Raw genomic sequence first — 63,877 nt, 5'->3', positions numbered from 1 at the left:
ACGAGCCGCACATGAACCATGAGTTCAGGCGGTACCAAGCTTGGTACCAGCGTTCAACATGGTGCAGGCTGAGGCTATAGTGGACCGAAACTGACTACACCGACATCGAGTCCTCCGACGATGAAGACACAGCGTACGACCAGTCGACTCGTGCAGGAAGGCAGGTGGAGGCAGGACCGATCTTAGACAGAGTGGTAAGCCAATCGCCTTATTTTGTTACGTTGAGTTACATAACAATACATTAGGCGTTCTTGGACCGACATTAGGAGTTATCTATTGTAGTTATTGCAACCTTCGAGTCGTATAACCCTTATAATAAGTTACATTCTAGTACAAAAGAAAACAAAATTAAATGCTATCTATTCAGAAGTCTTATTATTGAGAACTTTGTTGTAGGACAATACACTGAAATGCTCAGTTGAAGAGATCGAGCGCGTTCGGCCGAGAGTCAATGACGACTACATACTTGGCTTCCTAGACGTAAGATTTAAAATATTCTTTCAAACATATCATTAATACGTTATATTCTTTTAGTTAACATAGTTTTGTACAACAGAGGCTATCACGTCGTCTATGCCGTATGGCTGGTCGTTGTGGTTGCAGGACAGACACGATGCAATACATGTACATTCCTTCCATAGGAAGAGGAGCCTTGGATTCCTCTAGTCAAGCAGCTACAGGGGAGGGGGACGAGGATGAGAAGGACGACGACGACGATGACATGGACAAGAGGCACGATGAGCTTGGGCCCTCTCAGCTCCATGACGCTTGAAGGGACCATGACGCCTAAGAGGGGGGGGTGAATTAGGCGACTTAAAATTCTAACTCCAAAACTATGGCATCTTTTTCTAACTCTAGCAAAACCTATGCAATAGATAAACTATCTAGATGTGCAACTATGGTTTTGCTAGTGTGCTGCTATCTCTACCGCAAACGTAGTAAAGTAATTAATGTAAATGCGGAAGCTAAAGAGCAAGGTAGAGATATGCAAACTCCCGTCGACGACTCCGGTATTTTTACCGAGGTATCGAGAAGCGCGCAAGCTTCCCCTAGTCCTCGTTGGAGCCCCTCGCAAGGAATCCCTCGCAAGGGCTAAGCTCCCGATCGGGTAACTCCGTGGATAACCTCGGGCCTTCCCCATGCGCAAGTGGGTCTCCGACGTGCCTTCCGGCAAGCCTCTCCCGGATGCTCCCTGCCGTCTTCACTATCAAGCTTCCGACCGAAATGCCACGGGCCTTGTTCCCTCCGGTACACGGTGGCGGCCACACCACAAACGCGGTTGGTGTGATCTCACAAGACTTCAAGCCCCTCCGATGTACAACACTTGTGCTCGCAAGCATGGGGTAGCAGGAGGTATGCAAACCTCACTAAACACTAGGCCTAAACCTAGAGCAAGCGCATAAGCGATGGTCTAATCAACCTAAGCACTTCGCAAAGCACCTACGCTAATCACCTGATGAATCACTAAGCACTATGCAAGTGGAGATCACTAAAATGGTGTATCAACACCCTTGGTATGTTTCCTCAGCTCCACTACACTCAAATGGATGGTTGGGGGTTGTATTTATAAGCCCTAGTGAGAAAGTAGCCGTTGGGGTCGAATTCCCGCGAACCCGCTACTGACCGGACGCTGAATCGTCCTGACCGGACGCGTCCGGTCATCCCGACCATTGAGCCGGTAGTGTGCTGATCGGACGCTGGACAGCGTCCGGTCGCCTGCCACCGGACGCGTTCGATCGTAGTTTTGCTGCTCTGGAACCTTACTGTACTTGATCGGACGCTGCTGTCCTGCGTCCGGTCGGTTGCCGCCAGCGTCCAGTCTAGCGTCTGGTCACCTATCTGCCGAGCCACTTGCCCAGTGTACGGTCGCTTGTCCAGCGTCTAGTCCAGCATCCGGTCACCATAGTGAGCTCATTTCTTCGTGATCTTGCATATGGCTTGGTTCCAATCTTCATGCTTGGACTTTGCTTGATCTCTTGGGTCTTCTCTTGTGCTCCTAAGGTCTTGCTTGAGGTGTTGATCATCGGATCATCACGTCACCTTCGTCCAAGTTATGTCTTGCACCCTATTGAACTACAAAACAAACACTTGCAAATTCATTAGTCCAATTTGGTTGTGTTAGTCATCAAACACCAAAATCCAAAGTAAATGGGCCAAGGATCCATTTTCCTTACAATCTCCCCCTTTTTGGTGATTGATGCCAACACGGCCAAAACAAGCAAATAATAAGAATTTGGAAGTTAAAAACTACCTACTTGCTAGGATGCAATGCAAAGGGCAAGTTTATTTGATACTTAAAGATATCAAGTGAAATCAATTGTAAGATACCAATTAAAACTAAATTAAAGGTTATCTTGCCCTTGCAAAAATCCCCATGTGGCATTATGGATTCCTATAAATTTTACCATTACTTAGACTAATCCATAATCCACTTTCCTCCCTTTCTCGGACCATTACCACTTGTAGACATCAATTTGATGCTTGCCTTTGGTCCTTTAAATTCTCCCCCTTTGGCATCAAACACCGAAAAGGAAGACATTAGTAGCACAAGGGAGGGTTAAATTTTGTGATCCTTTGTGTATAGAGTGAAACGGATCACAAAATTTGACTCTCACATTATATAGACTAAGCTCCCCCTAAATGTATGCATACATATGGTAGAAAGCAAAGTATATGCATAATTAGCAATTTATTGCACAAGAGAGTTTAATCTATATAATGCATGGAGAAAGCATATAAATATGAAATGAAATCAACATGATGATGCCAATTGAAGAATGATGCTTAACTCAGGGGACTCCAATTTCCTTACAATGAGACTACTACACATGTGATAGGTTTGAAAAATTGATACCATTTGAAAAAGTGTTAGTCTCAAAGCATCCAAGTTGTAGAATTACTCCCCCTAAATATGTGCACACAAATGTATAATACTTTGTAGAAATCATGCACATTGATTTTAGAATAAAAAATACCACTTGAAAGATGACATCTCATGAATGTGAGAATCATTTTCAAAAAAGATATTCGGGAGAGATTATCTACAATTTAGACTTTGGCACATATTAGATGAACAATAGTAAGACAAGCTATGTGCCGTGCTCCTAAACAATTTTGAACCATGTAGGTTTGCTCCAAGGGTTAAAAAAGAGACCGAGCAAGCCTACCATAACATATACCTAGTGTATGCATGATAAAAGATATAAGCATGCAAATACAAACCTAGGCATGAAGAGTAACTAGATGCTTAAAGATACTAATTGTAGAAAAATCTAATTGCAAGATGTACCAGTTAAAAAGTAATAACATCTAGTTACCTAATATGGGAAGGGGAATTTGGGTCCATAGTATTCACTAACCTACTTGGCAATGATTTTGTCCATCATGATGCACCCCATGAAATGTACCCATACTTTGCCAAGTCTCCAAATTCCCCAAAGTCCGACGGACTTCTCACTTCCCTTTCGGGATCCAAACCTTCTTGGTGCTCTTCATGTTTGAAATGATTTCCTTTGGCACCCAAAAGCGTTTAACCCCATTGTTGGCTTGCTTGTTTACCTTGATGGCCACCACCTTGTCATTTTTCTTCTTCTTCAAGAGATAAGGTGTGGAGGCCTTCTTGTCCACCATGTTGGTGTAGGTGTTGGAGAGCTTGCTTGTTTGCTTTTTCTCCTTCTTCTTTGCTCCTCCCCCATTCTTCACCTTGCACTCATAGGACTTGTGACCTTCCTTGTGGCACACGTAACAAACCACGGTTTATTCTTCATCAAGCTTCTTCACTCCCTTGATGGTGTTATCTTGATGAAGTTGGGTTTGCTTCGCCTTGCCTTTCACTTGAGTCAAGTCCTTGGTTAGGCGAGCTACTTCTTGCTTGAGTTGCTCATTCTCCTTTGCAATCTCTTGTGTGCATATATCTACAACAACTTTCTCAACACAAACTTAGTTGCACAAAGGTGAGTCTAAACATAAATCATTACAAGAAGTAGAGGCATCCTTTTTAGATATGTTAAAGATAGAACTTTTCTTTTTAGATGCCTTGGTGGGGGTTGTGCTAACGGCTTCAAGATTGGCAACTTTATTTGTTAGCTCATCACAATATTTGCACATGATTTCCATTTTAGCAAGCAAACTATTATATGCTTCTTGTGAGCTAGCTAACTTTTCTTTTAATTTTTCATTTTTCTTTAAGAGTTGCTCATCATTGATTGTGCATGCATTTGTTGTTGCACTAGTCTCGAGTTTCTCAATTTTAGTAGATAGTTCAACATTGAGATTAGCAAAGTTCTCATATTATTCAAGCAAGGTTTTGTATGCTTTTTGTGAACTATCTAGCTTTTCTTTTAAACTTTTAAGCTTCTTATGTTGACTAGTGCAAGCTTTAGCATAATTAAGATTTTCTTGTACAAGTTCATGATAAGAAGGCATATCATCATCACTATCACTCTCACTAGAGGAAGAGCTTTTGTTACCTCGTGCCATAAGGCACACACGAGAAGAGCTTGATGATGAGTGCTTTGCGGCCTCGCCCCTTGTGATGGGGTTCTTCTTCACTTGAAGAATCATCCCATGATCTTATTGATGTGAGGGCTTGGTTCTTGCATGCCTTCTTCTTTGTCTTGGGCGTGGGCTTGTTTGGATAAACTTCCACAAAGTGCCCCAACTCGCTGCATCCATAGCATCCTCTCTTTCTTTACTCATTTCTTTGATTTGTGAAAATGAAATCTTGAATTTGGATGGGTACACCCTTGATATTGAGCCTTTGGATCATCTTCTCCACCTTGTTGATCACTTTGATTGATTCTTCATCAAGATCAGAGGTGGAGGAGGAAGATTTATCATCACTTGAATCTTCATCATCATCATCATCGTCCTCATCTTCTTCTTCATCTTCACTTGAGGAATTTGAGCTTGAGCTTGTCTCAACTTGCTTGCCCTTCATCTTCTTTTTCTCACTACAAGCGAGAGCTTTGCCTTTGCTTGATGAAGAAGCTTCTTCTTGACCCATCTTACGTGATATTTCATATGCCACTAACTTGCCAATGGCTATGCCCGGGGTCATGTTGCTCAAGTCCTCCATGTTATGAAGGATGGTGATGATGCTTGCATATTTCTTTTATGGTAGCACGGAGATGATCTTCCTCACGATGTCCGCATCATCTAGCTTTAATAATCCTATAGAATGGAGCTCATTGATAATTAGATTCAAACAAGAATACATATCACGAACAAGCTCATCATCATTCATAGTAAAGGAATCATAGTTTTGCTTTGCTAGACAATGTTTTTGCTCATGGACATTGCTTGTGCCGTCATGGAGCTCTTGGAGTTTTAACCAAATTTCATGTGCCGTATTTAAAATGAATACTTGGTTAAAAACATCCATACTAAGTGATTCAAACAAGCAATTTTTAGCTCTAGCATTGAAGTGCATTTCTTTTTCATCACTTTTTATGGGTTTTTTGGGATTCTTGATGAGTTTCATCCCATCACGAGTGACTCTTCATACACCCAAATCAACCGCCTTAAGGTGGCAAGCCATTCTAGCTTTATAGTATGGGAAGTTAGTGCCGTCAAAGTGCGAAGGCCTAGCGGTATCCATCCCAACCACTCTAAATAGCGTCGGCTCAACGGCGGTTAAGCCAAAGGTCCAAATTGAGCCAACCTGGCTCTGATACCAATTGAAGAGACCGTGACGCCTAAGAGGGGGGTGAATTAGGCGACTTAAAATTCTAACTCCAAAACTATGGCCTCTTTTTCTAACTCTAGCAAAACCTATGCAATAGATAAACTATCTAGATGTGCAACTATGGTTTTGCTAGTGTGTTGCTATCTCTATCGCAAACGTAGTAAAGTAATTAATGTAAATGCGGAAGCTAAAGAGCAAGATAGAGATATGCAAACTCCCGTCGATGACTCCGGTATTTTTACCGAGGTATCGAGAAGCGCGCAAGCTTCCCCTAGTCCTTGTTGGAGCCCCTCGCAAGGAATCCCTCGCAAGGGCCAAGCTCCCGATCAGGTAACTCCGTGGATAACCTCGGGCCTTCCCCACGTGCAAGTGGGTCTCCGACGTGCCTTTCGGCAAGCCTCTCTAGGATGATCCCTGCCGTCTTCACTATCAAGCTTCCGGTCGAAACGCCGCGGGCCTTGTTCCCTCCGGTACACGGTGGCGACCACACCACAAACGCGGTTGGTGTGATCTCGCAAGACTTCAAGCCCCTCCGATGTACAACACTTGTGCTCGCAAGCACGAGGTAGCAGGAGGTATGCAAACCTCACTAAACACTAGGCCTAAACCTAGAGCAAGCGCATAAGCGATGGTCTAATCAACCTAAGCACTTTGCAAAGCACCTACGCTAATCACCTGATGAATCACTAAGCACTATGCAAGTGGAGATCACTAAAATGGTGTATCAACACCCTTGGTATGTTTCCTCAGCTCCACTATACTCAAATGGCCGGTTGGGGGTTGTATTTATAAGCCCCACTAAGAAAGTAGCCATTGGGGTCGAATTCCCGTGAACCTGCTACTGACCGAACGCGTCCGGTCGTCTCGACCGTTGAGCCGGCAGTGTGCTGATCGGACGCTGGACAGCGTCCGGTCGCCTGCCACCGGACGCGTCTAGTCATAGTTTTGCCACTCTGGAACCTTACTATACTCGATCGGACGCTGCTGTCCTGTGTCCGGTCGGTTGCCGCCAGCGTCCGGTCTAGCGTCCGGTCACCTGTCTGCCGAGCCACTTGCCTAGCGTCCGGTCGCTTGTCCAGCGTCCGGTCTAGCATCCAGTCACCACAATGAGCTCATTTCTTCGTGATATTGCATACGGCTTGGTTCCAATCTTCATGCTTGGACTTTGCTTGATCTCTTGGGTCTTCTCTTGTGCTCCTAAGGTCTTGCTTGAGGTGTTGATCATCGGATCATCACGTCGCCTTCGTCCAAGTTATGTCTTGCACCCTATTGAACTACAAAACAAACACTTGCAAATTCATTAGTCCAATTTGGTTGTGTTAGTCATCAAACACCAAAATCCAAAGTAAATGGGCCAAGGGTCCATTATCCTTACAACGCTCCATCGACTCATCCTACACTGCCTCTAGGCACTAGGCGACGCTGTTCATGTGACCCTTACACTCTAGGCACCAGCGCTCTAGGTCACAAGGGTAAGGGCAAGAGTAGGAGGCAGTGAGGGACGTGGCAGGTGTTACTATGAACTATTGTGAATTTTGTATTTACTTTTCTGCAACTATTTAGGACTATATGAACATTGTAGACTATTTGGACTTTGCATGACATATTATGTTGGTCGTGATATTCATTGTGGTTGCATTATGCTCGTTGGATGATTAAATGTTTGGAATATATATTGACGTCTCTGTTTGTAACTGTGAATGCTCCTAATACAAGACCGTATCTTGCGAATTTTTTGCGTTAACCTTTAATCATACTACACTTGTACAAAGGCACAAATGTAGTACACAGATTAACTATAAATTTATTACAACGTGTATAATCCAGGAAATATTGTACATATGCTTTGTAGATGAATCTAGGATTACCAAGCAACAGTGAACGAATCTATGCTTTTCAGACAATAAACATAGACTTTTCAGATACACGGACAGCATCGAATTATCACATCACTGATATAGTACTGGCATGCAAGGAAGCACAACTCCACTCTATCTCCACCATCCATCTTATGACTGTTTGATCCAAGGGCTAAGGTGAAGAGGCACATGGATCGCTGACATAGCACATTGAGAGGCCTCCATTCCTCCTCTCAACCTATAAATAACCACTCACTCCCTCTCATTCACACAAACAACAATGAAGAAGAACACTCCTCAGCATTTGCTTTCGTTGCAGTACCAATGTCTGGAGGGTCGTCCAGAGGGAAAGGAAAGGGGAAGGAAACTACCTGGGGGTGGGAGGGTCCTCTTGGTCTCGATTTCTTTGAGGAAGCTCTTTATGAGAGATTCCCAGTTGAGAGCAAAAGTGATTTCACCAAAGAGACACCACTGAGAGAATACGATGAAAGGAAAGAAGAGTGGCCAAAATGCATGCATGGTGAGGACTGCCTAGTACAGATGTTCACCGAGGGAATAGATGGAGGTCGTCGTTTCTTCAAATGCCCGCGAGCATGGGTAATTGCTATTACTATTTGTTTCTTCAATATGTTTGTCTTGTATATCACTTACACGACATACTTATTGTAGTCTTCCTTGGTCGAAGAAAACTGTGGGTTCAGTAGGTGGGTCGATCCTCGACCTATTTATCCGCATGCGGAGTACATCTACTACCTATAGGACCGTATCTTCGATCTAGAAAGGGAAGTTAGCAGCGGTTACAAGGACAATGAAAAGGACGACAACAACAATGGTGCCGATTCACAGGAGGCACTCTGCAATGATCCATATTGCACCTGCCCTAACCACAAGAAGAAGGGGCCTCCCCCGTCACCCCCGCCACCACCACCACCAACAACGGGAGGCTACTATGGAGAAGGTGCAACACAATTTGCTATGTGGCCACACTACTAGGATAATGTGAACCTCGCTGCTTTTACCGTACCAAATAGATGATTAGATAGGGCTACTCTGCGCTAAATTTCACTAGTTTTTGTAGGCTGATGAAGTTAATTAAAGTAAGTTGTCATAATTGACGAACATGGCGTGGTTAGTTACGATTTGTGCAGCGTAATAATAATAAAGAAAAACGGTACGCCTAGTGTCCAGACGGGACGTCGTGTCCGGACACGGCTCTGACACCTGTGCCGCTCTCGCGTCTGCATCCTGTCTCACGCCCCGCGTCCCGCCTCCCCGCACCTGCACCCACGTCCGTCGCAGGGACCTGCGCCCCGCATAGCGACGGCCATCGGCCATGTTGTGCAACACCCCGATCCACTTTTACAACATCTAGATGAAACCTTTGCAACATTCATCTAAAATAGATGAAACATTTGGAACATACAATTAAAACACCATTGCAACATGTGCAACATACCGATCTACTTTTAAAACATCCAGATGCAACACTTGCAACACACAAAAGAAGACAGATGAAACACTTGAGACATGCGTCTGAAATACTTGCAACATATGTGTATAAAAAACAGATGAAACACTGAGGATAGACGCTTGCAACATACGTGTACAACCATTGCAATATATGCAACATCCCGATCTTGCAAAATCCGCACGAAACAATTGAAACATACATCTGAAACACTTAAAACATGGGCTTGTAACAAGTCTGAAAAGCGTCCAGAAAACACTTGAAACATAGCATCGTCGCGCGCCCATGACCTAGCTACCTGGTGGGCAGCTGTGGTGGCGCAGACTCGCTGGATGATATGCGCCCGCACGCCCGCCATGCCCGCCGTCGGTCGAGGGAGAGGATACGCTGCCGGATCTCGGAAGAACGACGTCGGCTGGCCGGGGTAGGGGAGGGTCAGCATTTGCTTGGATCCCGCCGGGGTGGGGGAGAGGGCCACCGGATCCGCAGGCGTTGGACGCTCCCGGTGGGTGAGGACGCTGGAGTGGAGGGAGAGGTGCCGTCGGGGTGGGCCAGGAGGACGCCAGGGTAGGGGAAGGAGCTGCCGGGATGGGGGAGGAGGACGCCGAGGTGGGGGAAGGAGGACCCCAGGGTGGGAGAAGGAGCCGCTGTCGGCCAGAGAAGCAGCGATAGCCACGTCATCAGGTGTGGGGCAGGACACGAAGGGATAAGAATGGGAAGGAGCGCGAGCGCTATGAGAGTGAGCGGTGGGAGGCTTCCATCCGTTGAGTGTCTTAATCGTATCATTGTCGATAAAGAAATTAACGAGTATGTAGCCTAATAAACTAGGGAAAATTAATTACCACGCTGAGGTATTCTCGGTGTAGCTTTGTTACGACCAAGGCTAAGAAGTCGACTAAGTCTAAAGGAAATCCGACAACAGGCGTTGAAGCGGTATCCAGTGGCTGATTGCCTACGTTTATGGGCCGGTCATTGTCATTAGCGCCATTAGTAATAGGCCAGTGTTTTGGGCTTGCTGTGGCTGTGTTCGGCTGGCCAGCCACCTCACAAAAATACTGTTCACGTTCTGCCAGAACAGTATTTTTCTCTCACAACAATCAGCCGAAACAGTATTTTTCATTCCTGCCGAACATGCCCTGTAGGTCGGTTGAGTGGCGGGGAAGTATATAACCCCGTTGTAACGAATCGTGAAAGCTATCGAATAACAGAAACTCTGAAACCGTCTCTGAACTCGCGTTCGTCTAAACCGTTCTCGTGCTGTTCTTGCTTTCTTCCCCGAATTCCTTGTTGTTTTCTACCCTGAAATCCATCTACAGTGCGTTCTTGATCCGGAACGTAACAAGCATCCAGCCGGGCGGAATCGGGCTATTGGAGTAGCCAGTTTTAGGGCGTTGCAGGCGGGCCCCTACGCAGCAATGATGCTGCCCCCCGGGCCGCCGTGCCAACTTGTTTACCACTCCGTAAAAAAATTGTATATACCTCAAAAGTCAAAATTTGTTAAGTTTAATTAAATATGTAAAAATACAAGTATTTATAATGCATTTTATAAGTACTATATATTAGATTAATAGTACAATATATAAACATATTTAGGTGAAAAATGTTTATACTTTTTTATCAATAGTATAGTTAAATTTAAAAAGGTTTGAATCCTTGAAAAGTGTCGTGTATATTTCTTAGGACTGAAGGAGTAAAGGAAAAGAAAAAAAATATGAAGGATTTTTTAGTGAAGCGGTCTAGTTAACCGAAAGAAATTCCTATGGATCTATCGAAGAGCACGAGGGATATATGCATGATCAGAGAGCGGCGAGGCCTGGCATCACACCACACGGTCCATACGCATTCATGGATTCAGGCTTGATGTGGCTACCTGCCTCTCCGCAAGCGTGCAAGCAAACCGTAGAATCCTCGCACGCACGCACCAAGAGAAACAACCTCCGGAGTCCGGAGATCGGTCTCGATCTGTGGAGCCGCCGTAGACATGACCCTTGTTGTGCATGTGCGAGCGTGCTGATTATGGATGAAAATTGTATGGATTTTTTTTTTTTTTTTGACCGTATTCGAAATTGAATCCGTTTAGAGGGGTTTAATCTGTTCGTATCCGAGTCTGGATATTCAACATCTGATACTGTATCCGTATCCGAATACTCAAATCGCATTTTTATTATGTCGATATCCAGTCGTATTCTATCTGGCATGGTTGACACTATTCATATTCAAATTCGAATTCGAAAAAAATATAAAAATAAATATAATATCAATGATATTCGTCCGTATCCGATTCATTTTCATCTCTACTCCTGATGAACGAGAGAGGATGGAGAGGGAGGGATCTGGGAGAGAGAGATCACACCCCTGCGTCCCGGCCGTGCATGTCAACGTGTCTGTAGCTAGCTAGCAGTGGCCGAGGCAGCGTTGCCAGCGTACCCACACCCCGTTTAGTTGCCAAAAAATTTTGCATAGTAACTGTCACATCGAATCTTGCGGCACATGCATGGAGTACTAAATGTAGACGAAAAAAAAAACTAATTACACAGTTGGTCGAGAAATCGCGAGACGAAACTTTTGAACCTAATTAGTCCATAATTAGACACTAATTACCAAATACAAACGAAATGCTACAGTGAGCCAAAATCCAAAATTTTTTGGATCTAAACGCACCCTTATTACTGCCACAATTCTACCCCATGCAACTGCAATGCAAGAAGCAATGGTTCCTTCTCTGCTCTCTCCGCCCCTGCCCCATCATCATAGCCGCGGACCCACCCCGAGAGCATCTCTCTCCCAATCTCAGTCTCAGCCCGCCGCCATGCGCGTGTGTTGTGTGGCGTAGGCGCCAGGCGCGCCATCGCCAGATGTTTCGCAAGCGTCCTTGGCGCGCCGCGCGCTCTCGCTGACAGAACGGGCCCACGAGGTCTCGCGCGCTTCACCACCGCTACACGTACGCCGTCACGGCCAGGCCACAACACCTACCCGACTATCGTGCCGGCTGACACGTGGGGTCCGCGGGCAGAGCGGGCCCACGTGTCATTGGCTTCGATCCCCCGGCAGGCCAGGTGCCGTCGTCAGGGGCAAGCTGCCAGCCCAGCCCAGGGCAGGCCGTTCCGTGAGGCTCCTCCATGCTGCTGCCTGTGCTGAGCCTGCCTGGTTGTCCTAGATTTTTCTCTCTCTACAACGGCATCAGCAGCATCACACACGCGCTGCACCCCTGGCCCCCACCACTCTCTCTCTCTAGAAAAGGATTCTCCTCCACGCCACTATTTAATCCCCGCACGAGGCGGACGGTGATCGGCGAGGCGAGGTGAGGCCGGGGGAGGAGAAGCCCAGGCCCCCGACCCCGATCGACCACGGAACAACAAAAACCCTAGCCCACCTCCCGATCCACACCGTGCCTCCACTCCCCACCATGAACTAGCTCGCCTCCCAAAAGCTCCCGTCTTTTGGGATCGATCTCCAGGGCGATCGATCCGAATAAGCACTCGATTAGAACTGTTTAGCCACCCAATTTGATTTAATTCCCACCATAAGTTCTCGCCACATTTGGGCCTGATTACTTTTTTTAATTCGATCGTCCCACCCCGATCCCCATAACCATAAGCAGCAGCACGGCAGCAGCAAGTAAATATCACAGGTGAGTGGCCTAATTGCGCTGTGGCATGCGTGGGTTTTCTGCGATCTCTTTTCAACTGCGCCTGCTCGTAGCACGCAGTGTGTAGCAGTCTCCGTGTTCATCTGGTCTCCTTCTCGTTTTGATCTGGTCCGTCCTTCTATTCTGGTTCGTTTCGATCTCTCGAGGCTGTTAGTTAACTTGATGCGAAAAGCGTCCTAAAACCCGTTTACCGATTTTCTGCCACTTGATCGTCTCCTTGCATTGGGTGGTGGTGGTGTACTGTACTGTACTGTACTGGTGTCTGGTGTTGGTTTTTGCTAGAGAGGCTCCGGGCACGAGGAAGCCGCGCAGGCGGACCACTTCGTACCGCGCTGCGCGATTCCGCGGCAGTGCCAAAAAGCTCGCTGGCTCTATGTTTCGATCGCAAAAGCAGCTAGTTTTTCCCTTCCGATCTCTGCTGCCTTTGTCGCTGTTTTCCCAGGCCGCGCTTGCTTTTGTTTCGATCTATCCGTGCGGGTGCGGCTCGCTGCTAGCAGCAGAAAGCGGCTGCAGGTTCTTCGTACAAGCGAACTTTTGCCAGTATCACATGCGCTGCTGCTAGACGAGACGAAACGAGACGAGGCGCTCTCTTTTTCTCTTGCAGCGTTCAGCCTCAGACTCTCAGTTTGATAACTCGGTGATTTTGCCTGCCTTTTGGTGCTTTGGGAACTAGAGTTTTTGAATGTTTTTTTTTCGAACTTACTATTTCTAGATCTCATCAGTTTGGTCGGAAAATGCCAGTGCGCAATATTGTGTGTTAGTTCGTCTAATTTTTTCTATGCGAGTCAATTTGGTTGGGTTTTTTATTTTTTTTAAAAAAAATTGGTTGGGTTTCGAAAATTTCCGGCCGGCCAGAGATTAGCTGGTTCTGGCCTTCTTCCTTAACTCTGTAGCTTTTTTTTAAACTATATACTAGGGCCTTGTTTAGATGCCATCCAAATTCCAAGTTTTTTCACTCTCTCCATCACATCAATTTTTAGCCGCTTGCATGGAGTATTAAATGTAGGTAAAAAAAATAACTAATTACATAGTTTAGTTGGAAAAATCACGAGATAAATCTTTTGAGCCTAGTTGGTCTACGATTGGACAATATTTGACAAATAAGACAAAAGTGGTACTATTCATCGGTTTGAAATTTTTTCGCAATCTAAACGAGGCCTAGCTGTTTTGATCGATGGGTTTGTTTGCCTTTTTGCTTTTGCAGGAGACAAAAGCTCTGAGGACCCGGATGCAGATGGACGTAGAGACGGTGCAGGTGAGTCCTGCGCTCGCGGCTCATCTGCAGACCTCGCCGGTACGTACGTGTCGGGCCAGTCCGGTCTTACTACACGTAGACGCTGCGACTTTTGCCAGTTCGATTACCTTTTGCTTTCTGTGATCTGGGTGATGAGATCTGTTTGCCCTTCCACTGATCTACACTGCTGCGGTCAGTTACACTCTTTATTAGTTGCTTTTGGGTGATTCGACATTTCGACTGGATGTTGAATCGGGATGTATAGTGGACATTGGAATGTATTAATTAGTTGATATATGCTTTGATGCTCTTGCAAGATATACGCAGTACTAGTTTATTTTGGTGGTAGTTATCTGGATTCAAGAGTTGCTGGGTTTAATCAACTTGTTACTTTGTTAGACTGGTCTTGTTCATTTAAGAGCAAGTGCATGGATGCTGTAGGTAACCAAAATGGTCTAGTCTTCTCCAACATGATCCTTGTTAAAATCTGCTGAGTTCATTAACTGCAGCATTTTGAATTTGCTGAGCCGGGGCTTGATTTAGAATGATGTACTTTACTTACAATGTGCCTTATCTGGACTTTGGAATCTGCAATCTGGATCCGAGTAGTTAGTTTTGTGAGGGCACTCCTACGTACTACTACTAGTTTGTTCAGTACTTCAGTTAATTATATAGAGTCTGTTCGGTTGGCTGGTTCATATCGTTGCTGGTTCGTGAAGAAGTACTGCTGGCTGGTTTGTGTGAGAGAAAAATAATGTTCCGGCTGAAAATTTACGATCGTTTACGACAAGCCACAGCCAAACGAACAGGCTATACTCGTGCATTTTTTTTTGAGAATATATACTCGTGCATTGGTGGTGTTCCATATGTAGCTGATGAGGAAACATGGCCGCTAAATGAATAATACATACTTGCCAAACTAAACACCCTGGGCTTGTGGAGTTTTATGTGCTACTCTGTTTTTGTTTTATGGGCAGTGGATAAAATGCATTTTTGTTTTGTTTTGTTTACTTGGGGTTCGTTGTGCAATTGATCACTAGACATTCTACATGAACACGTGCCACTAGCTGGATTAGTGTTATTGTTCTTTTTTCACGAAGAGGTGCTGTTGGTTTGTTTTGAATCAACTCACGCAACTAGCATAACTATAGTCTTTTTTCGAATAAAGTCCCAGATAACTGTACACTTTGTCACTGTGCATACTGTACTGTAGTTCATTGCCATTATCATTAAACCTTTCGAGTTGACTTTGTCAATTGGCTATATATACCCAAGTTCTAATTTGGTGCGGGTGTATATAGATATGTAAAGCTTTTCATATATATGGAGATATACACAAACCATGTTTTTGAATCATAGAACTGGACCAGGACTCCAGGAGTCTTGCATGTTAAGAACTAGAGTCAATTTGCCAGGTTGTGCTATAAGAGCAGAAAAACATGCCCCCTTTCATGTAGTAAACGTCTCTTTTCATTTCTGTTGGTGTAGTGGTAGATGATGTTGACTGCTGTCTGTCTTTCACAAGGCTAGGTTCTCCGATGCACGCGCACTGCACGCTAACCATTCCAGTGTAGGAGTATATTTTTCTTTTCCAAGAATCATACACGTCTCGGTCTCACCCGTTGTTTCTGTGACCATTGCGCATCACAAGAAGCCACAGGTGAGCAAGTACTACTTCAAGAAGAAGACCAGTAGTAGCCATAGCAGAAATGGCAAGGATGATGCCAACCACGACTCCAGGATCCAACCCAGGTCGCCCCTGAGCAGACAGAGCCTGACCTTCGACGGCACCTCCACCTACCACGCTGGTGAGCACGGCCGGGCATATACGATGCAACACAGCAACACTACTATTCTTCATGCCACACCCATCTGACACTTGTTGTGTGAATTGGTCTGATTTCCATCAGGAGCCTTCTACGAGATCGACCACGACAAATTGCCCCCCAAATCCCCAATCCATCTGAAATCCATACGGGTGGTAAAGGTGCGGGTTTTTGTTTCTGGGATTCAATTGCTGCTCTCAATTTCTTAAATCTGTTTGTTTAGCATATGTTTGATCAAGTTTCGTTTCACCTGACGTCTGTGCCTAGTTGAGCGAGTGCACGAACCTGGACATCACCGTGAAATTCCCGTCCCTTCAGGCGCTGCGCAGCTTCTTCTCCTCCTACCCGGCACCCGGCACCGGACCGGAGCTAGACGAGCGCTTCGTCATGAGCAGCAACCACGCCGCGCGCATCTTGCGCCGCCGGGTGGCCGAGGAGGAGCTCGAGGGCGAGGTGCAGCAGGACAGCTTCTGGCTCATCAAGCCCCGGCTCTACGACTTCGCCGCACCTCAGCAGGTGCCGTCACGGACATCGCGCCTCCCGCCGCTACCCGCTCCACCTGCGGCTACGCTGGGGCCGGCAGCCGACTCCTGCTTACTCACCACGTTGAAATGCGATGGCGCTGGGTGGGGTATGAGGCGCCGCGTCAGGTACATTGGACGGCATCGTGATGAAGCTCCCAAGGAGGCTAGTGTTGATGGCTACGACACAGAGTCCAGCGTCAGGGAGGTGCAGCAGCCTCCAGCGACGCAGGAAGTTAAAAGGAGTGAAAGAAACTGTAAGAGGAAGCGGGAGGCAGAAGGGAGCAGCGAGGACAAGAACGGAAACGAGGGCAAGAAGAATAACAAGGTTCAGGGCGGCAGCAAGAAGAGCAAGAAGAGTTCGAAGAAGGCGAAGAAACGGACCGTGGAATCCAAGGACGGTGACCCTCGGCACGGCAAGGACCGGTGGTCAGCCGAGCGTTACGCCGCAGCAGAGAAGAGCCTGCTCGACATCATGCGCTCCCGCGATGCCCGCTTCGGCGCACCGGTGATGCGGCAGGTGCTGCGGGAGGATGCCCGCAAGCACATCGGCGACACCGGCCTCCTTGACCACCTGCTCAAGCACATGGCTGGCCGGGTGCCGGAAGGCAGCGTTCACCGGTTCCGTCGCCGGCACAATGCGGATGGTGCCATGGAGTACTGGCTTGAGCCGGCCGACCTTGCTGAGGTACGGCGACAGGCCGGTGTGTCTGATCCATACTGGGTGCCACCGCCGGGATGGAAGCCAGGTGATGACGTGTCCCTCGTCGCCGGCGACCTTCTAGTCAAGAGGCAGGTTGAGGAGCTCACCGAGGAGGTCAATGGCGTAAAAAGGTATATCTTTTTCTACTCCTTTTGTCTGCACTCTGTACTGTATACGGCCTCTAAAGTTTACTACATATCCCATCGAATGTTTAAACACATAGAGTATTAAATATAGACTAAAAATAGCTAATTATACAGTTTGTGACTAATTTGTGAGACGAATCTTTTAAGCCTAATTAGTTCATGATTTGACAATGTGGTGCTACAGTAATACATGTGCTAATGACGAATTAATTATGCTTAATAAATTTGTCTCGCGGATTACTGACCGATTCTGTAATTTATTTTTTTATTTTGTATCCGAACACCCTATGTGACATCCTAATATAACATCCGACGTGACATCCAAAACTTTACGCCCAGAATTTAAACAAAGCCGTAGTTTTGTTGCAAATCAAGCCACCAGTGCTACAACCCTGTTAAGTTCTTACATAGACGAGGGATTTCTTCTTAGTTTTATCTTAAGTTATTATTCTTGTGGTGGTGTGTGAAGGCAATTGGAGCAGTTAATGTGCAAGGACGATGGGGACTTTGATGCAGAAAGAACCTACAATTCATTGAAGGTATGTAAAAGATTAGCGCCATGTTCGCTTGAGCTTATTCAGAACTACTTTTTAGCTATGAAACAGTGTTTTTCTCTCACAACATTTCAACATAAACATTAGTATAAGCTAAATTTCAGCATCAACGAACATGGTGCAGATCCTTTATCCTCTTTACAATTCGTTGTTCCCTTTACTTTTTAAGGCTGCTGCTTCTGAATTAACTGAGCAAGATATGGCAGTGGCACTGATGTGCATTAGAGCATTTTCCAAGTTTCTGTATGTTGGGTCGTGTAAGTCATGTACATCATTTCGTCTATTGATGGGAGGTTTTTTGAAGTGCTAGAATGGTAGTCCTGGACTCCCGGTTCAGTTTCTCTGATGTTTCATAATGCTTGCTATCTGTAAGACCATAGCTAACTCCTTGTCCAGTCTCTGAAATTCTAAATCCAGGATGTACTGATGTACATGATCTAACTAGCATTAACTACAGTTCTCTGTTTTACTTCTCACATTGAATATACTAACTGATAGAAACTTTTTGACATGCCCATTTTGGATGCACTAATGGAAGGTTGTCAATTTGTTTGTCAGGAGAAGTACCAGCGTGCTGTGAGGGCTAATGAAAAGCTTGAGAAGCAGGTGATTTGTTTGAAGGTAAGTGCATGCATTCATCAACGTTGTCTACTAGGAAAAATGTGGGAGTCAGTTTCAAACAAAATGAGAACAGAGAAATCATGCCTGTTACTAATTTGTCTTCAGTAATTTTCTATTATTGATTTGTCTTCGGTTATTCAATTTACAGGGAAGCTATGACTTTGATATCCTCGCAAAAGAAAAAAACTATGTCTTTGCTAAGTTTGCTTGCTGCATTTACAGAAACGACCTTGCCTTTTATTTTCAGGACATGTGTGAGAATGTAGTTCAGATGAATGGTGAGCTGAAGAAGGAGGTGTTATCCTTCAAGGTACATTTATGCAGCTAGCTATGACACTGACAATATCTTTTTCATCTATCATCTGTAACATCTATTCCTCTGCATATTTTGTATGCTAGCTCCGTGTAATACCGAATACAGTTAGTGAACCACTGTCTAATTTCAGGAGCATATAGCTGACAAGAATGATAAGTTAGAGGAGCAGATTACCTATCTCTCCAACTCCTTCCTTTCTTTCAAGGTAGCTCTTTGCATGGCAATGCACTGTTTTTGTTGATTTTGCTCAGCCTATGCAAATATACATTTGCCATCATCCATGAGTTGAAGTAAACATAATTGGGTGGTGCAGGATCAGCTGGTACTGGCTCTGAAGATGGAAACAGAACGTCAGCTAGAACTGGCTCCTAGTGAAGCTGTTCCCCGCACAGCACTGTACGTTGGTTCCGGTGACCAGATGATCCCCCGGACAGACGGCACCGTCATCCAAGGCGGCCAAGACAGGCCGGTAAGGAAGAGCAGCTTCCGCGTCTGCAAGCCACAGGGCACGTTCCTGTGGCCGAGCATGGCGTCCGGCATGACCATCAGCGGGGGCGCCAGCAGCAGCTGCCCGGCCGCCGCCACGCCAGTCCCGGGGATCCCTCTAAGCACCAGTTGCCCGAGTAGCGCCGGGCCGGGGCTCCCGCGGTCGTCGCGAGCCCCAGTTGAGGTGGTGGCGGCGGCGGCCGGCCTGGACGAGCACGTGATGTTTGGTGCCCTCTTCTCTACGCCGCCCTCGGCGTCGTCCACCAACGCCGCTGCCGCAGCTGCCAAGCTGCAACTGTCCCTGCCCAGCCCGAGGTCGCCGCTGCATCCACAAAAGCTGTTTGGCACTGTTACTGCTGCTGCTGCTTCTGGGTTTAGTCCTCAAAAGCTGATGCATTTCTCCGGCCTGACTCGACGCCATGTCGTAAGTCCATTTTGCTTACTCTCTCTTTATCCTCTGGTTCTATAGTCTGACATGATTCTGACAATTAGTTCATACTGGCCTGCTGTTCCATTGCTCTCAGCAAGCATTAGTACTAGTTAACCAATCAAGAAACGAGCAAGCTGATTCATGTCCCAATTGATCGTGGACTGTGCAGGACGTCTCGTCGTCATCGTCCGGGGCCTGCGGTTCCAGCCTGTTGGAGGGGAAGAGAGTCCTGTTGGATGCAGACGCCGGCGGGATCAGCGTGGTGGGCACCGAGCTGGCCCTGGCTACTCCATCCTATTGCTGAGCTTCTACTACCTCTCCACTTCAGATCATCACCTCTTCCCCCATCTGCAAGCAAAGCTTTGGATGGTTGGCCTCAGGGTGCTCCAATTTTCTTTCTTTCTTAAGATAACCAAGGGGCAACACGTAGCGTAAATACAGAGAAAAAAAAAAGAATAGGAACTCACTTGTGCAGTCTTGGTGGCATAATTCGTAGCCATCTCAGCTTCGTTCGTCAGTTTCTAGTTAATTTTCGTCCAAGCTTGTACTGCTGCAAGCCTGACATGAGTCGCTGGTAGAATTTAAAGTCGTTGCATTGGATTGATCTCTTCATTAAGTCAGTTGGGTATGGTCGTCAGCCCTGTCCATGGTGCATGACACATTTGGAGTTGAGATGTGTCAGTTTTGCTGGCTCCTTAGGGCATATATATAGTCTGTCTACCATACAACTATTTGTTTTATGCAATTTCAACACATAATTTTTTTTACACTATAGGATTAAGATCCAACAGCATCCACCATTTTTCTACCTCCAGTCTCCACAGATCACAGATTACAATTTTTTTTATGGAAGGACAAATCACAGCCGGCGGCGGCGGCGGCGGCGGCGGGACAAGCTCGTCGGTCGACGCGCGCCAAAGACACGTAGCGGTATCAAACGCTTCGAAACTCCAAGTTGGACGAAGGAGATCTCAAGAGGAGTCGCGTCCAACGTCTGGAGTGTCGTCTGTTTGACTCGTTGGTACCACACTGGATTTCTGGCCGTGACACGACGGCGACCGGTTGATGACCGTGAGCCCGTGACACGTGAGGTCGACCATGCTGTCATCTCACTTGGAGTGGTAGCTGTCTTCGGCACCGCACTGGATCTCTGCCCGTGACACGACGACGACGACCGGTTGATGGCCGTGAGACTGACACATGACGTCTGACCTTATATATGAGAAAGAGAGTGGGAGAGCGATAAAAAAAATCCACGTGTTTTTTTTTTAAAATACATGTGTGTTGTATAGCATTTCTGAATATATATGGTGATATATTTAATTTCATCTTACAATCTTTGCGTTCTTGATGTTGATGATAAGCACGATCATATCCACATGGCATGCCTGCATACATGCCGCTACCTTGTGATTATTATTGTTCACATATTGATGGTGATCGAATTGCACTCTTTTTAAAAACATATCAAAGTCCAGTGTTTGCCTGGAATCTGATGTTTTATCTCTTATATCCTGTTTGATTCCTAGAAATTGGACAATGTTCTAATAATGAAACAAGAAGCACTTTGGGCTAAAAATTAGCTCAAACTAGCCAAGGTTGGCTAACAACTAGTTGAAAATTTGTCTAAGGGCTCCTTTGGAACACAGAATGGAAAACATAGAAATAGAAAAGGCATAGGAAATGAATGTTGGTGTAAAACATAGGAATTTGATAGGAATGACTGTTTGGATATGCCATTGGAAAAACATAGAAATTCTAAAGGAATTTTCATCCTAATAAGTTGTTTACTTTATTTGCTCAATCACTCCTTTGGTAAGAATTTGTTTCATTACTCATAGACAAGTGGGTACATTGACAAGAAGCAAAGATTAGTATATTAGTTGCTAGAGATGGCTTTCTCATTTTTCGGGCATAGGATTTTTTAGTAAGAGGTTTGAGTGGATGCTAAAATTCGTATGGAATCGGTGTGCATAGGGTAGATTTCCTATGGAATGCCAAGCGTGAATCCTACGAACCAAAGGCTAGGAAAGGAAAAAAAATCCTTCAACCCAAAGGAGCCCTAAAAATTAAGACCACCTATTAGCTCTCCTGTTTATGCACTAGAATTAATTTTGACTAATTTTTAGTTAACTAGTGATTAGCCCTTATATCAAACAGGCTCTCTTAGTTGCCAAAGTTAGAGAGCGAGAGTGACTTTCCTACAGAAGTGTTGCCAGTAGTTTGTGTAAGTTTTTTCAAAACCCGTTTATTAAAGGAGGCGCATTTTACCTCACGTTGGTGAAGCATGGTCAGGCATGGTACCCTACGCTTACATGAAAAGTCAAAGGAAACAGCAATTTGAAATGTAGTCCTACGGTACGGCAAAAACACTGGATTGCAAATTTGCAATTGTTAGCAAAAGAAATCACAAGAAGCCAGCATTCAATCAACTATTATATAGTATAGAATAGAAAACGAACCGAAATTGGGTTAGAGCAACTAGAAAGTTTTCCTTTCGTAGCTGCCAAGTTTCTGCTTACGATTTTCCTTTTCAAGGAGGACACGTGGTGACCAAGTTTTGCCAATGGAGCGCCGCTGTTTTCGTTTTGTCCGACATCCGGACGATCGGACGGCAGGAGTTAAACTCAGCCTCAGATCCAACGGTTCGAGTAGCTTTCTTGACCAGTACGTAGCAAAATCGAAATAGGAAGATACGGAGTAGCTACTGTTGTCTGGTGTCCCAGCCGGCCCAACAACGGCCCGTTCGTTGGGAGGAATTATGGGCTTGTTTAGTTTCAGGAAGTTGGAATTTGGGGGCTACTGTAGCACTTTCGTTTTTATTGGCAATTAGTGTTCAATTCATGGACTAATTAGACTCAAAATGTTCATCTCGCAATTTCCTACCAAACTGTTGCAATTAGTTTTTTTTCCGTCTACATTTAATGCTCCATGCACGGACCGCAAACATTCGATGTGACAGGTACTGTAGCACTTTTTAGGAATTTGATGGTGGAACTAAACAAGGCCTATGTAGGAATCTGGAGCACTCTATGAGAAAAAAAAATATAGTTCTGGTCGAAAAAAACCCGATGGATTTAAGGCACGCCAACGGCCGCCGACACTCTGATCCTGGAACGCTCCAAGGCCTAGAGTCCCAAACCCTAGCCACCACGGCAATGGCGGGCAACGGAGGGGGCCGACGAGCCGGCGGCGACCGCGGCGGGTGACCCGCGCCACGTTCGCCAACACGTGCATCCTCGCGCACGTGGACCACGGCAAGACCACGCTGGAGGACCAACCTGGTGGCGTCCTGCGGGGGCGGGCTCCTCCACCCGAAGCTCGCCGGCCGGATCCGCTTCATGGACTACCTCGACGAGGAGCAGCGGCGGGCCATCACCATGAAGTCCGCCGCCGTCGCGCTCCGCTCCCGGGCCGGCCACCGCGTCAGCCTCATCGACTCCCCGGGCCACATCGACTTCTGCTCCGAGGTCTCCTCCGCCGCGCGCCTCTCGGACTCGGCGCTCATCCTTGTCGACGCCGTCGAGGGGGTGCACGTCCAGACGCACGCCGCGCTGCGCCAGGCCTTCATCGAGCGCCTCCGGCCCTGCCTCGTGCTCAACAAGATTGACCGCCTCATCACCGAGCTCAGCCTCACCCCCGCCGAGGCCTACGTCCGCCTCCACCGCATCGTCTCCGACGTCAACTCCATCTACTCCGCGCTGCGCTCCCACTCCTACTTCTCCCTCCTCTCCGCCCTCGAGGATAGCCCCTCCACAAGCTCTTCGTCCTCAGCTGAGGACCTACCGGAGGACTTTGAAGACGACGATGACAACGAGGACGCCTTCCAGCCCCTCAAGGGCAATGTCGTCTTCGCCTGTGCACTTGACGGCTGGGGCTTTCGCCCCCAACAGTTCGCCAACCTCTACGCCAGAAAGACCAGAGTCAACCCCTCCGCCTTCCTGAAAGGATTGTGGGGCCCCAGATATTTCGATAAGAAGACGGGGAAGGTTGTGGGGAAGAAAGCTATCAAGAGCGCAGACCCACAGCCAATGTTCGTGGAGTTTGTGTTGAGTGCCCTGTGGAAGATGTACGAGCTGGTGCTGAAGGACGGTGGTGAGAGTCAAGCGGTGAAGAAATTGATTGAAAACTTCGACTTGAAAATTCCGGAACTGGAGCTGAACAGAGATACAAAGGCTGTGCTGCAATCTGTCATGAGCCAGTGGCTGCCGCTGGCAGATGCCGTGATGGATATGGTGGTGGAGTGCACGCCTGATCCTGTTGCTGCTCAAGGGGTCAGGGTTGCAAGGCTTATGCCAAAGAGGGAGGTTACTCCAGAAGATGCTGCTGGTTGCTCTGAGGCGGTTGTTGAGGAGGCAGAGAGGGTGCGGAGGTGTGTCGAGGCCTGTGATGTGAGTGCTGATGCGCCAGTGGTAGTTTATGTGTCAAAGATGTTTGCTGTGCCATCTAAGATGTTGCCATTGAAGGGAGTGGATGGTGAACTGTTGAACCACCATAGTAGTAGTGAGTCAGAGGAGTGCTTTATGGCATTTGCAAGGGTCTTCAGTGGCGTCCTTCATGCAGGGCAGAAGGTATTTGTGCTGTCGCCATTGTATGATCCAGTGAAAGGGGATACAGTTCAGAAGCATGTGCAGGAGGTGGAGCTTCAATACTTGTATGAGATGCTAGGACAAGGCCTGAAGCCAGTTGCCAGTGTGGCTGCGGGGAATGTGGTTGCAATCCAGGGCCTTGGGCAGCATATATTGAAGAGTGCCACATTGTCGTCGACCAAGAATTGCTGGCCCTTCTCGAGTATGATGTTCCAGGCATCTCCGATCCTTAAAGTTGCGATTGAGCCCTCAAATCCAGCTGATCTAGAAGCTCTTGTTAAAGGGCTTAGGCTTCTTAACCGGGCAGACCCATTTGTCGAGTATACTGTTTCGCAGAGGGGTGAGCATGTCCTTGCTGCTGCTGGTGAGATACATTTGGAGCGGTGCATAAAGGATTTGGAGGAGAGATTTTCAAAGGTCAAATTGGTGGTCTCAGACCCCCTAGTTTCCTTCAAAGAGACAATCGAAGGGGAAGGTGCCAGTTTAGTGGAGAGCTTGAAGAATCCACAGGAGTTTGTTGAGAGGACTACTCCAAATGGGAGGTGTACTGTGCGAGTTCAGGTCTTGAGGCTTCCCAATGCTCTGACTAAGGTCCTTGAGGAAAGCGAACAGTTGCTTGGTCAAATAATTGACGGGAAAACAGCAAAAAGGGATGGTGTTTTGGATCCTCGCCTTTCTCAGGAAGATGGTGATTCTGCTGCAACTCTCAGACAGCGGATGATTGATGCCATAGACAGTGAATTAGACACAATCTCTAAGCAAGTTGATAAAGAAAAACTTGACAGGTATAGAAAGACATGGCTTGGACACCTTGACAGAATCTGGTCACTAAGTCCTTGGCAGGTTGGTCCCAATGTCCTTCTTTTGCCTGATTCAAAATTAAGTGGTGGTACAATGACTGTCCAAGATGGAAGGCAAGGTATTCTTGTGAGTGGCAGAGCTCATGTCTCTGAGAAATTGGGGTTTGTGAGGGAATGTGAAGCCAAAGATAACGATCTTGACAATGGTGATGGATATGCAACAGATGCTCCTGAATCATTGCACATAGAGTCTACGGCACTAAGGAACAGCATTGTCTCAGGATTCCAGATTGCCACTAATGCTGGGCCTTTATGTGATGAACCTATGTGGGGTCTTGCGTTTATTGTTGAGCCTTACATATTTGCTGACGGCTCTGATGCTGCCAACCACTCTGATCAATACAATGTCTTCAGCGGTCAAGTAATAACTGCGGTTAAAGAAGCATGCAGAGCAGCTGTTCTTCAGAACAAGCCAAGGCTTGTTGAGGCTATGTACTTCTGTGAGTTGACCACGCCAACGGAGCAGTTAGGTGCAACTTATGCAGTTCTTGGTAAGAGGCGAGCAAGGGTTCTGAAAGAAGAGATGCAAGAAGGAACCTCATTATTTACAGTGCATGCTTACCTGCCAGTCACTGAGAGCATTGGATTTTCGAATCAACTTAGGAGTTTAACTGCAGGTGCAGTTAGTGCTCTCCTCGTTCTTAGCCACTGGGAAGCTATTCCTGAGGACCCCTTCTTTGTCCCAAAAACACAGGATGAGCTTGAAGAATTCGGAGATGGTTCAAGCATTGGGCCAAACTTGGCTAAAAAGCTTATGAATTCTGTTAGACGAAGGAAAGGACTGCATGTTGAAGAGAAAGTTGTGGAGCATGGCACAAAACAGCGGACTCTTGCTAAAAAGGTATAGTTGTGTCCAAAATCCAGGTGGTAGCAAAACTGTATCTTTCTCCAAGATTTTGTGCTGGTATACTGAAATGTAATCAAAACTTTTATGCAGTGAAATAGTTTTCATTCATACGGCATTGTTGTTTGAGAGTTGAGATGGGATTTGCACGGCATTTGTGTCTTGGTCTATGATATTAGAAAGATCACAGTATTTTCTGGACCTTTGTTTCTTGCAATACCAATGAAATTGATATGCTGCTGCTCCCTGCCCCTCACCGATCGGAGGTTGTACGTGTGGACGATCGGTGGGCGTGGTTTGAAGGGTGATCGGCGGCGAGGAGCCAGCGATCGCGAGAGAAGGAAGAAGAGGTGGCGGCGCTACAGTACCGTCGCTACAGTCGCGGTACTGTTCACGGAAGAGAGAAGGCGGCTAGGGTTTCTCCCGGCTCCCTGAGGAAGCCGGAAACAATAATTGTTTCTGCTTGCCATCGCAATAATGTTTACAAGTATTTATATGTCTCTTAACTAAAATAGGAAATATTCTAATAATATGGCAATCAAGATAAGTATGGGCTTTTAGGGTCCTAGCCACTAGCGGGCTTGCGGCGTGAATAGCCCACGCCGGTCATAACAGAAATACTATAGCACGGCCTTTTGTCCTGGCCTCCTGGGAGTAAACTGTGTAACCTTGAGCACTGGTGACAATACTATCTTTTCATTTGTCCTCGTCCTGCCTTTTTTTAGCACCATAAGAAAGTTTATGTAGAACATTTCTTTTGTTTTTCTGGTTCTGTATGCATGTAGTGAGAGTGAGAAGTTAGCTTGCTTTACACCAGAAATAAACTGATCAGATCTAAGTTATTTTCTACATCTCCAAAGGATATGCATCGCTGAACTAAATCAAGTTCAAGCTTTGCAAATCATCAAGAGACAACTAAACTATTTTGTTGCAACCCTTTCTCTGAACTTCAGTGGAGGAGAACTGAACTACTCCCTCCGTTCTAAATTATAAGTCACTTTGACTTTTTTTTGGTAGACATACAGAGCAAAATTGGTGACAGAGCACTACCTTTTGGTACATTATCTACATACGTAGCAAAATCGTTGTTTCAAAAAAGTCAAAGCGACTTATATTTTGTACATGACAGAGCACTACTTTACACTTCTTCCCATCATAGAACTGTTCACACATGCACACGCTGCCACTGAACCTGATTGCTTTGACAATTTATATCCCTCCTCTCTTTACTGCTGCATGAGTGATGAGTCTTGCTTATCATGGAAATTGAGACCACCTTTACTGAACAGCAGCTTGCACTTGCCAATGAATGCAATCAGTACTCTCTGTTGCTGCAAATCCCTCTGATTCACCACTTCATATAGCAGTCTGTCACTTCTCTATTTGCACCTTCACATACCAGCCACTGAATCTCTCTGCCTTTTATTTTTTCTGTTCTCTCTGTCCTCATCGTCACCCCATCTATCTGCTGCTACAATCTCTAGGCCTCCATCTTGTTGCAATCGAAATTCAGACTCTGGTGCCTTCCTTTCCTGAACATGACTTCAGCGACAGATCAAATCTATACTGCTCTGCCCCTTCTCCTATAATCTTCTTACCCCTCATGATATTTTTTTTTTGGAAACAATGGCAGGAGCTCTGCCTTTCAGTTAAAACGAATGAAGTTTATATACAAGCAAAGGTAGCCAAGCGTGGCGCCAAACACCATGAAAGGTTAGTCCACCCACACAACGCGGTAGAGTACACACTACCATGAGTCATCGTTGCCGAGCATTGTTGCAAAGCAGCCAGCAGCTTTGACTTCCCATGGCAAAACACCGACGACCCATCCTAAGATGTCAGACCAACGGGCCCGAAGCAGGAGGTTGCAACAGGTTATCGTTGCTGAGCTCAACGGCTTCGCAAAGAGCAGCTCCGACTTCCTGATCCCACGCCCCGCCCGCGGCGATTGCCGAGCCTCTAAAGCTGAAACCCAGCCGTCGGAAGAAGGAGGGTTCGACCCGCGTCATCGTTGTCGAGCTACATCCCCTGATGCAGCAGCTCTGACTTAAGGATGCAGAACTCGCCGTCTCGCGTCAACCGGGTGCCGAGAGGCGGAGGACATCCGCCGAAGGAGACATCACGGCCGAGACGAATTTCCACAGTGACGCCTTCAGGAAGGGTACGACGCCGATTGCGCCGCTGTCACTTGTCCAGGAATGGACCGGGTTTCCACCCGTGGAAGACATGGCTGGGGGCACGAGAACACGACGCCCCCAACAAGAAAATCGACGCCCACAGGCGTCGCTGTTGCCAAGGCTTTCGCCCAAAGTGCCCCTAGCACCTACGTCGAGCCAAGATGCCGGACCCTAGCCTGATATTACTCTCTAATCTATAGTAACTGCCAAAACTGCATCTACTACTCTTCTATAAGAGGGCTTAAATCTAAACCTCTGGGCACTGATCTTGTTCTGGCCATGGAAATTGAGGCACTCTTCACTGAACAATCTTGCTAGTACCAATACTGTATTACTAGTACTCTTGATGATTTGTTGCCGCATACAGTACTCTCCACGCCTGACTCCACCTGCATGCTGCATACACTGTTCTTCTCATCATCACTCAATCTTCTCTGCTATAACCTACAGGCCCCTCTACTACTAATCTCCTCTCCAACTGTGACACATCATCTCTGACTCTGCTATAAAATTGCAGACTTGCTATCTTTTACTCAACAACACATCTGTCAATACTACTCTGCCCACTTCTCTTGCCCCGCATGAAATTATTGAATGGGATATAATACGTTCTCCTTGGTCGTTTCATCTTGTGGTACACATGAAGGCTTGCTGGGCATCGATGCTACACTGTTAAACTGTTAAAGTGAAGTCGGTTCCAGCTTGTTAGTGCACTTGTATGTCTGCAAAAGTGGAATTTCAGATAGCTTCAGTTGTTCTCAAATCCTGCGCTAATCTCGTGCAGTTTGATTTTCATCTTATTAATAGTTGGTTTGCCTGGTTACACCATCTTGGCATCTTCCATTGGAACAACATTTTTACGGACGTGCTCACGTGCCTCCATCTGTCGGCGCGGGGATGCAGAATATGGGTTTCTAAACTTTCTACCGATGCGTGCCATTCCATTCTCGTGTGGTGAGCAAACCGAAATCCTGGGGTTCGACAGGCTCATGGGGCGAGACGCCACGGACGGCACAGGGCCAGCGCGCCGGTGCGCCGTCGTTCGAGCTCTGCTACAGCTCGCAGGCGCTGGTGACGACGCGGATCGGCTACCAGGTGCCGTACACCGATCGACCTGATGCTGGAGAGCGTGAGGAACTGGACGCCGGAGCTGGGCAGCACCTGGGCGGTGAACGTGGACGACACCGCGGCGACACGGCGTGCGTCACGTTCGTGGAGATGAAGGGGGACGTGGACGCCATGATGCCCCGGCGGTGATGATATGGTACCGATGTGTGATATAGCACCTGGTGCCAAGTTTTTCTTCGAGGAAAAACCTGGGGCCAAGTTCGAGAACCCTTCCTATCGCCTCGGAACGGAAGGTTTGCCTACCAGCGCCAGCGGCCCAGAAAGCCCATCAGGCTTTCACAGTGGTAATACACAAGTAACACAACAGGCCAGCGTGTCCAAGTGTGGACCAGCCCATAAGAGCCTGCTCCCGTGCACAAAACTGTTCCATCCTGGCATCCTGCGTCAATATATGGTGTGACGCTGATGGAGACACGAGCATGTGTTGATGCCAAACTACTACTACCACCCAACTAGTAGAAGTGGAAATTTGGTGGTGCGTTTGGTTGTTCTCGCAGGGTTAGACCGGTTGGTGCGTCGCCTTCCTTGACACTCCAGTTGCAGTTACATCATGTTGCTTTTATTTGAGGGCGCCAGGCAGCACACACAGGCACGTCGGATCGCAGAGCAGCAGCGTAACGTGCGTGTAGCCTTTGCAGCCCGTCCTTGTCGTACTGTATGATCCTTCCTTTTCGGTCCCAATATCGGAACAGGGTTTTGCCGCTTGCCGGAGAAAGAGAGAGGGGACTTGGGAGTATGGAAGTTGCTGGATTGATAGGTAGTACTTGTTACTTTCATATATACTAGCTTTTGTCTAAGCGCGGAAGTTGGAATTTTGGGTTACTGTAGCACTTTCATTTTTATTTGGCAATTAGTGTTCAAACATGGACTAGTTAGGCTCAAAACGTTCGTCTCGCAATTTCCCACCAAACTGTGCAATTAGTTTTTTTTCGTCTACATTTAATGCTCCATGCACGGGCCACAAACATTCGATGTGATAGGTACTGTATCACTTTTTAGGATTTTGGGGTGGAACTAAACACAGCCTAAACCTCTGAGCAAGGGGGTGGCAGGGGTCATGCCCCCTCCCCTCTCCCCAACATCATAGCAAATTTTTTTACCTCATGTAACGTAATGGCCTAATTCATATCGACAAAGATTTTGGAACCAAATTTATATCATATGTTTTTTGTTGGTGCCTTCTAGACAATAAAACCATACTTCATACAAACCGCAACTAGAATAAAATATTTTTGTTCATCTAAACATGTTTGCCAATCATTTATTCCATTTTGGGGTGCTTTTATGAAAATTTAGGTTTTATCCAAGATGTACTTGACTAGTAAACAATTCGGTGGCAATCAATACTTTTATGGACCTCAAGCTTATTGAGTGGCACTATGATTATCTGCCCACTCTCTTTGACCTTCCCCTTTGTATATGTATAATTCCTGGCTCCAATCGACCATCCAATCGACCATCGATGGTCGATTGGAGCCATGAGTGCCAATTGACGAAGGTCATGTACTTTCAACCAGGTATAATTCAGCATTAAAGCATGTACAATGGGAATGGCCAAAACAAGGTCTCGTTAGCACTAGAACCTCGCCCAAAAAGATGGATTAAATGGTTAAGTTTGCACCAGTGTTTATTGTATGGTACTCCCTCCGTCCCCAAAAGAATGCAATTCTGGAATAGAATTATGTTGTAGTATATCAAGTTTGACCAATTATAAATAAAAAAGTATAAATATTTTTAATATCAAATAAATACCATTAGATTAATTACAAAATATATTTTCATAATAAATTGATTTGGAGTCATAAATGTGAATAATATTTACTAGAAACTTGATCAAATGTGAAGCACTTTAACTGGCACGTAACCCATAGTTGTATCCTTTTGGGGACAGAGGTAGTAACAAGACGGTTACGCCTAGTCATGCATGCAGGAGTTCAACTTAATGACGTGACACTTATTTATCATTAAGCACTCGCGTTCAAGCATCTTGCATTATATATACGAGACATGTTCTCAATTAGTTAATGTAAGAAAGTATATGTGCTCAAGGGTACTTTCCGTCGTCACTCCAGAGGATGTCATCCAAGATTATGCTCCTATACTATCATGAGATGATCCATGTGATCAACCATTTCGTGAACCTACAAATAATGTACCATATGTGCTGTACTATAGAGACCAACGAACATATAAAGAATATCAAAGGACCACACGTACGGTCCATCTCGGTCGTGATCTTCCAATCATCCTGATCACCATAAATGATGCAGGGTTCAACGTGAAATATGAGCACCACTTGCTAAGAAATTATCAAAGAGAAGTGTAATCCACCCTCCCTGATATCAGAGGGAGATACAGAGCACAGCATAGCTGAACCTGGATTTCCAAATCCCCAGCTCCAAGGCAAGCCGGATCTTGTTTGCTGATGAGGTTCATAAGATTAGGGCTTGTTTTTGTTGTACGTCCTAACATGATCAAATCATGGGCTACCAGATCCGATTTAGGGCTCATTCGGTTCCTTTGGAGTCCCTGAAATGATTCCAAGTTGGAATGGTTCACTAATTTGTATAACCTTGATAAGCTGGAATGGTTCCTAGGCCCAATCCAGAGTAACTAAGCGGACTGTTAAGCGTTTGAATTCGATGAGTGGCACAGACTTGCCCTATTCCCTTGAACTTATTAGTCATAATACAATATTTTTCTCTCACAACAAATCAGTATCAGCCGGCTTGTCGCGTGTATCTTTTTTCTTTCTTTCGCCCGACTCGGCTTATGATGAGGGTTAACAAGTGAAACTAAAATTTTGACCATGTCTAAGAATCTGGTCCGCATTCAATTGGAGACTCAAATTTTGGTTGACCAACAAACACCAGGCAAAATTTTTCTATAGCATAGCTCCACAAAAATTCAAATGACTACTCCAGCATTACCGGTCAAATTATTAGGGTATCTTTTGGGCTATCGCCGTTGTTCATGGCACTAAGAGCCCAATACAAATCTGACGTGCCTATATAACAAAGAGAACTGTTGTGAAAAAAAAACAAAGAAAAACAAAACCCATAAATCAGAAACACTGCGTCTTGTTTTTTCCTTTCTGAATCTGCGGCTGACGATAGGATTTTAATCCAACAGCTTTTTTTAGGAGGTGCGCCATATGATGTTTACTGGTCGCCCGCTGGTTTACTGTGAGTTGGTGCCTCATCTTCGACCTCTAGCAGCAGAAATGCCGAGTGCACGTCCGTTAATCTTATTCAAAAACTGAAATATACAAAAACTATACCAAAGCAAGCCTAATCTGCATACGGCGAACCATCGTACACGAGTAACAAAGAAAAATAATACAATACGGGACAATGTCGATAAAACAATCGGACAAATTTTGCAGTGGTTGGAAAAGGGCGAGATCTGGACTCCATCATGTTTTACGCTTGATGTCGTCTTATGGATGACCCATATTTCTTCCAATCATAGTAAAAATTCTCAAATGAATTTCTAAATACAGTTCTAGGTGTATCATTTTAAAACGTTAAATCAAATATGTGCCAACACCAACATGTAAAACTTCCGCTAATTGCAACATTTTTGCTTACATGAATGGCCTGTTTTCTGAATGAGTAAAATTCATCAACAGTCCTTAAAGTTGTATGAAGATGTCATCTAGGTCCTTAAAGTCTCAAAATACATTTTTTAATCTCTGAAGTTGTAACGGATCTGATTCAGGTCCAAATAAGTGTTTACCTAACCCGCTATGCTACGTGGCATATCGATTCAACGTTTACCTAGATTTGAAAGATTTAACCCATATGTCAGCGGTGCTACTCTTTGGCTCCCTGAAGTTTATATCAATTTGTTTGGCCATCTTAGCGATCTCAAATGTCTGAACTAAAAAACTAGGAATTCGTAGATCTCAGCAAGAGATACAAGTTTCATTTACAAAGGAACTTTATTTGACAGCATATAAGAAAGATATGATTTTTCTAAGACGAAAAGCTCGGGTACACGACTAATATGCTGCTGAAACTTTATATTATTTTTTTGAATATGTTAACTATCACAAATGAAAAAACTTAAAGCTAGAAATTTGTAGATCTTCTCGGGAGATATAATTTTCATATACATTTAACAGCATACAAGAAAGATATGATTTTTCTAAGGCAGCAGATCCTAGTACGCGATTAATATGTTGCTGAAATTTTAAGAACTTAACGTCCTGAAATAAAATAAAAAACTCAAAGCTAGAAATTTGTTGATCTCATTGAGGGATACAATTTTCGTATACAAACTAAAAATTATCGGCAATAGTCGATAAGAACGGTTGGTTGTGGCCAGCAGGATCTCAGTGCTAGCGGAAGCAGAGAAGCGTACTTGCTTGCTAGGCGAAATAGCTATATTCGTCCTCAAACTTTCATCCAAAGTTCAAATTGGTCCCTCATCTATCAAAACAGCCACTTTAGTCCTTGAATTTGCAATTTTGGTTCAATCTCGTCCGCTGTCCGACGTCGTTAGCTCACACCATTCAAATCTGAGACGATATTTCTATTAGGTCGACCAGAGAGAAGCACAACTCGACTTATCCTCTTCCATGGCGGCTACACGTAGAGGCTAGGGTTTGAAGCGTGGAGACGACGTCGAGGAGGGTACGAACGGAGCTGCGCTGCTGGTTGGGTGCTGCTCGTGGACTGGCTGTGAAGGAGAGCAGAGACGGAGTTGGAAGTACAGGTGAGTCCATGTTTTCCCACATGAATCTTTGTCTCCTGTTGGTGGATTTGGTTTTGCTTTGAGGTGGAACCTGACCATGTAGTGGATCTATAGGGCTGCAGTAAAATGTCAGATTCTGAGGTATTGGAAGTTATATTTCATTTCAATGGGGATTTTGTTATTGATGGGTCAAAGGTGAAGTATTGCAATGGGGATTGGGGACTGTCACACATTGATAAGGACAAGCTATCTATCCCAGAACTTGAAGGCCATCTTTTAGATCATACAACTTTCCAAAGATGTATTAGGATGTACTGGTTGCCATTTGGTGAAGAAGTGAGTAGTGGAATGAAGCTATTGGTAGATGATAAGTCATGACTGGACATGGTTAATGAGCTAGGTGCTGCAAGGGCTGTGGACATATATACTGAGCCCATTGAAATTGATGCCAATGAAGAAATCGAGGCACAATATGAAGATGAAGATGTTTTGCCTTGTTTAGGGATAATAACTGATGTAGACAAGGTCCCATCTTTCGAAAGGTATGATAGCGTCGATTGGTGGAGACTCGACGTTCATGATCTAGGCTTCGAACCAAGACTGATTCGGACTCCCGCAACCGTTACACCACTGCTCCGTTGGTTATCAACCACGCAAACGCGATTGACCTCGCCGAGAAGGCTTTTCTGCAAGCGAATCGAGAACACAAGCAAGAACGGGATGAACATAAACTGAAATTGCAAATAAATATGAGGCTTAAGAAAAACAAGAAGGAGTTCAAGTCTTTATTCGAAAGGACTAATCATCATAGGCGAACAAGATCAAGAACTGGGGCTCTGGTTTATAGCAAGCGACCTTGGCGGCACAGTTGCAGCAAAACGACATCTGTTTCATAAGGAAATCAAGAACTAAACAAAACTCAAACCCTAAGGAGAACGATGGCTGCTAATTATAGAGTCTTGGGTGTCACCCCCCTGGACGCGCCCCCTAATGGGCCCAAACACGATACACGGTCCAACGGACCAAAAGACGGTGTCGCAGCACCCTGACAGATTCTGGATGCTGACTTGTTTCGATGATTCCCATTGATTTCAAAGAGATTTTGACGTGAGACCACTTGCACTGGCTTCCTTATCTAATTAGCTTTCCATCCATATGTGGATTGTCGAAAACGGAGCCCGAGAGAGCCTATATGACCAGTTTTATGACAGACTAATCCTGGAACTTGAGATGGGCTCCAACTTCAGTTGGACTGGGCCTGCACCTTGAGAAAGATGAATTGGATGCCCATGCTGGACCTCCTCCTCTCCTTGGCTTGTATGCGACGAAGTAGTGATGTTCTCATCATCCTCCCTTTCTTGAATTGAAGTCATCCTCGACTGAAGTAGATCATCTCCTCCATTAGATGACAGCAACGATGGCTCCGAAAGAAGACGTTCATCTTGGTGCCCAATCCTTCGCAAAGGCGACTGCCATGGTGGCCTCCCCGCTGGGAATTCATCCTCCTTCTCCTACAAAAGGTTAGTACCAACAAGAGGCATAGCACTAGAAGCAGGACCAAGTGGACATATAGACGGTGTATAAGTTAAAACATAACATGGTTCATCATAATCAGCAAGAGCAGATATAAGAACAAATAAAACTTTTTTCATGTTACTTAATGGTTCATTTGCTGGTTTGCTAAAGTCTTTATCATGGCCTTTCTTTTTCTTTTTAGCAAGTTCCTTTTCATATTGCACAATTTCAGCAGGAGTTAAAGAAAGTAAAGCAATGGTCTTTCCTTTAAACATAAAAGTATATCTATTTTGCATACCATGATGTATAACATTATTATCATATTGCCAAGGGTGGCCTAACAAAAGTGAACAAGCTTGCATAAGCACGACATCAAAATCAGCATAATCATGGTATGATCCGATAGAAAAATGCACACGAGTAGATTGTGTTACCTTTGCCTTACCACTATTGTTGAACCACTGAACATTGTATGAATATGGAAGAGCACGTGTAGATAAACCAAGGGTCTTGACAAGCTCAGAACTTACCAAGTTATTGCTGCTCCCTCCATCAATTATAGCACGAACATGGAAATTATTGACAACGAGGAACATTTGAAACAAATTATGGTGTTGTAGCTTGTCTACTGGCTTAACTTGTGTACTCAAAACACGCTGAACAATGATTGATTTGTAGTTTGCAGTGCATGCCACACTATCAATTACCTCATCAGGATCTTTAGCAACATCAGAATCTTCAACACTATCCACAAATTTATTTGCATAAAGATCAGTTGCAAGTGCAAATTCATTCTCTTCATCACTAGTACTAGCATACCCACCATCATCAGTAGCAATATATGCGCGTTTGCTGGGGCATTCTTTAGCAATATGTCACATGCCCTTACAGCGGTGGCAAACAACTTTAGAAGAGCTGCTAGAGGAAGGTGTAGCAGATCCACTGGAAGAAGGTGTGATAGGAGAACTCTTCTTTACAGGCGCTGGTGGTGTCTACACATTAGAAAATTTACTCACCTTGGTTGGACGTGAATGAGTGGACGGAGTCGTGGAACGCCTAGGTTGTCGTCTTTGTGCTTCTCTTTTAGCTTTAAGAGCATAATGATATAATTGGAAAAATCTAGTCCATTATTTATAGTCAAGAACATCCTGTATTTCACGATGCAAACCTCCAAAAAATCTAGAACACTTATCCATTTCATCCTCCTGTATGTTACTACATGCTAGACCAATTAAAAGCTCCTGATAATATTCCTCAACAGTCTTACTACCTTGATTTAAACATTGCAGTTTTAATCGCAGATCACGCTGATAGTATGGAGGAACAAATCTTGATTTTATTCGTCATTTAAGTACAGTCCAAGTTTGAGGTATTTGAGCATTAGCATTAGCATCAGCATTAGCATTAGCAGTAGCATTAACATTATTACAAATATCATTCCACCAGAAAAGAGCAAAACTAGTAAACTCACTAGTAGCAAGTCTAACTCTATATTCTTCAGGTACTTGATGGGAGCTAAATTTTTGATCTACAACCATCTCCTAATCTAAATATGCTTCAGGATCAGCAGAACCAGAAAAATGAGGTATCTTAAACTTGGTTTTAGAGAAAGGATCATTATTACCTTGGTTATTACCTCCCATACCGCGTCGGTTAAAGTTCAACCGATTACAGTTACGTGCATCCTCAGCACGTCGTCGAGCTTTGGCTTCAGCTTCAGCCTCCATGTCGCCATCCTCCTCCTCAGAGGGATCATCATCAGCAGCATCTTCAGGACGTGGTTCAGGATGTGGTTCAGGATGTCGTTGTTCAATATCTTCAATCCTCTTGGTCAAGTTGGTGATTTGCTGAAGGATCTCATTAAACTTGTCATCAAGAATGGCACGAAGCTCATTCTTGAAAACACATTCATTGAAATCTGTAGGTGTGTCCTCGTTCCCTTTGCCACTGCCTCCGGCTTTTCCTGACATGGTTAGTAGAAAGGAGAAGACAACACAAATAGTATTATCCCTACCAACTACTTAGGTTGTGGACAAGAAAAAACAAGACACTCAACTCTCAAGCATCTTACCACGGTCTTACAAGTGTTCTTACCAAAGCAACAGGCGGCGTAATCAGTCGGTGATTGTGATACCATTGTAGCTTGAGTGTAACAGTTACAAGGCGAACCTGTACTTGGTTAGAAGAAAGTGGAGCTTGAACAGGCATAATATAGTAGCAAGGAATAGCAATATTCGCAACTGAATAGCAAAGCTGAATAAGTATCCCGAATACTTGTCTTAGTTGATGGCCTACTCATGTTCTAAGTACTAGATGTATCAAGTGATGTGAACAGCACGAATATGATTAGGAATAATGCAGAAATCAGCACACGCAAACACAACTCAAATGGCGCTCTCTGTGTGCTCTAGATATTGTTCCACTTTTGCCCCTCTCTTTTTTCTCTATTTTTGGGATGTCGTTGTTTTTTTGGATTCTTTGACTTTTTATTTTTATTTTTTTGATATTTTTTCACTTAGGAGCACAAAATAAGTAACCACATAAAATATGAGCTTAAACAAGTGAAAGACGTGGCCTGTGGAAAATTCAGAAGACGTGCTCAAAATTGACAAAAAGCTTGTGACCATGAAATGAGGATCTTGTGACCAATTTTTTGCCAAAATAAAATTTTCCGAACCTGACGATGTAGGGGACGGACGGATCCAAAAAAAATTCTGATCGATTTTGATATATGGAACGTCGAAATCCGAGTTCGTATGCGAAAACTAGACCAATTTTAAGAACTGACTCCGAATTATAGGATAAAACAGTAACAATGCGCGTAAAAGTTATTACGACGGCTATGGATAGATGCAAACAGTGAAGACAAGTGTTACAAATTAGATGGCGTGGACTAGGGTTTGATGGATAGAAAGGAAACATAACAAGACTTGAAGGTGTTCACGGATTATGATAAAAAATAAAGGAAAAAACACAAAATGGACTAAAAACGATTTAAAACCAGCAACCAGAACTTGCCCTAGGACACGAACTCAACAACGCGAAACAGAGACGAAATTGCTTGGCACAACGAGGCTATAGGATAGGGAATATGTGGCGGTGTATTTTTTTTTGGCTTTTTGTGAACTATAGGTAATGCAAAAACAGTAACAATCTAAAGGAGAAAATAAAGTTATACCTAACGGGCAACAAGGTCTCTAATACCATTTGATGTAGACAAGGCCCGATCTTCCGAAAGGTATGATAGCGTTGATTGGTGGAGACTCAACGTTCACGATCTAGGCTTCGAACCAAGACTGATTCGGACCCCCGCAACCGTTACACCACTGCTCCGTTGGTTATCAACCACGCGAACGCGATTGATGTCGCCGAGAAGGCTTTCCTGCAAGCGAATTGAGAACACAAGCAAAAATGGGATGAACATAATCTGAAATTGTAAATAAATATGAGGCTTAAGAAAAACAAGAAGGAGTTCAAGTCTTTATTCGAAAGGACTAATCGCCACAGGCGAACAAGATCAAGAACTAGGGCCCTAGTTCACAGCAAGCGATCTTGGCGGCACAGTTGTAGCAAAACGATGTCTGTTTCATAAGAAAATCAAGAACTAAAGAAAACCCAAACCCTAAGGAGAGCGACGGCTGCTAATTATGGAGTCTTGGACGTCACTCCCTCTAGACGCACCCCCTAATGGGCACAAACATGATACACGGTCCAATGGACCAAAAGACGGTGTCGCAGCACCCTGGTAGATTCTGGACGCTGACTTGCTTCGATGATTCCCGTTGATTCCGAAGGGCTTTTGACGTGAGACCACTTGCACTGGCTTCCTTATCTAATTAGCTTTCCATCCATATGTGGATTGTAAAAAACGGAGCCCGGACGCGCCTATGTGACCAGTTTTATGACAGACTTGTCCTAGAAACCGAGATGGGCTCCAACTTCAGTTGGACTGGGCCTCCACCATGAGAAAGATGAATTGGACGCCCATGCTAGACCTCCTCCTCTCCTTGGCTTGTTTGCGACGAAGTAGTGATGTCCTCATCAATAACATCATGGATTTGGATGCCCCAACCCATCTTGTGGCGAAACCTAATGAACAGATATGTGAAATTTTTTGGAAGATACTAAAATAATGTATTTGGAGGCTCCAACCAGTGTTGAGGATGTTCAGAATGAGCAAGAGGGAGAGACACATGAAGAATCAAATAGTGCTTGTGATGTGATAGGATTTACATCTGATGAAGATGATGAAATTAGAGAGATAAGAGCCAAGTACGAAGACATTATGTCAAAAATGAAGAAGAGTGTAGAGATTCCAGTGGACACCCCAGCCGAACTTGATGTTCTCCAAAGAACAGAACAGGATGATACTCATTGTCTTCAAATAACCCAAAGTGGATATAACCTTGATTCAGATCAGGATGTGTCATATGATGAGGAGAGTGATGGTGTTTCAACTAGAGGAAAGTGCAGATATCAAATATTTGATAGCTATGCTGAGACTCCTCAGTTTGCTGTGGACATGTGTTTTAGAGGAAAGGATCAATTAAAGGATGCCATAGAAAGGTACGCACTGAAGATGAATGTAAATCTCAGATATGTCAAGAATGACAAAGAAAGGATTAGGGTTGTATGTAGGTGGAAAGGTTGTCCTTGGCTTCTGTATGCTTCATACAACTCAAGGTCTGATTGGTTTTAGATTGTCACATATAATCCCAACCATGCTTGCTGCCCAGAATTGAAAAATAAAAGATTATCAACAAGCACAATCTGTGACAAGTATGAGAGTACTATCAAGGCTAATCCATCCTGGAAGGCTAGAGCAATGAAGGAGATAGTACAAGAAGATATGGGTGTAGATGTATCGATCATAGTGATTAAGAGAGCGAAGGCAAAGGTAATGAAGAAGATAATGGATTCTCAGAGTGGTGAATACTCAAAATTATTTGACTATGCTCTCGAGCTGAAGAGAAGTAATCCTGGAACTAATGTACACATTGCTCCTGATCCAGAAGAAGAGGACCATGTTTTCCAGAGAATTTACATATGTTTCGATGCATGTCGAAGGGGTTTCTTAGATGGATGCAGGAGTCCTTGGGCTAGATGGTTGATTTCTTAAGGGACCTATAAAAGGTGAGTTACTATCAGCAGTTGGAAGGAACACGAATAATCAGATTTACCCAATAGCATGGGCTGTTGTGGAATATGAGAATAAAGATTCGTGGGGTTGGTTTCTTGACATCTTCAAAAAGATATCAATATACCTATTGATGCTGCGGGATGGGTGTTCATTACAGACCAACAAAAAGTAAGAGAACAAATTTATTTATGTAGCTTTTAACATGCATGCATCAGTTAGCTTATAAATTGTGGACTGACACCCACTTCAATTATTTATGTAGGGCCTACTAAGTATTATTCAGCAGCTATTTCCATTTGCTGAGCACAGAATGTGTGCTCGTCATATCTATGCTAATTGTCGGAAAAAGCATAGGCTACAGGAGTATCAAAGAAGGTTTTGGAAGATTACAAAGGCACCAAATGAGATATTATTTAATCATTATAGGAACAAGCTTGTGCTGCTCTATTCAAAATGGCTGAAGAGCCTAACAATTACGTACATTTGTGTTTCTGGATTGAGCAATACAAGAGGACATATCAGCATGTCCTGCAACCCGTGGAGCATGAGTCAGCCTGGCCTGTATCTCCAAATCCAAAGCCATTACCTCCTAGAGTGAAGAAAATGCCAGGGCGCCCACCAAAAATTAGAAAGAAAGATCCTTCAGAAGTGAAATCAAGCACCAAGTCGGTACTAAAATTAGATGCAGTCGATGTAAAAATACGGGTCACAACTCTAGGACATGCTCTGTGAAAAATGGTGTTTATGTATTTCTGAATTTTTTTTATTATTGTAATGTATTGTTTCACATGAGATGAATCTAACTTCTACTATATAACAGCAGGAGGACACGGGGTCGCATAATCCATCACAACAAGCTGTCACTGAACCTGAACAATCCAAGCAATAAAAAAGAAAGCGTCCCGCCACATTTTTCTTTACCTAGGTTACTAAGTTGTACTAATCATTTCAGATTAGTTGCATATACTATTACAGCAAAGTAAATTGAAATATCTTTTTTCTATTGTAGTCTGGCCAAAACAAAAGGCTGGCATCTTTTTTAAGATGCAAGTCAACTGCTGAAGCATCAGTAAAGGTATCTGCCGGTGAGAGTGCATCTGTTGTCATTGTGACAAATGCTGGAAAAGGTGCCGCAAAGGCAACCATCAGTGTAACAAGCGGCCGTGCATATGCAAACATTCAGTCCACTTCACTTGGATGTGGATCAGCAGCAGGACAACACAGCTCCTCTCTAAAAAAACAGGAAAACAACTTGAGGCCTTAAAAAAAGAGCATCGTGTAATTTCAGTAGGCATTGACTGACAAGGCCAATCTTTTGTGAACAACATTTTCTATGTCAGCTGATATTGAGACATGAGACATTTTATTTTCTCGCAAAATCATTTGATTTCAAAAATCCTTACATGATTATCTACGGTCCTACAACCACTTACAACAACTGTGCTGGCAGAGTACATGGGTTGTGCTGACGGAGTGAGCTGCTATAGCAGATGACGTCGGACATAGGACGAGATTGAACGGAAATTGTAAATTCAAGGATTAAAGTGGTCATTTTGATAGTTGATGGATCAATTTGAGTTTTGAATGAAAGTTTGAGGACAAATATGGCTATTTTGCCCTTGCAAAGCAAGTTGCAACTTTGCAAGGATTTAAATCAGGCAAGCAAGCAAGCACGTGTAGAAGGCACTTAAGGAAACCATCGGTCGCCGTGCCTCCGGATTCTTCCTTTACCTCGTTCGGTTTGCTGAATTTTGACTGAAATTGTCTGAAAAACACTGTTCTGACTGAATTGTTGTGAGAGAAAAATACTGTTCCGATTAAAAAAAAAAGCCAAATAAGCCGGCTTCTGGATAAGCCGAAGGGGGCCATACGTCGTCCACGGTTAGATTAAAAGGGAGCATGATTCATGCGATTACCCGTTCTGTGGACATCGGCAGGACAGCAGCGAGCGTCCGTGCTGTACTCCTGAAAAATCCTCTCGTGAACTTGGAACTTGGAGGTCAAGCACAATCGGATGGGGGATGCACGAAAAAGGGAGATGGAAGGACACGGTGGGTCCACCGCGTGATCTCCTGTTATCCCGTCCCCGTAACAATAGCTGACTGCTCGATCACGAAAAAAAATAGTAACTGACTGCTCGATCGTGCTGGGCTTAACGGTTTTCATCACAAAATATATTATTATTATCAAATCAAACCTGACAGCTCTCGTGCTTGCTGGACTATCTTTTCTTCCTGGGACTGGGATGGGAGGAGATTCAGCCGCATATAACAATAAAAACAATAATGCTCTTTTCCTATTTGATTTGATTTGATCGCCACCATTAATTATTTTGATTCAGGATAAATGTTGAAACGGTAATCTGCAGATAAAATCTGTATTGATCGAGACGGGCAGCCCGTTATTATTAGGAAATTGTATACAAAATTAATTATGGGTTGCTAATTCTATTCATCATCCGCCTGCTCGTTCAAAACACATATATCACCGATGAAAACCATTTTTTGCAATCATTTTCATCTGTTTGCGAGAAACAATAATAATAATCAAGGCCGTTGTCCACATGGGACTGCCGTTTTCTTGACTCGCTCCAAATTCTTGGAACACGTCCACGTCCTGTGCTACGATCCAATACACAAACACGCATCAACTTTCAAAAATACGGCTCCTTTTGCTTGCATAAATATCTCAATAGCATCACAACCTAGAGTAGGGCAAAAAGTGGACACCGTCTACTAATGTGTACTGATGTTCACTGAGAAAATTGGGCGACATTGGAATGGACAAATTCACAGCACACGCCATACCGTTGAGACGCTTTGTTCGCTTGTCTTATGAGTCGTACTTTTTCAGTGAACGAATATTGTTTTTTTATCACAACAAATTAGTTGGCAGTACTTTTCAGCCTGGCTAAACAGGGCCTAAATTCACAATATGGGGCCGTTCGGCTGGTGCAAAAACTGCACGGTTCACGGTGAAAGTTACTGTTCACGACGGATTTTCTCTCACAAATTTTTTCATATTTCTCCAAACGAACGGGGCCTGTACAGGCGCCACACCATACAAGACTCAACTGGGAGTTCGTGATGTTGCTACCTGTACTGATGTACATACCTTTTTCAGGGTAAATCTCATAGTAGATATACTTCATGTAAAATCAAAAACATAAATTCTGAGTTACTATAAGATCTATCTATCTATGCAACTTGTTCAAGTCCAACCGGAGTTTTATAAATTATACGCTCGGTGATTCAACATTTAGGTCCTCTTTGGAACGCACGAATTTCATATGGATGGTGTAGTAATTTCGTAAGAATCAGTTTATTTTCACAAGAAAAAAGCAGAAAATAAAAAAAAATCCTTTTTAGCAATGGAGGAGAAGAACTGTGATGTTCTACTGGGAGCAAAAAAGTATAAACGGTGAGCAGAATTGTGCATGAGCCAAATATCTAATCCGAATGATTTTCCAGTACATAGCCGCTGCATGCCTTTGTTGTCTCCTCCTGGACCCCACTCCGACCCGGAGGCGGGAGGGGCCCACCTCGACCGAGAAGGGAAAAAGCCGAAAAGAAGACGAGGACGACGAAACGCTCAACACATCAACCCATCATCCCAACTCCCCGCACCAATTCCTTCCAACTTGCCCCCAAATCCAAACGAGAAAAGGCTCCGCGTCTGCCTGCGCCTCGCTGCTGCGGTTTGATTGCGCTCGCGCCCCCCGAATCCTCTCGCCTCCCGCCGCCGCCATGGATGACGACCACGACCAGGACCCCGACGCGCCGTCGCCGGCCGCCGGGGAGCGGTGCCCGTGCTGCTGCTCCTCCACCTCCTCCGCCTCGCCGGCCGTGCCGTGGCGGCGGTCCGTGAAGCGGAAGCTGGGCGCGGAGAAGGGCGGGGAGGCGGGCGGGGACGAGGAGGCGGGCCCCGCGGCGCGGGTCGAGGCGGAGGACGAGTGCGCGGCGCTGCGGGAGGCGGTGGCGGCGGCGCAGTCCACGGCGTCGGCGCTGCGGGCCGAGGTCGAGGAGGAGCGCCTCGCCGCGGCCAGCGCTGCCAGCGAGGCCATGGCCATGATGCTCCGCCTGCAGCGCGAGAAGGCCGAGGTCCAGATGGAGCTCCGCCAGTTCCGCCGCTTCGCCGACGAGAAGATGGCGCTCGACGCCGCCGACATCGACCAGCTCCGCGCGCTCCTGGCGCAGCGCGCGCGCCGCCTGGTGCGCCTGCGCGCCAGGCTCCGCGAGTACAGGTTGCAGTTCATCCACCTCGGCATCCCGCTCCCCGAGGGCGAGGGCGAGGGCGAGGACCTCGTCGCGCAGAACGCCGCCGAGGAGGAAGAGGACCTCCTCCTGCTCGAGGGCGACGACGGCTACGTCGATGGCGATGGCGGGTACTACCCTGAGCTCCGCTGCAACGACGGGGAGTACTACTACTACGAGGGCGGGCAGGAGGAAGAGGATGCGGTTGCCCTCGATCTGGAACGCCGGATCTGCCGCCTCGAGCACGATCAGGAAACTCGCCTGCTTGAGCCACCCCTTGAGGAAGAGGAAGAGGAAGAGAAAGGCACCCACCTCTACACAGATGAGGCGTTGCCGAACTTGTCTTGGCATGAACGGGGTGGCATCTATACTGATGAGGTGTTATCTGAGGAGGATGTGGAAGCAAGGAGCAACCTCCACAATGATGATGAAGAGCTGCCGGAGTCTCCTACTGCTGGAAGTGGTGATGGGGAGGAAGCAAGCGAGGCTGATGGTGTTGACAGTGTAAGTGGCAGTGGCAGTGGCAGTGGCAGTGATAGGGTGTACACCATTGACAAGGTGCATCAAGGTGCGCCTGCGCCTATTGCAAGGGTCATGGATAAGTACCAGGGCGAGGCAGTGGAGCCAGACATTAAGAAGCTTTACATGAGGCTGGAGGCGCTGGAGGCCGATAGGGAGTCGATGAGGCAGGCCCTTGTGGCAATGCGCACAGAGAAGGCACAACTTGTGCTTCTTCGTGAGATTGCGCAGCAGCTTGCCAAGGATAGAGTTCCAGTTGGGTCAGGAGCTGGGGCAGGGCCAGGTGTACACTCTTCGCCTAGAAAACGCGCAGTTGGGATTGTAGAAAGGAGATTCACAGAGGACAAGAAGGCGGCATTTGTCAAGACATATTCCATGGTTGCCTTGTTTAAGGTATGCTGCTTGTTTCACTGATAGGATACTGGCAGTCCAAAACATTGCAAGTTTTGCTGGAGATCTCCTTCATTTAGTAGATTATTAATACTGTGTGGTTTATTAAGATCTAAGTTATGATGGTTGTGTGCTGATTTAGTATATAAATCACTTGTATATTCATTCATTCATTCAATCAAGTAGGATGCTGCTAGCTAATATCTATGATCACTCTAGCAGATATTTGAGCATATTTAGGAATTGTTGTTTTAGAATGCAGAATATTGCTGTTGCTGATGCAGTATGTAGCTGTTCATTTTAATAGTCTGTCCAACTCTAAAATTCAAATGATTTTGCTAGTTGGCCCTAAAGTAGCAATGCTTCTTTTTTTGTAACAAATTAACTATGCTTAATATGATTATCTATTTGCAACTGTTTTCAAAGTTTCTTTTATTAGGAGCCAAAGTAAGTTGGGAACTGCTATTTGCTGTACACAGTATGAATTCAAGCTAGGGTGGTTCTGTGCTATATTAAATGCAGCACATCTGAGCTCATTCATTCTTTGGTACATCAATGAAGAGAGAAATTTGGAATATCTGATAAATTTGGAATATCAGTCTGCATAGTTCTTGCTGACTGACTTGATTGATTGAAATTAATTTTGCTTATTGCTGTAACATAATTTATTCCAGGTATATTTTTTAATCCAGTTCTGCTCACCCTTGAGCATCTGTTAGAAAAAAGTATTCAGCATGAGAGAAACTTAGAGGGTGTTTGTGTGTGTGTGTTTTCGCTTGGTCGTAAGCGATTGTGGATTATAAGCCAGAACAGTATTTTTCTCTTACACCAAACCAGCCAGCAGTAATAATCCACGATCGTTTCAGCCGAAACGGCTTGATGTTTATCATATAGTTGTAGTGCTTGTGGCAATGGCTTGCTGTTCAATCGTGGATTGTCAGACAATAAATGGCAAGCTGCCTACCTCCCTGTGTACTTTCACTGTCCTGATTGCTTTTTGCTTGTACTAAGGGGTTGCCTATTTGTGGGGTGAGATATTGTTTTTTTCTTGAGCAGTCACACTTCTTAACCATGTGACCAACATACCATTAAGGCACTAACACATGAATATCTACCTAACATAAAAGTTGAGTAAAGTAAAAATAAATAAATAAATAAATACTGGCTGTAGGCACTATTCCAGAAGCGCTTAATTAGATTGCTATATTATACCTCTACATAATGTTAAATGTTCTTGAGATGTGAGCTTGTGAAATTCCTTTGTGCTTACACGTCCTTTCCTGTTCATAATGATAACCAAGTAGTCTTTTCCCAAACCTAAGTATTTGCTTTTATTTTTTGCAGTGGGTCCTCACTTTATTTGGCAAGAAAAAGAAGCTATCTCAAAGCAGGTAGGAGAGCCTTCAATTGAATTTAGTTCATGCTACATACTTATTTTATCTGTAAAGCATGGTGATATTGACTACTTTCCTACTTGGTTGATAGGTATACTTTTGGCTTATCAAGTAATAATGTTGGTTTGCTCCTACTCTTGGATAAGTGCCCACGGATCCAGAAAACCCTCACAAGAACAAAGTAAAACCTGCCAAAACAAGCAGCAGCAGCTGTACGATGTAAATAAATAGCTGTCAGTTGGGAAGTTTGCACCAGATTGCATTTTTTTTGTTTATGTTGGGTGGAGCCAGAGTTCTTTCGATTCTTTAGTTGATGATTTTCCATTTCCCAGCTTGGGTGATGAGGATATTATGCGTTGGTCTTGCAATTGTTCAAGTCACAAAAACGCTTTTGCTTCTTTCTCACCAGCAAGAGCTACAATGCATGTATAGTGCGCTTGTAATACACTGTGGTGGTTGTTTTGCTTGCTTCCAGGTTGATGAGCTTACAGGTCCAAACTCCCAACTTTTGTGAAAAAATGTTGTATTCAAAGCAAGTCTGCTTATGCTTGTATATGTTCAGGTTTGTTGGACTGTCCAATCTGTTTAATCAGAATTTTGTGTAAAATTCCTGATCTGAACAGCAGCTGCTCCAAAATATCAATAATTATACTGAGGGTACTGACTACTGAGGGTGTGTTTGGACTTGGGATACGTTCTATCCACCTCAATTTGTGTGGATACTAATGTATCCAAACAAGCCTTGAATTGGCAGGTGGAACCAATACAGGTACGCTGTTTGCATGGCACTTATCTTTAAGCTCAACTTCTGACTGAAATCTGATACACTAGGTAGCTGGGTATCTTAGCCGAAAAAAAGTCTCACAGAACCTATGCTACCTGTACAATTTGATTCGCTTGCAACAATTTGAGTATATGTACACGTAGGGATCTGTTGGTTGAAGTTTCTGACTTTTTGTGAAATTCCTCATCTAGATGTTTGACGCTTGAAAGCTTGAGGTAGTTATATAGGAGTAGTACCGAAATATACTGAAATTGCCTGTGAATAACAGATCCAGACATCTAGTCCAGGTAAGCAACTTACCATTGCATTACTCCTTTGCTTGTTCACGTGTATATAGGAGTAGTACCGAAATATACTGAAATTGCCTGTGAATAACAGATCCATAATATGTCAGCGAACCCACATGTATCCGAGTTAAAGTGCTGTTTGTTACATATGTGTTCTGGTACTTAAAAAGGAGTTCAGGGCAGCACAACATTTGACTTCACTCTTACAGGCAAAACACACACCAATAATCAGTAAATAGGTAAATACAATAGCTGACATCATTGGTATATATAACAGTTCCATGATTCCATCATTCAAACTAGTAGAATGGAAGGAACAAAGGGTGTACCCAGTGCAGAGAGCTCCTGCTCTGTGCGGGGTTTGGGGAAGGGTGTTAGTGGCAAGCCTTATCCTTGCCTGTGCAATGCGAGGAGACCACGACTCGAACCCGGGACCTTCCGGTCATATGCGGTAAGACTCTACCGCTTGCACTATCCGCCCTAATGGAAGGAACAAAGGAATTAATTAAATCCTCGAAATCTGAACCAGGTGGAGAATGATAGAATGCAACTGATTTTGCTTGCTTCTTCGATGGGCTCGGCTTCTGCTGTCAATTTCTGTTATATCAGCACAGTTAACTTAATTGATTGACGCTTGCCAGGAATTAACAGATGTAATTAGCCAGAGAACCTTCAGATGTAATTAGCCACAGAACCTTCAGCTTTGATGGCCATCTTGGTGACTATTGATAACATTAGTGTTACAACAGTAAGAACATTGTAGCTTTCAAATTCCCATCGATAGCATTGCCTGTGAGTCCCAGTATTCTTTGGCCTGCTTCACCATCACACTTCGCTCTTCGCGCAGTCTCTGCGCAAAGTAATCTTTGTCCCTGGTTAGACAAGAGATGCAAGTTAGATCTAGAACACACATAACTCTTTCTCACAACAGGTGCAGGTTAGATTCCAATACCTTCTCTTGAGGAGTAATTCGAGTTCAGTCATATGCACAGCACGACCAAACACACCAACCTGAAGATCGTCAAATCCAAATCATCACCATGGAAGATGAAACAGTATACGGGTGCAACTTTCGTCATGTATTTACGGGACAATTCATTGTTTAGAACGTAGCATGAATGCCAAGGTAATTTATGGTGACGTAAAAGAAAAAACTAAACCAACCTAGGACGAACTACGAGGCTTTGTATTAAGAAGAAAACAGGAACTATATTTTCCTTGACGATTTATGGGTGATGTAGCAAAGGTGATCAAAGAAAACATGTCACAAATGGAAGATACCACTAATAGAAGATACGTTTCACGGCAACAAGGAGACTGAACAAGAATGATGTCTGGCAGCAAGTAGGACTGCTCACATACCGCTCGGCATACAGGGCACTTCGCCTCTGGAGGTGCCGACTTGACACCCTGGAAGATGTAGACAGAAGCAGCACCACATGCACAGGCTTTGCAGAACAGATGCCCACAGCTAAGTGCGTAAGGGTTGAACAAAGTGTCCTGTACACATTGTGAGTGAAAAAAATCATCACAAATGGACGTTAAAATCAGCACACATATATTCAAGCAAACTGAAGAGAGGAAAAAGATACCCTGCAGAGACAACATGCAAAGTTTCCACAGCAAACTTCCCTACCAACAAGGGCTACCCTTTTAGTTCTATGATATTTATCAGCCAAAGAAAACGGAAGTTAAAGAATATCTCACCAAGCAAATCGGACAAGTTAGGCTGTACTCATACTTCAGAGTTTCAGAAATGGTCATTGTCAGTAGTGGCTGTGCTCCACTCAGGTCACAGGAAAAATTCTTGAAGAACCCTCCAGCTCCAGGTTCATCAGCGTCTGAATCATCACAGTTGAGATGGAAAGCACCAAGCTCTATCAGCCAAGGTGACTGCAACAGTTCAATATGCTCAGTTTGCATCTTGCTCTTGAAATCTCTGCCACTCACAGAACCATGTATCTGCAGGATTATAACTATATAAATACACAAAGATACATTGTCTACTGACAATCAGGAGATCAACACTTACCTTGTCATATTTCTTGAGAATTTTGCGAATAGCAATAGCATTCATGGTCACATAATTGAGAAGCATTCTGCCTTCTTGAACCATTATTTGCTGATCATCTATGAAACACTGCCTAAAACGCCATATACAGCGTTGTAGTCCTGAAGGGACATGAAGATGGAGGAGGCGTTGTACTCTAGATCTGAAACAACCTGCTATTTCTGATGCCTCCTTGTTGAGTTCTGTAAAGAACAATCTATCACACACTGAACAAGAAAGATACTAAAAGTTAAAATCACAGTAGTATAAGTTGTAAGACAAAGCATAACAAGATAAAAAAGGAGTAGCAAAATGTAAAGTTATGACCTTAAGTAAACTATTCTAGTCAGGCAATCTAGTTATAGGTTTCCAGCTATGAATTTATATGGTCGGACCAGGAATAGTCCATAGTTAGGTCAAACAGACATAAATACTCGCCCACCTAAAACTAATAATATTTTCAAAGCAAGGAGTCCAGTTGTACAAAATGAACAGTTGCACAAAATGAAATGGCTATTATTCTTTCATGGAAGAGAATAATGACTGTTGTTATCTTTCTTTGGTTTTAAAATCTCGTTTCATCAAGTTGATGCCAAATTAGTCCATTTTTTATCATAAAAATATGACCATTTCCTCAAAAGTTCCGGAGTTGCAAATTGTAATAAAATCACATGTGGTTCAAAGTAGCAAACTAAATGGCAAGTGCAAATGATTTTTAACTATGGTGATAATACATTATTTTGCTTCCATATCATAAACACAAAACACGCGCATCAAGATGGAGGAGCAAGGTCTGCAATGGTAGACTATGGGCATACATGTGCATGAGTTGCATTCACAAATGTTTGAAGATTCGTCACTCCCCTCCTGCTGCTCATCACCATTTGTGCCATCTGCTTGCAGTGAGCGATCAACTCTACATTTCTTCAATACCTTCTTGAGGCGTTTGTATTCGACATGGGAGCATTGTCCTAGGAATTTGTCCTGCTCTGCCCGGAGATACTCCTCATATGTGGCGCCGAACTTCATCTTGTCTACTGGAAAAGAAAATGATAATTAACTAGCCATGCAATGTTGAGGAGATTATGCACTCCACCATGAATTGTAACAACGAAATAAATCAGCAGACACTCAATGCATTATGACATCTAATGAGCACATTGGTCACAGTATTTTCAGCTCCAATTTTTAATCTGTCATCTCGCAACTAAAATCTCACAGGAGAAGAGATGTTTTTAACATGCAAATGCACTTTCTTTGGGAATAATTTAATTTTGATCATAATTAGCAGCATGCATGAATTAACTGATACAGATAACTGTATTCTGCAAAAGAATACATGGCATAGAATCTAAGTTGTAACGGATAAAAAAATATCAAATAAAATGGTAATACACAGTGAAAGGAGAGGCTAAGCGAACGGATTTAGCTATAGTTCTATATCCTTTTTTTATGGACCATAAAAATGTAAAATTGGTATCCAGAAAATGTAATAGAGAATATGGAATTATAACTCCTGCTGCATGCTAGCCAGTAGCCACAACATCGTTGCCAGGCATAGTGATCCTAACTATTGATCTTTCATCAGTTGCAGTTTGTGCTGCTGTGATTATACAGTCTTGCCTACGTTCAAAAATTATACAGTCTTGCCCCTCCTTGTAATTTCAGTAGAAGACAACACTTTAAATTTACAAGGTTCTATAAGAACAACTTCTATATATTTTGGGAATTTAAACATAGGTGAATTCAACTTTCTCTGTATGACTGCAACTACTCATAAATTTCAAAAAGAAAAAAACCTAATGATTTCTGCACCAAATGGACCAATATTATAATCGTGCAGAACAATGCGGTTGCTGACTTTTTAACCTTAAAGGAAACGACATGATCTTATCGATCCAAGGATATATTATAAATAACATCAGTGCCAAATTGTGCAAGAACGTCAACATCATTGCACCAGCAACGTAGTATTGAAACTAACTGAATGTAGCATTTGGAATTTCCTCAGAGACGGGGCATAGCTTCAAACCCAAATATGCATATAAACATATATATTGACAGTTGTTTCGGGAAAAAGAAATGAAATTGCTTGGTACCAATTCAAAAAAAAAACTTATTGTGAAAACATGACGTGCAATGAACCAGTCCAGTAAGAACATGGCTAAATCAAATATTTACGTTAACAGGATAGAGCACAAGAGTTTGCTCAAAGTTCGCGAACCATATTTGACTGACAAAGCCCGGTAAAGAAGAAAAACACATAGGGTGCGTTTGGATGCTATCCATGCATGCCCTGCCAAAACCAGCTCGCCGGCCAAATTCTGGCGCAAGAATTGGCCGCACCGATTTGACCTTGAATCGGTTGAAAAATGAACTAACTATCGGCTGCTTTTACAGTGTCCAGCCAAATATTGGCAGCCATCCAAACAAGTTCCCTGCCCACGGTCAACGTATTGGCTCGGTTCCAGATGGCCTCAATCCAAACGCGCCCATAGTATTAATTGTTGTTGACATTGCAACTGAGTTAGTTGATCCGAGGAGGAGAAGAGCATGCAGAGACAAACGAAAAAGAAACGACAACAAAGACATGACGCGACGTGGCCCAACAAAACGCATTTGTATTCCTAAGAATCGAATCGGCTGAGGACGAAGAGACAGGAGAGGTCTGAAACTCCGGGGGTTTGGAATCGGGAATAAGAGTTCAAATTCGCTCGGACCACTCCCAAAGCCCCAAATCACGTCTGTCTAAGCTGGCACAACAGAAAGTCCGCGGAACCGCGTAAACGATCACGACGGCCGCGCCGACAAAATGCATGGCGCGTCAGAGGCGGGGACCGCGCACGGGATGGCATAGTTACCTGAACGGACCGCCGGCGTGCGGCAGGGCGGGGATCAGGATCGCCGGCTCGCCGCTCGCCGCTCGTGCAGAGGAGGCGTGCGTGCGTGCGTGGTGCGTGCGGAGGAGGCGGCGGCAGATGTTCAGGGGAAGTGAACGGCGGCGGCGGCGGCGGCGGCAGCGGCAGCGGAGGTGCTCGCGTGACGCGCTTGCTTGGGCGCAAATCAAACGCGGGAGGGATATGCTCGCGCTGGCCTCTCTCTCTGCTAGTCTGGCTTGTGGCCGCCTTACCTTGGTTCCGTTCCGTTGCGACCTGCGAAGCAATTAAAAGGGCGTGGGTGGGTAGGGGACGCCTCGGCACGGGTTTCCCGTTTCTCCACCTTGGACGGGCCCACAATCCGCAAGGTCGGCTGCACCGGGCCCAACTGCAAGTGACAGTGCGGCGGAGATGTGTTGTTGGTCTTGGCCTTTTCCTCCTCCTCCTGCAAAGCCACGAGATAGAATTCCTTCCTGCGTGTTCGTGTGTGCCCTGTGTCAGCAGCCGTGGAGGACCCGCCCAGGCCAGGTGTAGCGTAGCGATAGCGTAGACAGGCTTTTACGGCGGCGGCCAGGGGCACTCTGGACGGGTCAGGGGCGCCCTGGGTCCACCTGTCTGCGGACCGCGGGCGCATGTTATGCTTTCACCTGGCCATGGTCAAACGGGTCATTAGCGGCGGGCCAGCAACGGCACGAGCGCCATGATGATTACCAGGACAGCAGCAGCCAGCGACGAAACTGAATGGATGGACGGCGCGGGGCAGGACATGCTTTTGAGTCTACGCTAGGAGGAGGATTATTCGCCACTTCTAGTATTAACGGCAGAGCTTCTTCCAGCGTCCCTGCTCACGGCCAGATTCACGCAGCAAAAAAACATTTTTCTCTAGTATTCGATTCAGAATCTGAAGCGTTCTGCACACGGTTCGCATCACGGCTTCAGTGTGTCTTGTCCGTGACTCTGTGTAGGGTTGGCCACGGCACCAAACGCTTCGGCCATAGGCACACACGACATAAAAGTCACTGAGCACCACCAACACGACATAAAAAAGTCACGGACAGTGAGCACCGAGCTTGGCAGCGAAACCCTGGCCCACCCGCCGGTGAAAATGCCGGAGAGGACCAAACCGACGACGCCGGCCGGGCTCTCAGCTCTGGGCAGTGGCCGCTTTGAGTGGGCCGGGCCGCACCGCGCAGAACGATGAGATGGGATGAGCCGATGAGGCTGCGTCGGTGACGCCGATCCAATTCCTTCCAGCAATGGGGGAATTCCTCGCGTTTCATTAAAAAAAAAAAGATCATAATGCCCCGTGTGTTTTTAAAAAAGTTCAACGGTCTTCAGCGTCATAGCTCTAATTTTTTTTGTACCCTTCATGTCACTGCCGTCAGTTTGGGCTCTAACACGATGTAAAAAATCTAAAATACCCTTAAGTATAAATATGTTATTAATTTTTTTGAGTATCTTAACGACTTCAAATGAAAAACTCAAATCTAGAAAGTTGTAGATCTCGTCGAGATCTATAATTTTTATATAAAAATTATCTTCATTTAATTTCACAAAAAAGATATGATTTTTCTAACCAATTACTCTTTAGAGTTGGGGAATCAATAGAGCTGCTTTCTAATCGAGTTTTGGACCCTTTTCCCTCAAGGATTGATGGAGAAATCAATTGATTTGCTTGGGGGCTTGAGGTCAACAATGGAAGGAGAGAGAGAGAGAGCTCCTGCTTTGTTTTGAGCGTGCTGAAGTGAGGAAGAAGAGACAGATAGTCGTTGGAGAGGAAGAGAAAACGTATATATACCCCTAGGCCCCAACGGTCACCGCACCCAAGGGGTCGGACGAGACTTAGTCCGCGGCCTCGAGGTCGGACGAGACACCCAAGGGGTCGGGCGAGATGGAGCCCACGGCCTTGAGGTCGGGTGAGACACCCAAAGGGTCGGGTGAGATGGAGCCCGCGGCCTCGAGGTCGGGCGAGACGGAGCCCGCGACCTTAGGGTCGGGCGAGACCTTTTAATACATCTCGAGCCATCCGGGGAAGTCAGCGTGGGCGCTAACTTCCTTGTGCCGCGGCTCAAGTGCGGCAGTGCCTCTCTTCAAGTGCGGCAGTACCGCACCACGCAAGACAGCAAGGGTAATAGTGAAGGGTAGACTGTCTTGGCTGTGAATCTGAGGATGCATGTGGTTGTTTGAGCACTTGGTAGCACATATTAGCTTAAACATTGTGTCCCCCCTTTTTCTATACTCAAATTCAAAATATAAAAGAATTTGAACCTCGCCTCACTCGACCCCGGGACCGTGGCCTCCACCTCGCCCGACCCCAAGGCCATGGGCTCCGCCTTGCCCGACCCTTAGGTTGGCGCTCTGCCTCGCCCGACACCGAGGCCGCGGGCTCCGCCTCGCCTGACTCTTGGGTTGGCGCTCCGCCTCGTCCGACACCGAGGTCGCGGGCTTGTAAGGTCAAGATGACGACTAGAGGGGGGGGTGAATAGTCGTTTCTAAATTTAATCGCGTCAGCTAACCAAAACAAATACAGAATTAAAACAATCGGTCTAGCCAAGACTACACCCCTCTATCTATGTTCTTTAACACCTTGCAAAGATCTTAATTAAGCAACTAAGGTGCCAGGCTAGCTAGAGCTCACCTATCTAATTCTAGGAGCAAGGTCACACAAATCTATGCCACTAGTACTTTAAGCAACGAGAGAGCTCCTACACATGCTAGTAAGCAAAAGCACAACGCTACCTAAGCTCACTAGCAATACTCAATAATGAGGCAACCAATGCTAAATTAGAGAGCGCAAATACTTAGCTACACAAACTAAGCAATGTGACTAACAAGGTTACACAAACTAAATTAGCCATGCAAGGGAGCTACTTTTATGCTACACAAGCAAGAAGGTAACTAGTGAGCTACACAAGCTAACTAATTATAAGAGCAACTACACAAGCACAATGTATATGAAATGTAAATATAAGCTTGTGTAACGAGGATGCAAACCAACGAAAATACAAGGATGACACGATGATTTTTCTCCCAAGATTCACGTGCTTGCCAACACGCTAGTCTCCGTTGTGTCAACCGCTCACTTGGTGGTTCGGTGGCTAATTGGCATCACCTGCCAAGCCCGCACGTCGGGCACCGCAAGAACCTACCCTAAAAGTGAGGGTAGCTCAATGACACGCTCAACTAGAGTTGCTCTTTGCGACTCCCGCGGGCGAGCACAATGCCCCTCACAAAGCTCTTCTCTGGAGCACCGCACAAGCTTCTTGCGGGCTTCGACGGAGACCACCACCAAGCCATCTAGGAGATGGCAACCTCCAAGAATAACAAGCACCACTGGCTTGCAAGACGACTACCTAGTGCCACTCGATGCAACCTCATGATGCAATCGCACTAGAATCGCTCACTCACTCGATCAGATGAATACTATCAAGCTCAAGTGAGTTAGAGGGCTCCCAAGCACTACCACATAAGCCACCAAGGCTCTGGTGTGCTCAGCTACCAGCCCAAGGTCGAGACCACCTTCTATTTATAGCCCCCACGAAAATAGAGTCGTTGTACCCCTTCACTAGGCACAGCTCGGGGTGACAAGACTCTCCGATCAGATCGATCGGACGCACCCTGCCAGCGTCCGATCAATGGATACATGCCACGTGTCGTCTTTGTTCAACCTTAGTCGCTTGATCTCAACGATCAAGTGATGACCGGACGCAGCACAGTGCCAAAACCGGACATAGGACCCCAGCGTCCGGTCACTTCTAGTAAGGTTCCAATGGCGATCAGACACGTCAGTTTGATCACGACCGGACGCAGGACCCCAGTGAAGGGGATCGTGATGCCTAAGAGGGGGGGGGGGTGAATTAGGCAACTTAAAAATTCTAACTCTAAACTATGACCTCTTTTTCTAACCTTAGCAAAACCTATACAAAAGACAAACTATATGAATGTGCAACTACGGTTTTGCTAATGTGTTGCTATCTCTACAGCAAAAGGAGTAATGCAATCAATGTAAATGCGGAAGCTAAAGAGCAAGGTAGAGATATGCAAACTCCCGTCAATGACTTCGGTATTTTTATTGAGGTATCGAGAAGCGCGCAAGCTTTCTCCTAGTCCTCGTTAGAGCCCCTCGCAAGGGCCAAGCTCCCGGTCGGGTAACTCTGTGGATAGCCTCGGGCCTTCCCCACATGCAAGTGGGTCTCCGACGTGCCTTCCGGCAAGCCTCTCTCGGATGCTCCCCGCCGTCTTCACTATCAAGCTTCCGGCCAAAACGCCGCGGGCCTTGTTCCCTCTGGTCTACGGTGGTGGCCACACCACAAACACAGTGGGTGTGATCTCGTAAGACTACAAGCCCCTTCGATGTACAATAATGGTGCGCGCAAGCATCGAGTGGTAAGAGATATGCAAACCTCACTAAACACTAGGCCTAAACCTAGAGCAAGCGCATAAGTGGTGGTCTAATCAACCTTAGCACTTCGCAAAGCACCTACGCTAATCACCTAATAAAACACTAAGCACTATGCAAGTGGAGATTACTAAAATGGTATATCAATACCCTTGGTATATTTCCTCAGCTCCATACAACTCAAATGGCTGGTTGGGGGGTCTATTTATAAGCCCTACTGAGAAAATAGCCGTTGGGGATGAAATCCCGCTTTTCTGCTACTGACCGGACTCTGACCAGCGTCCGGTCAGCACTGATTAGACGTGTCCGGTCACAAAAACGGCTCTCTAGAACCTTACTGATGTTGACCGGACTCTGGCACTCAGCGTCCTGTGCAGCGTCCTGTGCAGCGTCCTATGCAGCGTCCTATGCAACGTCCTGTCACCTCTGTGAGCTCGTTTTTTTGTGATCTTGCGTTCAGCTTAGTTCCTATCTTCGTGCTTGGACTTTGCTTGATATCTTGGGTCTTCTCTTGTACTTCTAAGGTCTTACTTATGGTGTTGATCATTGGATCATCACGTCGCCTTCATCCAAGTCACGTCTTGCACCCTATTGAACTATAAAACAAACACTTGCAAATTCTTTAGTCCAATTTGGTTGTGTTGGTCATCAAACACTAAAATCCAAAGTAAATGGGACTAGGGTCTATTTTTCTTACAATCTCCCTATTTTTTGTGATTGATGACAACACAGCCAAAGCAAGCAAATAATAGAATTTTGAAAATTGAAAACTACCTACTTGCTAGGATGCAATGCAAGGGGATGATGCTAAAAGATACTACTTGTAAGATCTAAAAGATACTACATAAAAACTTATCTTGCCCTTACAAAATGTCTCCATGTGGCATTATGAATTTAAGCCTTGCTTACTACAAATTCTCCCCATTACATAGGCAATCCATAATCAACTATCCTCCCTTTCTCGGACCATTAGCACTTGTAAATTATTAATGCTTACTTTTGGTCCTCTAAATTCTCCTCCTTTGGAATTAAACACCAAAAAAGAAGACATTAGTAGCACAAGGGAGGATCAAACTTTATGATCCTTTGTAAGTAGAGTGGAATAGGTCACAAAATTTGACTATCACATTATATAGATTAAACTCCCCCTAAATATATGCATACATATGATAGAAAGCAAGGCATATGCATATTTGGCAATTTATTGCTCAAGGGAATTTAGTCTATATAATGCATGGAGAAAGCATATAAATATCAAAATGAAATCAACATGAGGATATCGGTTTAGAAATACCACATGTGGAAATCAATTTGATTTCTACCACTTGCAATAGGTGGTGGATGTTTGAAGTATGATGCTTAACTTTGGGGACTCCATTTTTCTTGCAATGAGACTACTACACACATGATAAGCTTGAAAATGTGTTAGTCTCAAAGTATCCAACTTATAGATTAACCTCCCCCTAAATTTATGCACACAAGTGTGGGATACTTGTAGAAGTCATGCACATTGATTTGAGAATCAATAATACTACTTGAAAGATGACTTCTCATGAATGTGAGAATTATTTTCGAAGATGATATTCGGGAGAAATTATCTACAATTTGGTCTTTGGCACATATTAGATGTACAATCAAAAGACAAGCTATGTGTCGTGCTCCTAAACAATTTTAAATCATGTAGGTTTGCTCCAAGGGTTAAGAATGAAACCGAGCAAATCTACCATAAGATATGCCTAGTGTATGCATGACAAAAGATATAAGCATGCAAATGCAAACATAGGCATAAAAAGTGACTAGATGCTATAAGATGCCAATTTTTAAGAAATACAACTTGAAGAAAGTACCAATTGAAAGTAATAACATCTAGTTACCTAATATGGGAAGGGGAATTTGGGTCCATAGTATTCACTAACCCACTTGATAATGATTTTGTCCATCATGATGCACCCATACTTTGCCAAGTCTCCAAATTCCCCAAAGTCCATTGGACTTCTCACTTCCCTTTCAGGATCCAAACCTTCTTGGTGCTCTTCATGTTAGAAATGATTTCCTTTGGCACCCAAAAGCGTTTGACCCCATTGTTGGCTTTCTTGTTCACCTTTATGGCCACCACCTTGTCATTTTTCTTCTTCTTCAAAAGATAAGGTGTGGAGGCCTTCTTGTCCACCTTATTGGTGTAGGTGTTGGAGAGCTTGCTTGTTTGCTCCTTCCCCATTCTTCACCTTGCACTCATAGGACTTGTGACCTTCCTTATGGCACACATAGCAAACCACTGTTTGTCCTTCATCAAGCTTCTTCACTCCCTTGATGGTGTTATCTTGATGAAGTTGGGCTTGCTTTGCCTTGCCTTTCACTTGAGTCAAGTCCTTGGTGAGACGAGCTACTTCTTGCTTGAGTTGCTCATTCTCCTTTGCAACTTCTTGTGTGCATGTATCTACAACAACTTTCTCAACACAAACTTGGTTGCACAAAGATGAGTCTAAACACAAATCATTACAAGAAGTAGAGGCATCCTTTTTAGACATGTTAAAGATAGAGCTTTTCTTTTTAGATGTCTTGGTGGGTGTTGTACTAACGACTTCAAGCTTAGCAACTTTATTAGTTAGCTCATCACAATGTTTGCACATAGTTTCTATTTTAGCAAGTAAACTTTTATAAGCATCTTGTGAGCTAGCTAATTTTTCTTTTAATCTTTCATTTTTCTTTACAAGTTGCTCATCATTGATTGTGCATGCATTTGTTGTTGCACTAGCCTTAAGTTGCTCAATTTTAGTAGATAGTTCAACATTGAGATTAGCAAAGTTCTCATATTATTCAAGCAAAGTTTTGTATGCTTCTTGTAAACTATCTAGCTTTCCTTTTAATTTTTTGAGCTTCTTTTATTGACTAGTGCAAACTTTAGCATAATTAAGATTTTGTTGCACAATTTCATCATAAGAAGGCATTTCATCATCACTATCACTCTCACTAGAGGATGAGCTTTCGTTACCTCGTGCCATAAGGCACATACGAGAAGAGCTTGATGATGAGTGCTTACGGCCTCACCTCTTGTGATGGTGTTCTTCTTCACTTGAAGAATCATCCCATGACTTTATTGATGTGAGGGCTTGTGTCGGGTACCTTAGAATGGGGTACCCCAAGCAAGACACCAAACGGGTTGCCAAAGCCCCATCTAAAAATAATAAAAGCAAGAAGGTAAGTCGTGGGCCCCTCACCCGCCACGACCGAGCCCACTGGGTCCTCCCCCACCTCGCCTTGAGCCTCGAGCAGGAGGTCTCGGCACCCTGGCGCAAACTCCGCTTCGTGCGAGGCTCCCCAGGAAGGCCTCGGCAGGGAACGCCATCTCCATCTCGCCCGAGGCTCTCCACGGAAGGCCTCGGCAGGAGGCGCGTTCTCCGTATCACGTGAGGCCTCTCGCCCGAGGCCTCGGCAAGGAGCCTGATCTCCGTCTCGCGCGAGGTCTTTCGCCCGGGGCCTCGGCAAGGAGCCTAATCTCCGTCTCGCGTGAGGCCTCATTCTCCGTGTCGCTCGAGGCTGGCTCGTCCGTGGTCCGTCGCCCCCCACCTCGGTCGACCCTCCCGACAGCGTGTCATGTCTCATTAATGCCTCAACCACTCCTGCAATCTCAGCCGGACGGTGGCTCAACGCCACAGGACGGCCGACGCGACCTGAGGTCGCATCAGCGCCATACTGGCCAGGACAGGGCACGGCGGGGATTACCGGCCACTGTGTCCTACCACTGTGTCCACGATCAGCGCCATACCGGCTGGGACAGGATACGACGGGGATTACCGGCCACTGTGTCCCAACGCTGTACCCATGATCAGCCGCCCGCTCGAGGTCTCGGCATGGTACACCAGGGCCTCGGCGATCTTGGGGTTCGTGCCTGCCGAGACCCCCCCACCGCAGTGCAAGCCTCGGCACCGACCAAGTCTCGGCCTCGCGCATAGTCCGTCCATAGTGGCTTGCACATTCACCGCTACGTCCACTCCGAGGCATTCCCGGGGCTCCCACGACGCACAGGATATGATGGGACGACCACACCGCCCCATACTCCAAGGACGGACCACTCTGACGACCACGCCGCCACAGGGACAGGCCACAGGATTCGGACATGCCGCCCCTGTTGGCATGATGCCGCATAGTACTACATGTACTGCCCTTGTCCTCCCTTCAACTATAAAAGGAGAAGACTTGGGCCACTTAGAGGGGAGAGAACACTAGGTAACACACACACACACGCACACATTCCAGCCGCATGAGAGCAACGTCTCAGACGGCCCACACGACACCCTGTCGAGACCTGGGACTGGCTCTCTCTCTCCCTTAGCTTGTAACCCCCTACTACGAGCACTTCGGTGCAAGGAATACAAGTTCGATCTCTCAAACTGGACGTAGGGCACCGATTGCCTGAACCAGTATAAATCTTGTGTCTCTTTGCATCACCATCTGGAATCGGGAGCACGCAGAACAAATTCACTAGTCGGTTGAGGACCCCCCGGTCCAAAACACCGATAGTTGGCGCGCCAGGTAGGGGTCGCTCTATATGTTAGTTTCGTCATCCCAGCAGGTTCCGGATGGCAGACCCCGTACGACCATTGCGCCTCGGCACCGTGGTTTGGTTCGGGAGCCTAGAGTTCATGTCTCTAGGGCACAAGTACGACATGGTACTCCTCGCTCCTCGAGCCCCACCGTCCGATGATGAAGTTACGCATCGGCAGCCCAGGCATAGGCGGTGCTCGGGTGGCCGCTCTCGCCATGCTCGCTAGGCACGACGCGAGCAAGGCCACCCCGATGCTACGCGAACCTAGGGCGACACGCCACCCCCCGCCGATATCCTACGACCAACTATTAGTATGGGGTCCCTAGCTGGGGACCTGTCTGGCCTGAGCTTGGACAAAGGAAAATCGCCGGTGGCTCACGGCGATGCCTAGTCGTCTAGCTCCGCTCCACCACTCCCTGAAGAACCGACCCCGGCGGAGCAGAATCTGGCGACGGCACCATCCCCATACCCCTTTGGGTTGAGAAACGCCGCCACTTCTTATGCCTATGCATACGCTGCCGCTCACAAGGATCCCTCAGAGCGCTGCCAGCGCTTCGGTCTCGACCTAGACACCCACGCCGACTCCTCGGATGAGGACGAGGCATGGCCCGGAGTGGATTTCTCTAGGCTCCACGACCCTGGGGCTTTGCGCTAGTTCTTGACCGCAAGCGACTACTGCTTCGGTTACTCCGACTCCGACGACGAAGGCACTTACGACCCCACTCGCGAGTGTTTCCACGTCGGACTCGGGATGCCGAGGGCAGGCGAAGAAGACAGGGCGGTAGGTAGCCGCTCCCCGCTTCACCCAGGGGCGGGCGCCGCCACACCCCCACTTAATGTCCTGCCGGCCGCACGAAACGAGAACGTCGCTCTTGCACGACATCAGCGCCCAGACCTAGAGCAGCTTCGTGAACTCCAGGCCAAGGTCGAACAAGACCAACTCCTTCTACAGCAGCTTCGAGACTCTCTCAAACAAGAGCAGCAAGGTCGCAGCGAAGGCGGAGGAGCCTAACAAAGGGCCCGCGATGTGCATCATCGCATCCATGACGACGAAGGGAGCGAACAACCCCCGGTCTTCAATCGCGCTAGCCAGAACGTCACGGCTGCGGCAATGCTGGTCCGCGCAATGCCCGAGCCTTCTACCACGGAGGGGCGGCGGGTCCGTGGCGAGCTTAGGGATCTCTTAGAGACCGCCGCGGTTCAGCAGGCCGAGAGTTCCGCCTCTCGACGGCACGGGGGCGCCTCGAACCTTCTCACGGCACCGCCTCGGCAAGACAGGGAAACCCCGGCTCGTCCTGAGCCCGACCGAGCGCCAATAGCCCACAGGGCCCCCGTGCTTCTGGACCGCCTTGGCAATCGACGCGAGGTGTAGGGAGATCATGAGGTAGTCAGCAGGCGACGACGCCACAACAACGAGGGGCCCGCTCGGGGCTACCACCCACACCGAGGCGGTCGCTACGACAGCGGGGAAGACCGCAGTCCTTCCCCTAAACCACCGGGTTGGTCTCGCCACTGTACTTTGCGAGATTGGCTGGTTGCCGAAACCGGGCGGGGAAAGGAGCAGCGTGGATGGCCCTGCTGAAGACCCGAGGGCCCGGTCAAGCACGCTCTCGAGGATTGCACCATGCTGCGGCGTTACTATGCCAAGCTCAGGCTCCTCGACGATGACGCCAAGCAGAAGGGTGCCGGCGGCCGGGATGAAGATAAGGACGACAGGTTCCCCGAGGTACGCAACGCCTTCATGATCTTCGGTGGGCCCTCGGCCTGCCTTACGGCACGGCAGCGCAAGAGGGAACGCCGAGAGGTCTTCTAGGTCAAGGTGGCCACCCCCCAGTACCTCGACTGGTCTCGAGAGGCGATCACCTTCGATCGAGATGACCACCCTGACCATATTCCGAATCTCGGGCAGTACCCACTGGTCGTCGACCC

General features: G+C 45.7%; 3 protein-coding genes and 1 pseudogene across 7 annotated transcripts; 3 read left to right on the top strand and 1 right to left on the bottom strand.

The window, feature by feature from the left end:
* The first annotated feature begins 13,826 nt into the window (after nucleotides 1–13,826).
* On the top strand, nucleotides 13,827–20,693 carry LOC136522261 (protein AMEIOTIC 1-like). The gene is made up of 11 exons (XM_066516087.1): nucleotides 13,827–13,956; nucleotides 15,548–15,704; nucleotides 15,807–15,883; nucleotides 15,990–17,077; nucleotides 17,562–17,631; nucleotides 18,205–18,267; nucleotides 18,515–18,577; nucleotides 18,714–18,788; nucleotides 18,897–19,493; nucleotides 19,669–19,761; nucleotides 20,353–20,693. The coding sequence occupies exons 1-11, from the start codon at nucleotides 13,837–13,839 to the stop codon at nucleotides 20,425–20,427; spliced, it is 2,478 nt and encodes an 825-aa protein (XP_066372184.1). The 5' UTR covers nucleotides 13,827–13,836; the 3' UTR covers nucleotides 20,428–20,693.
* A 1,794-nt stretch (nucleotides 20,694–22,487) lies between these two features.
* Nucleotides 22,488–25,895, top strand: LOC136536383 (uncharacterized; annotated as a pseudogene).
* An 18,301-nt stretch (nucleotides 25,896–44,196) lies between these two features.
* Nucleotides 44,197–48,186, top strand: LOC136522236 (myosin-binding protein 7-like). Its single transcript, XM_066516037.1, has 3 exons — nucleotides 44,197–45,615; nucleotides 46,957–47,003; nucleotides 47,098–48,186. The coding sequence occupies exons 1-3, from the start codon at nucleotides 44,197–44,199 to the stop codon at nucleotides 47,189–47,191; spliced, it is 1,560 nt and encodes a 519-aa protein (XP_066372134.1). The 3' UTR covers nucleotides 47,192–48,186.
* Nucleotides 48,187–48,326: 140 nt separating this feature from the next.
* On the bottom strand, nucleotides 48,327–53,271 carry LOC136522238 (probable E3 ubiquitin-protein ligase BAH1-like 1). 5 transcript variants are annotated; one of them, XR_010775824.1, is made up of 8 exons: nucleotides 52,989–53,271; nucleotides 50,946–51,164; nucleotides 50,110–50,354; nucleotides 49,785–50,039; nucleotides 49,440–49,709; nucleotides 49,030–49,088; nucleotides 48,748–48,949; nucleotides 48,327–48,557 (listed from the first exon to the last, which is right to left on the bottom strand). XR_010775824.1 is itself a non-coding variant. In XM_066516075.1 (8 exons), exons 2-7 carry the CDS (start codon nucleotides 51,154–51,156, stop codon nucleotides 49,058–49,060), a joined length of 915 nt encoding a protein of 304 aa, XP_066372172.1. In that variant the 5' UTR covers nucleotides 51,157–51,164; nucleotides 52,989–53,271; the 3' UTR covers nucleotides 48,327–48,949; nucleotides 49,030–49,057. The 5 variants fall into 5 exon arrangements, 4 of the variants coding, with proteins under 4 accessions (XP_066372172.1, XP_066372143.1, XP_066372152.1 ...); XM_066516075.1 differs by having other exon boundaries at nucleotides 48,327–48,949; nucleotides 49,440–49,577; nucleotides 49,670–49,704; XM_066516046.1 differs by having other exon boundaries at nucleotides 48,327–48,949.
* Between the last annotated feature and the right edge of the window lie 10,606 nt (nucleotides 53,272–63,877).

The sequence above is a fragment of the Miscanthus floridulus genome, chromosome 2 (assembly GCF_019320115.1).
Source record: "Miscanthus floridulus cultivar M001 chromosome 2, ASM1932011v1, whole genome shotgun sequence".
NCBI classification, from domain to species: Eukaryota; Viridiplantae; Streptophyta; class Magnoliopsida; order Poales; family Poaceae; genus Miscanthus; species Miscanthus floridulus.
The sequence above is the reverse complement of the archived record's forward strand: the minus strand, read 5'-3'. Positions and strand labels throughout refer to the sequence as shown.

Coding starts and splice junctions, on each gene's coding strand:
- LOC136522261 (XM_066516087.1), top strand. CDS start 13,837: ATGGGTTTGTTTGCCTTTTTGCTTTTGCAGGAGACAAAAGCTCTGAGG. Junction 15,884..15,989: donor AATCCATACGGGTGGTAAAG/GTGCGGGTTTTT, acceptor GTCTGTGCCTAG/TTGAGCGAGTGCACGAACCT. Junction 17,078..17,561: donor GAGGTCAATGGCGTAAAAAG/GTATATCTTTTT, acceptor TGGTGTGTGAAG/GCAATTGGAGCAGTTAATGT.
- LOC136522236 (XM_066516037.1), top strand. CDS start 44,197: ATGGATGACGACCACGACCAGGACCCCGACGCGCCGTCGCCGGCCGCC. Junction 45,616..46,956: donor CCATGGTTGCCTTGTTTAAG/GTATGCTGCTTG, acceptor TATTTTTTGCAG/TGGGTCCTCACTTTATTTGG. Junction 47,004..47,097: donor AAGAAGCTATCTCAAAGCAG/GTAGGAGAGCCT, acceptor CTTGGTTGATAG/GTATACTTTTGGCTTATCAA.
- LOC136522238 (XM_066516046.1), bottom strand. CDS start 51,156: ATGAAGTTCGGCGCCACATATGAGGAGTATCTCCGGGCAGAGCAGGAC. Junction 50,355..50,945: donor TGAATGCAACTCATGCACAT/GTATGCCCATAG, acceptor TTTCTTGTTCAG/TGTGTGATAGATTGTTCTTT. Junction 49,710..49,784: donor TAACTTGTCCGATTTGCTTG/GTGAGATATTCT, acceptor CCTTGTTGGTAG/GGAAGTTTGCTGTGGAAACT.